This window comes from Abramis brama, assembly GCF_963993115.1.
Source record: "Abramis brama genome assembly, chromosome: 4".
Taxonomy (NCBI): Eukaryota; Metazoa; Chordata; class Actinopteri; order Cypriniformes; family Leuciscidae; genus Abramis; species Abramis brama.
The window spans coordinates 4,847,151-4,919,239 of NC_139966.1; the positions used below are offsets into that span (position 1 = coordinate 4,847,151).

General features: G+C 40.6%; 1 protein-coding gene across 2 annotated transcripts; it reads right to left on the minus strand.

Annotated features, from left to right (window-relative positions):
• Positions 1 to 22,525: 22,525 nt before the first annotated feature.
• On the minus strand, positions 22,526 to 40,387 carry LOC311081596 (interferon-induced protein 44-like). Of its 2 annotated transcripts, none has more exons than XM_084112147.1 (7): positions 40,261 to 40,387; positions 40,108 to 40,141; positions 39,438 to 39,636; positions 23,901 to 24,065; positions 23,632 to 23,803; positions 22,994 to 23,094; positions 22,526 to 22,870 (listed from the first exon to the last, which is right to left on the minus strand). In XM_084112147.1, the coding sequence occupies exons 1-7, from the start codon at positions 40,319 to 40,321 to the stop codon at positions 22,706 to 22,708; spliced, it is 897 nt and encodes a 298-aa protein (XP_083968273.1). In that variant the 5' UTR covers positions 40,322 to 40,387; the 3' UTR covers positions 22,526 to 22,705. The 2 variants fall into 2 exon arrangements, with proteins under 2 accessions (XP_083968273.1, XP_083968272.1); XM_084112146.1 differs by having other exon boundaries at positions 22,526 to 22,876.
• Positions 40,388 to 72,089: the final 31,702 nt, after the last annotated feature.

Consider the following 72,089-nt stretch of genomic DNA (forward strand, 5'->3'; position numbering starts at 1 on the left):
AGCCATTTCAAGTTTTGAGATATCAGTTTTTTAGAAGAAAAAAACAGTGATTTAGTCTAAAGCAAATCGGGATCTCCAGATGATAACAGAAAACTGTTGCAGAGGAATGAAATGACATGACCCTAACCTGAGTTTGAATTGAAACCAGCCAATCAGAACTCAGCTTAAACCATCCCCCCTGGAAAGGTGTGAAAGTTTAGGGTCAGGCTGAGAAACACAACATCTATTATAGTGAAGAACAGTTTATCAGGTGAGTAAATAGTTTTGTTTTACTATAATTAATGTTCTGGAAAGAAGTCTATTACGCTCATTAAGCTTGCATTCATTTGGTCAAAAGTGCAGGACATCTTTTGCAACAATGATACACTATTGTCACGGTGTGACAAATGAGGGCGGAACTAAAGTTCGCCGCAATTGTGTCCCCTCCGGTATAATAACAAGGAAACACTACCCCCCGTGTAAGTGTATATCTGTTGCCCTGCCAACCGGGATGAGGAAATTGACACCAGGTGTGGGAAATTAATCTAGAGCCATGACGAAGCCATGTGGGCATTGAGAAGGATATAAAAAGCCAGTGAAGAGAGACTGTTGCGTGGTTCTCTCCCGTGAGAAGTCGTTCTATTTGAGTGTTGCAGAGAAGAATTGGGGTGTGCAAAGGGAAAGTGTTGTTGGAGGGGACTCGAGGAGTGTGGAAGAGTTGTGAAAACACACCGTTTGCCTGGAAGGGAGAGAGATAAGTAATCGACCATCGTATCTCATACCTGCATGTTTCAACACTGAATTTGAGGTGGATTGGAGTGCTTTGATTGTGCTATCTAAACGTCACTGAGTGAATTATACTGATTCATGTTCGATCTCTTACCCTCTTCCCCCGTGTTGGAACGGTGATGTGAATCCTGTCTATGTCTGTGGAGGAAAATCCTGAAATATCTCTTTCCCAACATCGAAGCTCGTTGCTTGTGGCACAGAGACCCCTGGGTGAGTGCTGGCCTTATCTGCACTTATTTGAAGTGGATTGCAGTGCCTAAATTGACGTTTCCCCCCTCACGTTGCATGTTTGGAGTGACATGCTGGTCTACTGTCAGTAACTGGAGCTTAATAATGTCGATCGGTTCCATCTGTTGAGGACTAGAAGGAACAGCATCTGTAAGTCAAACTAACCTCTCTGTTTTGAAGTAGTGGTTCTGACTGTCTTAGAAGAAGCTCCGCTCAGCCTGTTGACTTGGAGTCTGCCGCAGCCCTAAGCCCACCTGCACGGTGTGAAGTTATCTGTCCCCTGCAACACACGTGAGAATTGTATACTGCTGTTGAAATTGATTCTGTTTGTCTTCGTAGAAGCTCCACTCAGCCTGTTGATTTTTGAGTCTGCTGCAGCCCTAAGCCCACCTGCACGGTGTGAAGTTATCTGTCTCCCGCAATACATATGAGAACTGTATACTGCTGTTGAAGTTGATTCTGTCTGTTCTAGAGAAGCTCCGCTCAGCCTGCGACTTTGAGTCTGCTACGGCCCCAAGTCCATCTGCATGGTGTGAAGTTATCTGTCCCCTGCAACACACGTGAGAACTGTATACTGCTGTCGAAGTTGATTCTGTCCGTCCAGGAGAAGCTCCGCTTGGCCTGCGCCTTTGAGTCTGCTATAGCCCCCGGCCCATCTGTATGGTGTGAAGTTATCTGTTCCCGGCAACACACGTGAGAACTGTATACTGTTGTGAAGTTGATTCTGTCTGTCTTAGAGCAGCTCTGCTCGGCCTGCGCCTTGAGTCTGCTATAGCCCCCGAGTCCATCCGCATGGTGTGAAGTTAGCTGTCCCCTGCAACACACGTGAGAGTTGTATATTGCTGTTGAAGTTGATTCTGTCTGTCCAGGAGAAGCTCCGCTCGGCCTGCGCCTTTGAGTCTGCTATAGCCCCCGGCCCATCTGCATGGTGTGAAGTCATCTGTTCCCGGCAACACACGTGAGGCCTATATACTGCTGTTGAAGCTGACTCTGTCTGTCCTAACTGTCTGTCCTAGAGAAGCTCCGCTCAGCCTGTTGACTTGAGTCTGCTGCAGCCCCATAGTCCACCTGTCTAGTGTGAAGTGTCCATCTTCCTGCAGCACACGTGAGACAACCGTATCCCGTTTGGCCACCGACCCACCTGTGAAGACTCACTTGCCCCTCACAGGCCACTGCGAACCTTGCACCGGTGTGAGAAGAGGAAGGGCCCCAACTGTCTACTCACCTGTGAAAACTCACCTGGCCGTCGTAGGTCTCTGTGAACCCTGCATCAGTGTGGGAAGAGGACCAGCCCCGACTGTATACTCACCTGTGGAAACTCACCTGTCCGTCGTCGGTCCCTGTGAACTCTGCCTCGGTGTGAGAAGAGGAAGAGCCCTGACCATCTACTCACTGGTGGAAACTCACCTGTCCGTCGTAGGTTCCTGTGAACCCTGCATCAGTGTGGGAAGAGGAACAGCCCCGACCGCATACTCATCTGTGGAAATCCATCGATCCATCACAGGCCATTGCGAACCTTGCACCGGCGTGGGAGTGGGCCCCGGAGACTGCTGCATTGCCTCGATCCCGGGGAAGAAGAGGAAAGGAAGATTTTAGTTTAGGTTATTCAAATTACTTTTAACTTTAATAAAAAGAACTGTTATTCCTTGAATTCTGTCTCGTCTCTGACACGTTCCTCAGGGTGGTCCTGGTTCAGGGGTGGGCGCAGTCCGGCTTGGCCCATCCCGACCTGTGACACTATCATTGAATAAATTTAGTTATTTTTATTTGTACCTTACATCTGTTAACACTAGTAGTAATACATAAATAAAAAATGGAACTTAGTTCAAATATATCAATATAAAATATACAGGTGGAACAAACTTGAAATAGATTTGGGTATCCAAATATACTTTAAAACTACAGCCTATTTTTGCCTAAAAAACACCCTTTTCTTAATAGAAAGCTGTATTTCTGATCAAGTAAATACAGGTTTGACTTAGGCTATTATTACTATTAATAAAAAACAATGTATTATTTTTTTCTTTGTTTCAGTGTGACACAAATACACAAAATGTGTTTCGGGTCCCCCAAGAAAGGGCTTCCCGCCTCTAAGCAAACCATCAGCAACTGGATCGTTCAGACTATTTCCCTGGCCTATCAGGTGCGCAATCTGCCTTCACCTATGGCCGTGAGGGCTCACTCTACTAGAGGCATGGCGTCCTCCAAAGCCCTCCTTTCAGGGACTCCTATCCATGACATATGTGAGGCGGCTGGCTGGGCCACTCCGCACACAATCATGAGATTCTACAGTCTGGACCTTCCCTCTACACCCGGCACACGAGTGCTCTTGTCCTAGTTGTGTCTGAAGACAGTTTCACACTGGGACAGGCGGGGTTTTTGTTGTGGCATAGTGGGTATCTCGTTCCCCTAGTGTCATCACCGACGCAGTTCGAGTTCCCTCGAAAGGGAACGTCTCGGGTTACGTATGTAACCCTTGTTCCCTGAGAAAGGGAACGAGACACTGCGTCGGTTCGCCACGCCTCACCCCGCCTGGAGCGACTTGCTTCATAGCAAAGCTGACTTTTCTGTGTGCCGGCGTGCTTTTGTACACATCCGTATATGCCGTCACACACTACGTCATCACGCAACGCCAATAGAATTGGACTGAGTTTCATTCATAAATTCAGACGCGCTACGCTGAAGGGCGTTTCCCCTAGTGTCGTCACCGACGCAGTGTCTCGTTCCCTTTCTCAGGGAACAAGGGTTACATACGTAACCCGAGACGTTTACACTGTTGCATTGATAAACGTGTACAAGTTGCTAATCCGCTGGACAAATGGTTTGTGCTATGTCCTAGGTAAACGAAGAGACGTACACGGCCAAGGAGTGCAGCAGCTCGGCCGCGTCCACCAGGTCCTCGATGTGGACCTCACCATCGCAACGGCCCAGGTTGGCGTCGACGATGCGCCGCTGCCGTGTGGTGAGCTGCTTTGCCGCCACTGCGACGGCCCTCCGCACGTCTATGCTCGTCCACGTCTCCAGTTTGTACCTGTAAAAATACAATATAAAAGGAAATGTTAATCGTGAAATGACTGTGACTGACAAGATGCAACCGAGAGTATGTAATCACACATGTGCGCGTGGAAGTGTCTGTGCAGGTATTTACATGGCGTGAAAGTTGTACATGTCCTGGGAGACGCTGTGCACGGCCTGACCGGACCCGGAGACGAACAGCCGGTTGGAGCCTTCCAGTGGTCGGAGACTCTCGTGCCTGATCCTCACAAAGTAGGTCTGCAACATCTATGAAAAAAGGGTCATACGGGTTATTACACTTTTTTTTTTCTTTCTCCTAATCGCTAGGTCACACATTTCTCAAGGTCACTTTGTCAAAACTATCCACAGTGAGCACAGCAGAAACCTGTGTGGGCTAAACTGTGGACCATTTATCATTGCTATGGCACAAAGTGCATTAGATGACGACATATTTCGATTTACGTGAATTATTTTTGCACTTAGACATCAAAACTTTATGTTCCACACAGGCCAAGCTGCACAGGCGTACACACTGCTGTCAAAACTGTTTAACTCGTGTTCAAAACAAAAACATTTAGCAAAATTGAACGAAACATTACATTTGCTACATTTCCACAGTGATGTTGTAATGAAATATATGATGTGCTTTTAAGGTCTGTGCTTTATGATTGATAAAGTGTGTTTGTTGGATAAAAAAAAAATAAAAAAAAATAAAAACTTTGCTAGTGTTCTGGAAGAATTGAGTTGATTTGAAACATGAATCAATTGTTTTGGTAGATTTGGTGCATTTAGAATATGTTAAGTGAACTGCTGTGCCAAGATGAAAGTCGGTTGGTAGAGCTTTGCAGAAGTGACCCAAGAATGGGGAAATGTGTCGGAGCGATTTAAACCTAACAGTACATACCTAAATGTAAAAATGGTGTAGTAAGCAATCTACTGTTTATGTCATACTGAAACTTACAGCTTCCTCGTCCTGGGTCAATGCTATCTTCAAATTGCCAGCGGCTTTCTGCTGACTGCGGAGGACCACTCTGCTTCCGTGGATGACACGGCCCACCCAATCCACATCCTGGAAAACATCGAAGGTGTCATTTAAAAGGAGTGGGTGAGTGAGTGAGTGAGTGGTTGTTTGGCTGGGTGAGTGAGTGAGTGAGTGAGTTTTTGCATGAGCGAGCGTGTGTGTGTGTGTGTGTGTGTGTGTGTTTGTTTTCGTGATTTATGAGGACACAAATTTGCATAATGACACGGCCATTACGACGGTTTAGAGTAGGTGCAGTGTAAGGCAATAAACACTTTGTACAGTATAAAAACCATTACGCCCATGGAATGTCCTCACTTGGATAGCAAAACAAACCTGAGTGAGTGAGTAGGCGTGTGTGTGTGAGCGAGAGTATGAGTGAATTTGTGAAAGTGTAAACTGGTCAAAATGGATGGACTTACCGATAGGTTTTGCACAGCCATGGGGACCTGCATAAGATCATAGACCAGGACCGCCTCGCAGTAATATCTGTACAGTGTCTTATCTCTTCTAGAAATGCCGCGGCCCAACTGCAGGCCCCCACGTATTCTCTCCACGTCGTCTTTGGCCACCCGTAAAATAGTCTTAAATTTCGAAAGAGACGCAGACCCAATAGAACGTCTGTTTGGATGAAACGGGACAAAACGGACAGGATACTTTAGACGCCACCCTTAAGATTACGTGAGACAAGACAGGTGCATGCCGATGATAACGTTGCTATTACCAAACTTTATTTTGACACGATAAAGTCGCACTGCAAACGATGCTTTGCTGCACTTACTTTTTGCGCCGACAACTCCATCAGCAGCGGTGGAGGTGGAAGGACCGGCAGATGAAGGAGGAGTTTCTTCACTGAGGTCCGGCTGGTTCCTGACGATGAAGCCCAGGCGAAGAAGTTCCTTCACCATCGCCAGCTGGCATCCTCTGTCCGGCAGTAGCCCACACAGATGGTTGAAATCCCAAACCCTAGATTTACGTGCCCAGTCTCTGGCGGAAGCCTGGGCTTTATCCACCTCAGCAGCCCTTTCAGCGGGTGTGCCGTCACGCAGACACCCCCTGGCCAGATGCTCACCTATGTCGTCCTGCGGCTCCTTGCACAGCAGGCAGTGGACAACAAACCTTTGAGACAAAAGATACGATACAAAACATAAAATTCAACAAAAACTAGAAAGAACTATACTCTAATTAAAGAGATTCAATTAGATATTAAACATCCCAAATAAAACTGTACACACTTTATATTATGGTGGCCTAAACGTCTAGTCGCGACGTAGATATTAATGATTTGTTGCGATGATATTGCATACGTACCTTTTTTTTTTTGTTGAGAAAACAGTGATTTTGACACCTATAAGGAGGTTGAAATGTATGAAAAAATCTTAATAGAAAGGTAATAGTTTTTTTTTTTTTGGTGGTGGTTTTTATTGTTAGTTTGACAAAGAAAGAGTAATTTGTCCAAAACTGTATGTATTTAAAAAGAAATATGACCAAAGAACATAAAAGTGCCCGTATAGTCACCCAATTACATCTGTAATCAGGGGTTCAACCACAAAGTGCTGAAACCATATTGTTATTGTTTGGATTATTATTATTATTATTATTATATATTGCAATAAAAAACGTAGTTGGCATGAAGTTCTTGAACCCTGTTAATACCTGAAAAAAGTGTTTGCCAATACAATATGAAGAAAATTAGTACATTTTACTTGTTGTTGTTTTTTTTTTTGTTTTTTTTGGTTTGTGTCGTTTTAATTTGTGTCAGTACATAGCAGTTAAGGCCACCAAATATAAAGTTGGGCCAGAAATCACGTCGGTCATTAAAACGGACATAAACGCTGAGTCATTTACACAGAGTAGGCCCCGTTAGACATCGAACATTTTTAGATTAAAGTTGCATCGGTCACTGACACAGAGATAATTAACAACTATGTTGTTACAACGTCAATGTTAACCCCCTGAGGTCGGCCAAATTCAAACTCAAATTATATAAAAAAAAAAAACTATATATATATATATATATATATATATATATATATATATATATATAATCTTTTTACGAAAAGGAAAACCACGTGCTTATGAGGAATTTTTCTTTTACAAAGAACTACAGTATATACAGTCTGCAAAAAAATTGCGTGGAAAGGCTCTCAGCTCTACGCCATCAGGCGCTGCCTTTTTCTCTTAAACGAAACAAAGGTTCGGACAGAGACAGAGGTTTCAGCGCAGCACTTTACATAGCTGTTGTAGGCGGCGGAGTGGCTCTGGTCAGGGCTGAGGTCAATGAGGCTGACCTCCAGATTTGTCCACCTGCTGTTTGTGCTCACCGGAAACGAGGTGGGTTCGATCCTCTCCACGAGCTGATCCTCGACCTGATCCTCTTCCTCCTGCACTTCCAGGGGTTCCACTCTCTCCTCCTGGGGTGGCGGATGCGGACGGGCGGGTGTGCTGGGCACGTCTCGTGGCACAACCAGCTTGTATGGTATTCTCTTGTGAAACCTCCATACAGTGGGATTCTGGATCAGTAGCAGCCGTGATAGGATGTGCAGATCCTGCAGGTGAAGCTGGGACACCGGCATGGAGCGCTCGAGCTCTGCCATTGTGCTAAAGGTAACGAAATCGCCATTTTGTATGAGCCCGATGCAGCTCAGGAAGGTCAGGGCGGTGATCGCCCTGTCCTTTGGCATCCCCCTCGGAAGATGCTCCACGCAGCGCTCCAGCCAGGGCATCCCGTGCTCGCGGTACCGACGGTATCTGTGCCGGCTGGTGGAGCTCCACGTAATCTTTATTGTTCCACCTGGCCTTGAGGTGCCGTTTTTCATCCCAGTATTTTATGTGCGGAAAGTATTTGTATGGAGCGAGGCCCAGGCCGAGGCAGTGGTCATCGCGGTCACCATTTTCACCGCGCGGCCGAACATGAGGGGGTACCCGAAGGCTCTCCTGTCCGTTACCTCACGGGCGAACTCTGAGACGGACCTGCAGTCAACGAGCCGGCCGAAAGGAAGGGCCGGGCCTTTGAGGGACTGGCCGGGCAGGGGGGCGTCCCGCTGGTGCAAGTCGCACAGGAGGATCCTCACCATCTGCTCCCCGACGACCTGATGGCCCGCCGCCAGGCTGTCGGTCAGCGGGAATAGGCGGAGGTCTCTGGCCTTCTGGACCTCGTCATTGGTCAAGGTCTTGAGAGGAGGAGGAGACTCCCCGACGCTGGCGCTGCCTATGGGCCCGAGGCAGAGGAAGCCCCTCATCCTGGTAAGGCTGTTCGGGTGGGTAGCGCTGACTCCCAGGGCCGAGCTGAATTGCCTGAACTGCTGTTTTTTCTTTTCTTTTATTATGTTCCCTTAGGTGCAATTATAGTATTACTATAGTTTTTTGGACAAAAAACATTTAAAATTGAGTGTTTTATGACCTTCTCCCACCCTGTTTCTCATGCTCTGATTCAAACAGTCTGTTTTGGGGGTGTTTCCCCTTTAAGAGTTCAGTGTTAACGCCCACTGTTATGATTGGCTAACGTCAGTGCCTATGCATCAATTGTTAACGCCCCCTTGTCAAAACGTGCGGATTTTGCGGAGCTGTGTTTACCGTTACCATAGTAACGGGTGATGCGTACGAGGAGATGGCGATTGCAATGATGTTTGAGTCGGAATCAGAGGAAATGAACCATCAACACAACGAAGAATGCATCAGCCCGTCCACATAGAAAGTGTGAAACTATTTTGTCAGTTTAACAGCCTACATCTTTTAATAGCCTACGGGGCATGAACATGACGGTCATGAAAACAATAAAGGCTAAACTAAGTAAAAACACGGCTATTATTCATAATGAATTAAACTGCAATTAACGTTTTAAAAAAGTTTTACATTTTAAATAGCCTACATTACTTACAGTTTGCGTCGTCGTTGTGTAGCCCAGAATAGTCCACACGGCCTTATCTTATACAAAAGTTTTCTGGCAATACCCGCATTATACTGATTGTTCTCAACTGTCACTCATCCTTGAAATGTGGAGAACACACGCTTAAATTAACACTGCCTTGACTGGGACGTCCGCAAAAAATAAACTGCATCCATCTTCCACTGACGTCTGGATCTTTCAGCAGCGTATTTTATTCAAACATGTAGTTTGTCCACAGCCAGGAACAGCACATCTGCATGTCGTGACATCGCAATCTTCTTGTAAACAGACCCACTCGCTGCACGTCGACTGAACACATGTGAAGCGCGTGACAGATGCGATGATGAAATGAGGCCTAGTTATCTTGCGCTTGAAGTGTAGTTGTCTACGCTGGAGGCGGTCATATGCCATGGATCCAGAACGAGCTGTATTTAGAGCTTGATTAAATAAATGATTTGTTTGTAATGGGGAGGACGTCTTAAGCTATGAAACTTGCAGGACGTTTTAATGGTGCAAAGACCTCTTATATACCAAAATATCAAGGCAAATTTGGTTTACCATGTCATGACCCCTTTAACCCTCAAGCCGTACTCACATTACAGCCCTTAATTCCGTGTTCGTGGACAAATGTGGGCACAAAGGGATCCATTTTTTTAAAACATTTTTTTTTTTTTTTTATGTTAAATCACTATCTATGATCAAATAAAAACTATCAATTTGTGTTGTTTTTTATTTCTTACTTTTTGGGTTATTTATGAATGTATTTACCTCTAAAAGTACAATATTTTATATGTAAATTATGCTTATTTTTATGTTATATTTTATATTTTAACTTGGTTAAATTTTTTTTTAATAAACCCAGTAAGTTCAGAGAGGTAAAAGCTAAAGATGAAGTGACTTTGGCGGCACCCGGTGTCTTATGTTGGTATAAAAATTAACAAAAAAACAATAATAGTAATAACCACTAGAGATGGCTGTAGTACTGAATGGCAACATATAGGCTGAACTCTATGAACCACTGTATAAAACGAATTTGAGCTCTTAATTTTTTTACTTTATCACAAGTTAAAATTGTAATTTAAAAAAATATATATATATCTGTGTTAGGTGAGGCTATACAAATATGCCACAATATGCTTAGATAAATATGACCATGATATATAAGAAAAAGATAAAGTATTAAATCATTTATTTCAAACCAAAAAAACTCAAATTCCAATAACTCAAACTAATTGGTACCAAACGGGTAAGAATATACATAACAAAAACAATGACAAGGTTTTTATATAATCAATCATTTAGGTAGCATATGCTGCAGAAGCATTATGTTTAGAAGTATCAACAAACCTTGCAGTAGCTCACATTGGCTCATTCAATTATTTGTTTTTGTATGTGTGAGTTTTTATAAAAAAATGTAAAAATTAAAAAACCCAGCTCTGTTATAGGCTCATTGAATGTGCTGTGTGTGTGCCATGTTGAGAACGCTGTACAAGATCACCCCTTCATTTGTGTGTGTGTGTAAGATATGCATTGTACTAATAATGTTTATTTGACAATAAAAAAAATGCTCTGAATTAGTTTTTTCCCATTCATTCCTATGGGTGCCCATTTTTGTCCACGAAAGCGAGATTAAGGATTTGTGTTTTTATTTTGTTATTTTTTCTCCCGTTTAACATTGTAGAATCGAGTCATTTTGTTTTGTGTATGTTCAGGTGGTGGCAAACTTAGGAAAAGTAGCCAAGTCTTGTACCACCCAGATCAAGGGAAGTATTTTAAAAAACTAAATAAAAATTATTTTTGCCCACATTTGTCCCCAATAGGTTTTTTTTTTTTTTTTTTTTTTTTTTTAAGGGACCATTTAAAAACACAAAAGGGATTCAGCTGCCCAATCTCAGCTGGCAGGGAATACCAGCGTTTAGGAGCAACTGAAGAAAATGCCACATCATCCATGGATTTTAAACGAGTCAGCAGAACTATTAAAAGGCAAGCTTCCAAGGAGCGGAGATCAAGTGCTGGTGTGTATGGGGTTAATAGCTCAGAGAGATTATGGGGTGCCAGATCATGCAAAACCTTATAAGCAAAAGCATGAGGATTTTGTTGAAGGTGAAGCACCTCATGAAATTGGGGCCCGACCAGAAAGACCCCCTCAAACCTGGCGTACGTCTGGGTGACCGTCTTCACCACGAGGTCATCTGTGTGTGTCACGTACCTGCATTGAGACAGATGATAATACAGTTACTTTAAACAAGGCGTTTTGATGCTCTTCTTAGTGTGTGTTTTTTTTTTTAGTGTTACATTTTTTTTCGAATATTTTGCTGTCACATTTGTTCACAATTACTCTTTCTCCCTTACTCTGTAATACAGGTGAAGTTTTATAAACACACATGCTCTTCTGCATGCATGCCCAACTTACCGGTGTCGCTCGTTGTGCATGTCGCACATGGTCACGACGCGGCTCACCGGGTGCTTCGCCGCGGCCGGCGTGTGGCAATGGGGCGTCACGGTGTAGAGCTGCAGGAAGTTGACCTTGACGTCTTCACTTCGCAGGACTCCCATGAGCCTCGGGTCAACGTCCATGGGCAGGTGGTCAAGGTTACTCTGAAAGTTCGCCGTCTCTGTCATGGAATAAGAGGGGAACAGGGTCCCCCGCTGACCCACCACCTCCTGCAGCCCACAGCGTGACCACAGGAGGTTGATGGACGCGTCGCTAGAGGGGTGTACGTTGACCGCCATGTGGTATGAGATGTCGGCATCTCCCCGCGTGTCGACCAGCCTCCTCAGGTCGAACCACCCTCTGTCCCTCTGCCCGAACTTGGTCAGGGTCAGGTAAAGGCCCATGTCCACGTCGACGTTCACGTCTCTGACCAAGCTCATGAAGAGGTCCAGCAGGAACCGCGTCATCCTCGTCAGGTTGCTGAGGTCATTCTTCATGACGCTGGCTCTGGCCAAGTCGCGCGGCGGCAGGCCCTTCATCCGGGCAGTGAAGTTTTTGTATACGGCGTTGATCATGCCAGTGCCGTGCGCCTTCGCCATAAGATCGCTCCGGAACATGGGGGCGGTGTTGTTCGGGTCGACCGGCACGCAACTGATATTGAGAAAGTAGCCGCCGTCAACATAGGCCAAGATGCTGCCCATCGACCTGCGGATGGACATGACGCCCTCCACGGTGTAGGCGGTCAAGTCCAGGTGCTTTTTTAGTGTATGCCAATGGTTGACCACCTTCGATGGGTCAACTTGTCCCACGAAGAGGTAGTGGAGCCCAGCTTTCAGGCAGCTCACGTCTTCTAAATGGATGACCACCCCGTCAAAATCGTAAGAATACGTCACCGCCTTGCGCGCTTTTTCCAAAACGGTGGCAAAGACGGGGATCCGTGGGGAATCTGCGCTTAAAAACTCTGACACCGTCTGGAATTTTTGGAATTCAGTCACAAAGCCGCGTGTGTTCTCTGCACATGCTACTTCAAATGGTTCAACATCCTCACTGAAAAACTCCAAGAAAAAACGCCAAAATGCCATGGTTTGACACACACACTATTACACGTCACAGATTAAACATATATAAACACTCACATGTCCATTTTTGAAACTTTTCGTCTCTGAGGGGATGGTAAAGGGTGCAGAATAGATCCCATGTGCTGGCAGGTGCTTGCCGATGCTAATGATGCGCAGGTTCAAGGTTGATCGCGGGTTTGTATACATAATAAAAGTCCCGATTTTTAAAATTTTTACATTACATTAAAAAATAATATTTTATGTCAGATTTCAGTCATTTACTGCCATTCACATAGCGTTTCTACTATATGAGGTGTCATATTTTAAGTTATGCAATGAAATCGCATGTTATAGCGCTGATATTATTCTTATAGCACTGTTAATATCATAACCTTAAAAATACACATAGGATTATTATTTAAAACAAGGTTTAAAATGCTATAAGCATTTTTTTTTTTAAATACAAATTTTAACCCAACAAATTGTATGTATTTTAATAATTTAGCCTTTAGCCATGTTTTACCTTCACAGTTCACTTTCATTTCCAGAGACTATTTATCCATCACTCGGTAATAAAAGTATAGATTTATGATTACAACATTAACATCGACATAAAAACAAAATAACAGAAAAAAGTGGAGACAAATGCATTGATCCAGCTCATTTCAACTTTGGTGTGCCTAAAGTATCGTTTTATACAATCATGCACATATAATATGTGAAATCGTTAAGGATTGTTAAATGTTTTAACGTTTATAAATGTATGCTACATTTACAGCACCTGTAATAAATCCATGTGTGATATGCCCAGTAGAGGGAGCCAAACAATGGGGAATCTTTAAAGCCTGATGCTTTTCTCTCCTCTTCTCTCGAGAGGAGTGGGAACCATATGCATTGATCCAGTTTGTTTTATTTTATTTATGTTTTATTATCAGTATAACTATTACAGACATTTTGCTCAAACACAAGACTCTGACAACCCAAGTGTTATAAGCATTGAATTAAGCATTTAATTTAAGCTTTCAATGATTATTATTATTGTGTTTTAATTCAAAAAGGTAAAGGATTCACACATGTCCCAGACACCCATTCGATTCATTTTTTATTATTATTATTATCAATATTACTAGGGTGCTCTGACAGTACACTTTAATACAAATATGTACATATAATCTGTGAAATTCCTGAGGATTGTTAAATGTTAAAACATTTATAAACGTTTCCTATATTTAACGTTATATATATATATATATATATAACGTTTGACAATATAAAAAAAAAAAAAAAAACAACTGAACGAATGATAGACGGATTAATGGAACATGGTAACAGCTTTGCCCAAGTTCTGACATAAAGTCTGAGTCTTTCTCCAGTTACAGCCCCCATAGTGCCGAGGTCCCATCTCCTAAGAGGTGGGTTGTTTGCAGCCCAAAGCTGGTGAGAAACGGGGCGGGTTAGGGACAGCTTCAGTGTGGGAGGATCCCCTCGCGGGATCTTAATTAATTCCCTCCAACCCAGTTGATAGAAACACACCTGATTGATATTTTATACTTTTTCGAAACATTTCAAAAGTTCGCTTGACAATTACATGGAAACATGGCTATTGACTGTTAAATTTTACAGTGTTAATTGACTTGACTTCATAAATTCCTATTAGAATCCTGAACTTTGACCTAACCTTACCAACACATGGCTGCTATTGAGAACAACTGTCCTGTTGTTGTTTTTCTTGACTGACTCCTTCCATTAATTTTTTTTATTTTGAAAGTTGCATCTCTTCGCTGCAACTTTTGTTTTATATGGCTGCAGTTGTTTCCAAACTGGGCAAGCCTTGTATGCAACACTTAGTAGAGTGTTGCACCCTGGGCACATTTTCTTTGAACTTCCTGGCATCTCTAAAATGAAGTAAAAAATTACATTAAAACCTTAATACAACATTTTTTTTGGGGAACATGAGATGAAGTAACAAGAGGCACAATTATAACGTTAGAATTCATTAAAACTAGGTTGTTAATAAAGGGGGTTAGTACTACTGGCTAACCTAGCCACCTGCCAATGCCAACTGTTACGTGTCACCTATTAGCCAGGACGTCCATATATTGGGCCTAATTGATTTGTCCCATACTCGACATCCCTTGTTCCGTTTATTGTCTGCTACGCTGATCTAACCACTGACTGATAATACAGCAACAGCAGCAGAGTTGCAAGCACATGTTAAGTCAAAACGTGATCATTACTTATCATGAACCTCGTAACTTACCTGGACAGAGCGCAATGAGAAATGAAATCACTAAAGAAATCACCCAATCGCAAAGCGGACTGGCTACGTCTCCATAGCAAGGGATGATTAGGATCACGGGTAATGGCGTCCACTAATTAATTAAATTAAATTTATTAAATTTATTTTAATTAAATTACTATCCAAAACTAATCCCCGTTCTCACAATCGAAGGAGAAACAATTAAAACTGATGGTTTTACAAACAACGATTTGACAATGTTCCCGAGTGGCAAAAAGAAAAACGTGGTGCAGACACAAAATATAGCCTACTTCCTATTGAAATAGCTACATTAGATCGAAAGTCGTGCTGAGTGACACAAAAAATGGGAAATTTGTGTTCAAGACCACGAATCAATAGTTTATATTTCGTGACGTCACGAACTGCCGTAAGAATAAACAATGTCACTCTTTAGCTGTGCTTTCAACTTTTTATTGATTGTTTAAATGTTTAATTAATTGTTTTATTATTATTGTTTTATCTTTTTATTTTTATATATTTTTTTGTTAATGTATTCAATGCAGTGCTGTTTCTTCTTTGTAAAAAAAAATAAAATAAAGTCAATCTTTAGTGACCCCAGTGGACGTTTGTGTTTCAAAACTGTTGCAATACGTACCGGGTGGTACATATTTGTGGCGCTGCAAAAAAGTGAGCTGAGGTACGTATTTCCCATTTTGGTCCTAGATTTAATTGATTATAATGAGTATATAGATAGTGAAAGTTTTATATTTTTTGTAGATTTTTATAAAGCATTCAACACTGTTAACCACAATTTTATGTTTGAGACTTTAGATTTTTTTGGCTTTGGTAATTTCTTTAAAAGGGCCATTTGTACGATATATAATGGGTGTAATAGCTCAGTAAAACTTGCAAATGGCACTACCCCCAGATTTCTTTTAGAAAGAGGCATAAGGCAGGGATGCCTAATATCACCTTTTTTGTTTTTACTTGTAGCTCAGACAATGACTCTTTATATACATTTTTTTTATTTTAACGACATCAGGATTTTAGAAAAGAGAAATAAAATGCTGTCAATTAGCAGATGATACAACAATATTTGTTCGAGATTCATTAGAAATTAAAAGTGTGATTGATTGTTTAAGTAACTTTTCATTAGTCTCAGGGTTAAAATTAAACTTAAACAAATGTGAGTTGTTCCCTCTGAAAAACAGTGATCTTCTTGATATTAATAACCAAAGTATTCTTACTTCTTAACTTACTTCTTAACAAATGAGTTTCTCAGACACACATCATTTGTGGAACTAAAATAACTTTTCCACCACTTAAGGCCACAATACCTCTTCAGTCTGGGCATGTTCCACACAGGATTCGAACCCACGACCGGTTCGGGATTCGTGACGTGGTTTAACAAGTCAAGTCAAGTCAACTTTATTTATATAGCGCTTTTCACAATACAGATTGCATCAAAGCAGCTTCACAGTATTAGATAAAATAGTACATCATTGTTTGTTTCTAGTGTAAAACATCCACGTTTGTTAATGCTGATCAATAGTATTGTTGATTGATTAATTAAATTAAATTAAGTATCCCCAACTGAGCAAGCCAAAGGCAACAGTGGCAAGGAACCGAAAAACTCCATCAGGTGACCTAATGGAGAAAAAAAAAAAAAAAGCTTCTGACCAAGGCTGTATCTCAATATTAGTTTTACTTGATCTTAGTGCTGCGTTCGATACTATAGATCACACAATACTCTTAGATCGACTACAAAATTATACTGGTGTTCAAGGACAAGCATTAAGCTGGTTCAGATCATACCTATCTGACCGATACCATTTTGTCTATTTAAATGGAGAAAAATCGATCATAACTCCAGTAAACTATGGAGTGCCGCAAGGATCTGTGTTGGGCCCTCTGTTATTCTCAATATATATGATACCACTTGGAAATATTATAAGGAAACATGGAATTAGTTTCCATTGTTATGCTGATGACACTCAAATCTATATTTCATCACGGCCGGATGAAAACGCTAAATTATCCAAATTGACAGAGTGTGTTAAAGATATAAAAGATTGGATGACGCGCAATTTTCTTTTATTAAATCCAGACAAGACAGAGGTAATACTTATCGGTTCAAAAAACCGCCCACAAAACCTCTTACAATACAACTTTAACATAGTGGGATGTCCTGTTACTTTATCCTCTACAGTAAAAGACCTGGGTGTTATATTAGATTGTAACCTGTCTTTTGAAAATCATATTTCATATGTTACAAAAACAGCCTTTTTCCACCTTAGAAACATTGCTAAGCTACGTAATATGCTATCTGTTTCTGATGCAGAAAAGTTAGTTCATGCGTTCATGACCTCGAGACTAGATTACTGTAATGCGTTATTAGCCGGTTGTCCTGCATCCTCAATAAACAAGCTACAGTTAGTCCAAAATGCAGCCGCTAGAGTTCTTACTAGATCAAGAAAATTCGACCATATAACACCAATTTTATCATCACTACATTGGTTACCTATAAAGCCCTAAACGGCCTAGCTCCAGTCTATTTAACGGATCTTCTATCGCCCTATAATCCATCGCGCTCTTTAAGATCACTAAATTCAAGGCTTTTGGTCATACCTAGGATATCCAGATCAACCAAAGGAGGGAGATCATTTTCACATTTAGCTCCAAAACTCTGGAATAGCCTTCCTGATACTGTTCGTTGCTCAGACTCGCTCTCCCAGTTTAAAACTAGACTAAAGACGCATCTCTTCAGCCAGGCATTTATATAATATTTTTAATCTTACAGTTAAATCCGGCCTCTACTTCATAAACGCCAGAGGAGAACTGGCCCCCGACTGAGCCTGGGTTCTCCCAAGTTTTTTTTTTTTTTCTCCATTAGGTCACCTGATGGAGTTTTTTTCGGTTCCTTGCCACTGTTGCCTTTGGCTTGCTCAGTTGGGGATATTTAATTTAATTAATCAATCAACAATACTATTGATCAGCATTACCAAACGTGGACATTTTCCACTAGAAACAAACATTCATGTATTATTTAAATTTAATACTGTGAAGCTGCTTTGATACAATCTGTATTGTGATAAGCGCTAAATAAATAATCTTGACTTGACATTATCTGTAACATCAATCTGTCAATGAACTAACGTATACATCAGTAAACGCATAGCGTTCGTATCTCACTACTCTACCCTGCCAATACACACAAAGATAGATCAAAGTGACAACCATTAACCAACCATTCAGAAACGTCCTGTTCGAGCCTTAATTGTCGAACTTCTTTGGGGCGTGATCTTGTTCCGGGTCCGATACGGTTGCACAGATGTGTCCTCAGAGACTTCCGCTGGCATTCTTCAAAATATACCCTTAACTGTTGTCAAGGCAACACTCCACATGTGTTGTCAAAACGCCCCACAGAACAGAGGGGCGGGGTGAGCAAAGCTCATTATCATTTAAAGACACATGCACTTAAACAGCGTGCTGAAAACAGAGCTGGTTTTGACCAGGTAAAATTGAGTGTTTTCTTACAATAATAATGAGAATTTTTAATTAAAGTATATTACAAACTTTTAATTTAGACCCAGAAGAATCATATTAGCTTGTACAAAAATGGCATTATATGACCCCTTTAAATAATCAATAGGTGCCATAATTAATGAGGATATATTTTTAACTTTAGAACTCGGTGTCAAATTGTCTTTTACACTATTTTAGCAATGTAAAGTTAAATCGCCTAAATATATAAAGTAATGAAACGCCTTGCACTTTGCACCTCATCCAAAATGATTTGCCCAGGAATTTCATTGAGATTTATGAGACCAAAGATCACCAGTTAGATAGACAAATTATGTCTCATATGTTTAACCACTAAATAGATATCAGAGCCAGCAGCAAATGTCAGAAGGACTGGCTGAGGTCAGGCTTTTCCAATGGGTTACATGTGCATGCGCTGAGCACCCAGTGATCGACTGGATCTCTCAAATTTTCAAATAGGCGCACTCTTTATCAATAAACCACAGATTTGAGCTTTAAACAACTACGTTCTTGCCTTTAAAAATCTTAAAACTTCATTTCGTGACACAATAACAGTAGTATTTTTAAATAAATTATCTGGGTTTTCTCCTCCGCTATTGAAATTTGCTGGTAGGTGCGATATGCATTCTGGGATATCTGGCTGTCTCAAGTCCTCACAAGTCTCCTCTCGATGCATCCTCGATAAAAGGGGCGGATTAAGAACACATCCGGGGATTTGAAATGTACTTGACTGGATGTAAACTTTGAATTGGAACAGTACTTGGGCAGCGACTGATGAAGTTTCACAAGTCCAGAAGAACACGAGTACAGACAAGAATGCAGATTGAGAAACAGCCTGAGAGTACTGCACATTCTTGTGTTCATTGGATAGGGTAGATATATCGATACTCGAAACCACTATTAGCAATACAGCGATTGGCATTGGCAAATTGGCTAAACAGCGCTGTATACTAATCTGAATGGAGCATTCTCACACAGATTAATCAATTGCCTTGTATATCAATAACAACTAAAGGGATTCTGTTAGAACAAACAGTATGCGATTGTAGTAGGACGTACTGCTGCGTCTAATTGAACTCACGCCCGAACGCATTAGGTTAATCATAACGATGCGGGACCCTATAAAAAAGGTTTCGAGTCACTGTTTACGTGTGGGTGTCGTCTGCGTGGTGCGTCATTGCCCGGGCATCGCCCCTCCTGGTTCCTCATCCGTTCTCGCTTGGAGGTATGTGTTTGGCTGACTAGTTAAACAGAGATGCGTGATGTCATGTAAACAATTCTTCCGTTTTAGCTTTGAGGATAAATCGTGGCTGTGGGCTGTTGGCAGCTGCTACTCTCCTCTGGCGTTTCTCTTGCGCGGTCCCGCGTCTGGTGATGCGTTGAGCTAGAGGATAAAACGCAACTGTGGGCTGTTGGCAGTTGTTACTCTCCTTTGGCATTCCTCATGGTGTTTTGTGTGCGCGTGACGTGGACGGGCGACTTATGAAATGAAGGTACGTAAAACCATCACTATTGTGTGGCGCTCCCTTTTTAGATTTCAAGTATATGTTTTATGCTTATTTTAGGAGGAATAGACTGGTCAGTGACACCTGCGGGGCAACGCTGTTTGACGCTGCTGCTTTATACACTCGGATTCCTGCTGTTTGTACGTCCGGATTCTTCCCGGCAATAACATTCCTCATCAACACGTGCGCTCGATTTATGCGTCTTGTGTGACGCCTGCTCTCCAGCGCGCCTTCTCGTGATCGCTGGGTTGTTTCTCCAACTAGTCTTTCAAATTGTGTGATTTGTAGTTTATATATATTTTTCTGTTTATTTGTTTATGAATGTTTTGGTATGTTTATGTCTGTTTTGCTTTTGAAAGTATTGTTAGAAGAATAGTTTTGTACTACATACACCCTGTGTTGGTACCAAATCTTGAACATCATCCTTTGTGTTATTTGTTGATTTTAAATGTTCATTATTTGTGTTTTCTTTTGTAGTTAGTGTCTTTGTTGTATGTTGAGACTAGTGCAGTAATTTCTGCTCTCATTACAGGAGCCGAGGCTTCAAGGCAGGCCGCAGACCGCAAGGCAGAACATTCATCTTAACCTATTTTCAGTATTATTTCAAGTCATTTTTCACCATGTCATGCATGACTGCAATCTCTAGAAAAAGCTAATAAATAATATTAGCTAAGCTAATAAAACAATTTCAATTCAAATGAATGTTTCATTATGTTTAATTGTAGTGTGATATAATGATCAATAATAACAAATTTTTTGGCACTTTTTTACACCTGGGGTGGGCGATATGGCAATAATATCACAATTTTTGTTTTGTTTTTCAGAAAAAATCACGATTTTATCATGATTCTTTTTCATGTTGGTTTTACTATTTTGCATGTGACTGAGCATTACAGCCAAACTAATGTCCCTATTTTAAAAACAAAGCCTTATAACAAAATATAGGTAACAAAATATAAAATAAAAAAGAATGGCAGACATTTAGGTCAAAGTGGCGAAGATAAAATCTTTGTCACTATTTTCTTTGTTATTAAAAATTAAGAACAGAGATACATATTACACATACACAACTTAATATACAAATGAAATAAACAGTGCTTTATTTTTTCAGCTATAGGTGTATTTAACAGTAGAATTGAAGAAAGTAATTAAATGGACAAATATGAAAATAAAACACAACAGACTTAAAGTTCTCAGTCAAGAGCAGTGAATGATTTCCTCTGTGTGTTTTGTTGTTTTATTAACATTAACGGCATAGTTCTCCCCCCAAAAAGTCATAATTTACTCTCTTAAGTTGTTTTAAACCTGAATAAGTTTCTTTCTTCTGTTGAAAATAAACGTTATTTGAAAGAATGTCAGTAACCAAACAGTTGATGTACCCCTGTGACTTCCATAGTATATTTTTTTCCTACTATGTATGTCAATGGGGACCAGCAACTGTTTGGTTTTGGGTGAACTATCTCTTTAAGAACAAGCGGCAGCATGTTTATTATTAGGGCTACTGTCTCTTTAAGAACTGCACGCGACGCGTCTAATATACACGCATATATGACAAGCAGATTTTAATTAATTTTCTCTGTTTGCTTTCACTTTATACATAACCAACTTTGTTTATGTAAACATTGTCTGTATTTGACAGTATTAGCGCAATATAAGACTCAAAAGATAACTTTTAGTCCAGTAAGGCTTTTAGTGCATGCGCGTCGAGTGTACGCGCTCAGTAAAGCGCATATTTGAACAGCGCATCAGCAGCGAATGACATGTTTAACCGGCAAGGCTTTAAAGCACATGCAAATAATGAACTTTTGTGAACTGCAGTGTTCCGTTCCTCTGCGTTAACATTTGATGTGAATATAGCCTACGTCGTGCGGCAGTGTAGCCTATAGATGAAGGCGCCGCAACTGATCTGCCGTGCGTGCGCGCGCTATCGGTTGGTTTGGACGACAGTCTCTGTCTCGCATGCGTGCTCGCTCTAGGTTCTGGGAGATTTTTAACTAATTTGCGCCATAACTAGTGGTCCATCCAGTAGTTAAGAGCCTGAATTGTTTATAGTAATTCTGAAATTTAGTGCACATGAGTGAAAAAAAAATACAGCACAGAAGAATGTCTATTTTTGCGTGAGATTTCTTTGTTGAGCGTGAGAGCGTGAGATTGAGGCTGAATGCGTGACTGTCACGCGAGATGCGTGAGAGTTGGCAACCCTGTTGTTAAGCCTCGGCTTCCTCCTTGACTTCTTGAGTGTTGCATGATGACCCAGTCTTTTAATGTTGTCTTAAGATTGTTGCTGACTACAATAACATTTTTGTACCTTTGTATCCACGTCTCTGGCCCTTCCTCGATAACAACGTTCCTGTGTGTCCTTTTTGTGGGTTATTAAATTCATGAGTATTAATATTTCCCTGTTAGACAGGGTGGCGTAGTCGTGCATATTTAGAGGTAGTCAGTGAGTTCCACCCCTTAAGCGGAGCCCCGCTACACAAACAGCACACAACCTCATAGATTTAGGAAGAAACAAATACTTTTATTTGTTCAAATGGTTTCAGGTTACACAAGCATATGCGCTAGTTATATTATTTACTTATGTTCTTATCAAGCACTAAATTATTTCCTTTAACTAATCATGACAAACAGTGCTCTAATGGAAATAAATGAATGTCTTTAATGTCAACTGGTAGACTTGTCAAGTATGTGAGTACTACAACTAGTGTACGAATGTACTTAAAGCTGAATCTATTGTAGGTGAAAACTCTTGTACTGCTTTACGATTAACATTTAAAAAATATATAATTAATTGCAATTATCAGTATAGCATATTTTCAACAGTGATGAACATTATTACCTCCAGTGAACCTGCTAGACTTCCTTGATTCATCATACATGGAAAAGGGTATTTTATACATGCATGTATAGTTAGTAAGTGTCATCAATGTGCATTCCATGCTTTGTTTGCACTGTTATTGAGCAGAGTAATTGTATTGACTGCATTCCCAGTATGCATAATGTTTGCATCAGTTTGAAGCAGCACCTCTCAGTCTATCATTAGCAAGGTTTACCATTTGGTCAAATGCCTTTAGAATGAGAACATCAACATCATCATCTAGGTCGATCTCCTGACTGTAGTTCTTCACTGGAAAGATATGGTTCATTGGCACTCCGATCTTGTCACTACATACCTGCATCTAAAGAATGTAAAGATGTAACGCCAAAAAATGAATGCTGATTCAACAAATATCAGACAAACCTAATATTTTTTAAAAATTCATTTCCACAAAGTAAAACACATGTGTTAAATGCACCTTCTCTCTGATCTTCTTGCTGGTGTAGATCTTCTTTAGGTCACTACTCACCAGTGGACATACTAAATCCACTTTAGTCATGACGATCACTTGAGGAATCCCTACAAGAAGAAAAGAGCACTGTTTTATTTCCATTGTTTACAAATTATGGAAGACAATAGTATTTATTAAGTTTTAATCTATTTTGCAGAATGTATCTTTGGCTTCCAGTGATTGGTACAGACCGTCCTTCATATTTACTGTCCAAAACAAATAGAATTTATTGTGTAGAATTTAGCTATGGGAAAACTTTTTTTATTTTTTTTAGACAAATAAATATTCTAATGTAAAATATTCCTAATGACACAATTGGACTTTGTGTTTGGAGGACAAGTCATTGTACTGGGGAACATGCTGAACAATGAAGTTCAACAGATTTATAATTATTTACAAAATGATTCTAGAGAATCTTTCTTTACTAGGTTTGCATCCAATCAAATGAATAATCAAAGTTTTTCCAACAGTTGTTTTGAACAAGAATTAATTACAATAATAATTCCATGCAAACAATTTTTTTCTATTAATGTTACATCCCACATCTGTACTGTTCTATTAAACTCTCCAGTGTCAGTAACCACATATTTAAAGGCCAGTCTTACTGTTTCCGCTGCATCTTTTTCGGATTTCGCGCAATTTTTTAAAAAGATTTTCATCTGTGTTAGAGACTGTATTTGCATCCACAACGTAAACCAGGCAGAAAGCCTGATCAGAGAGTAAAGGGTCACTGATGTAATTTTCACTCTCATCACTGAGTGGCTCCTCTGGGTCGAACTAAGATTTAAAATGAAGACAAAATATGTGAAAATGTCAGTTAGACAGAATTGTATTTGTACAATGTTTAATTTTTCTAATAAATGTGGTTTATTACTTTGTAGTCATTCTTGACATGTCCATATATGGCTTTGATGATATCTTCTGGCTGAGACCCATGCTTAGCTTCTGGCTGAAACCTCCAGTCAGCTTCTAACCCCATTATGTCACTCAATGTAAAAGGCAAATCACCTTCTTCACTTCTGAGGTGGTGTATTGTAAACTAAAAAAAAACAACATTCAGGAGGATTCATAAATAATGATGATTCCAACTGACAAATTTACACACAGCCATAATGCACATACTATTGTAACAGTGTGGTTGTATCAATCACATAACGAAGGAGTCTAAGAAAATCTAACTGTCTTTATTGATAAACCGAAGCAAAACACAAATGAGATTGTAGAAGTAAAGCTCTAGTGAACACAATCCACACAAATAATAAACAAGAACTGACCAAGAACGTCTCGGTTACTATTGTAAACTCCATTCCCTGATGGAGGGAACAACCTTGGGTTACGACTGTAACCCTTTGTTCCCTGAGTCGAAGACAACACATTGGGGAATGCCTTCAGCGTGTCTGAAACAGGTGTGGAATAAGTGCAATCTCGATTGGTGTTGCGTCTGATTAGTACCCGGATGGGAGACCTCCTGACAAAACCAGGTTGCTGCTGGAAGAGGTGTTAGTGAGGCCAGCAGGGGGCGCTCACCCTGTGGACTGTGTGGGTACTAACAGCCCGGTATAGTGACGGGGACACTATATTTTCAAAGAGCACCGTCCTTTGGATGAGACGTTAAACCAAGGTCCTGACTCTCTATGGTCATTAAAAATCCCAGGATGTCCTTCAAAAAAAGTGTAGGGGTATAATCCCAGCATCCTGGCCAAATTTGCCCATTGGCCTCTGTCCATCATGGCCTCCTAATCATCCCCATATACTGACTGGCTTCATCACTGTCTCCTCTCCACCAGTAAGCTGGTGTGTGGTGGGCGTTCTGGCGCAAAATGGCTGCCGTCGCATCATCTAGGTGGATGCTGCACATTGGTGGTGGTTGAGGAGATTCCCCCTTCCATGTAAAGTGCTTTGAGTACCCAGAAAAGCGCTATATAAATTTAATGAATTATTATTATTATTAAAATGCTCTCACACTAGAAACAAACCAAACCTTTTTTCAGTTTGATCCGGACCAAGACTACCTCTTTTCCGTTTGGTCTGGAATCGGGGGTTCGGGGGAGTTTTCAGCTGAATGTGTGAGGGAAAACCAAAGTGGACAGTGTGTGTTCTCGTGAGAGGCGAACAGATCTACTTCAGCCTGGCCGGACTCCACCCCGAGGTGGTGGAGTTAATCTGGAGGGAGTCTCCATTCCCCGGGCCTCAGCCCCTGTCACAACAGGATATCTGCACCACATTTTGGTCCCTGGGAATGAACATTGCTCTGAGTGAGAGTAATGTGTCCTGGGACCACAGGAAAACCTGATGAGCAAGTCTGATTATTTATATAAGAGACCACCGACGTATTGTCTGTTCGAACTAGAACATGATGGCCTCTGAGGTCCAGGAGGAAATGTCTTAGAGCCGGAAACACAACCAACATCTCCAAGCAATTGATGTGCCATGAAAGATGATGGTCCCTCCATAGACCTCTGGTGTAACGGCCCTCCATGACCGCTCCCTAGCCTGTAAGAGATGTGTTCATAGTCACGATTTTCCTGGCCTAGCTTGATGCTGGTGACCGTTGTCAAGACCGTCTCTATACGAGCAGAAGACAACTGTGCCCGCAAAATCTCCACGCGGAGAAAAGGGGTGTTTTTGCCTGCCACCGAAGTAAACAGGACACTGCTGAACCTGGGGGGACGCCTACCGAACTGAATCGTATAGCTGAGTCTGACTGTCCGAATGAGCCAGCGTGAGGGGCTGGGAAGCACTAGCCAGGCTCACAAGCTCTGTACGAGTGGCACCAAAGGGACAGAGTCCTGGAGTAAAGGCGGTGAGTGTGGTGGACGTACCTGGCTCTGTGGGTCCTGTGAGGGCTGAGTAGGCAGTGCATCCCCTAAGCGTGGGCTACCTGCCCATGGCAAATGAGGCTATGGCTGAGAGTGAGGAAGCAGAGCATCGCTCACTGTCAGCACAGACCCAGTATGGCCCAGAGGTTTTGGAAACTGCTCTTTTATTGAAAAAGGGCCGGTGGCGGAACAGAAATAAAACGAAACACAGTATTTTCCACCCGATTCTTCAGCCAGGAACTAATCATCCAACCACGAGGGCTCAGGACACGGTGGAGTGTTCCACTCAAACCCAATACCCACGGTGACCTGGGAAAGCATGGCCTTCAACTCTGAATCCGATTCAGAATTAGCCACAACCCCGAAGGGGGGCAGCTCAGCGTCCTCATCCTCTCCAGAGGACAAAAGGCAGCGATCTACATCAGATCCTTTTCCGGAGCGCTGAATGAGATACATGGTGCCTCATGCGAGGGACCCGAGTAGTGAATATGCTATAGTGTATGTCAAAAATGATTGATGGCCCTATAATTGATGTTGACCCCTTGACCTTTGGTGAACTCTTAACCTTGCCACACCCCATGCCCTAGCAATGACCTTGACTCCTCCATGCCAGTGTCACATTTGACCTTGGTTATAATTGGAATAATTGGATAATAGGAATGTCTGAGAATAATGTGTCCATTAATTAATTTTTGAACGTTGACATGTTATAATGGAAGTCATGAGGGTTATTTTTGAGCTCCGACATGCAAGCATCAGCTCCCTCTCACCCTCCACGTTCCAAAGCACAGGGGGATTGCTGGGGACAGTGGAAGTGAGAAAAAAAGAGGTTTTCTAATAATGAAATTAAAATCGAACAGAAAATATCATGAGGATGATACACACACACACACACACACGTATATTTCACAAGATTTCACACTACCTACAGTTGAAAAAGTTGAAAAAACATTCTGTTCTTCTAAAAGAAAATAAATTAAATGATTATATCGTTCAATTTAAAAATAAACACCTTTTCTAAAATTACTAATCCAATTATTTTAGTTTTAGATAAACAAAAATAAAAATAAAATCATCTTACATTTTTTGAGAGTTGAAGAAGTAGCTCCCAACACATAGATGTCCATACAACGTATGAATGGTGGTTAAAAAAAACAAAAAAAACAACATATGCATGGGTGAATTTAAAAAGTAGCTAAGATGTATTTCATTTTGCGCAGGCTATAAGTGAACTTTTACCAAATATTAAGATGTTAAAGTTCAGTTATATACCTTTAGCGCATTCAAATGTATTGAGTAAAAATTAAAACGTGATATAAATATTGCATAAAACCCGTCATTACCGAATTCAGGGGTGTTTAATAACTTCAATAGTTATTAACCACCAGCTGATTTAAGTTTTTCTTCAAACAAAGTGACGAAAGTAATTTTCTGATAAATCATTGTACACTGATGCACTGTGTTTTGTTGTACGCACATGTTTTGAGGGTCACTTAGAAAGATGTTTTCTTGTCTTTGTTTCGTGGCATTTTTAATTTAATAACATACATTTCAACATACAAACACACATTCTCAACTCTTATAATTGTTTTCTTTAGCTGTAGATAAGGTGATGCAGGCAACACCTGCGATAGGTGTGAGATAGACGTACGCAAGACATTTCTACCAGCTGATGACAATCTAGGAAACCATAGTTGTTTTTCAAAGTTTGTTTTTCAAAGTGTAAGGAAAATAGACTTTAGACAAAGTGCAATAGATTGAGAATGGTGATGTTAAAAATTGGTAAACAATTTCAAAACAGTGTATTTCAGAAGAAATGCAAACAAAATCAAAGATGCATAAAAAACAAAGGTGTCCAAAATGTTACATGCTAATATTTGGTCTTGTTTCAGAGTCGGTATGCTCCGGTGAAAACTTTGTGACTTGTGTGAACTTTGATGAGGCAGAGAACACTAGCACTGTTAAACATGCAGTTCAATAACAATATTCAATATCAGCAAGAATCCAACTCTAATGCGACTGAGCTTGTTTCACATATAACTGTTGATAGGTAGATATAATAGTTATCTTAATTTTCAATTGTTAGGTAAATGATCTATGTTAAAACATTTCGGCATTCAGCTGACGAGGCCAAAAACTGCTTACCACATGTTTTCATAAAAAGAAGAACAACTATTAAGACATAAAACACAAAGTCTGTTTTCTGGATCAGGCCTATAAACGTCTCCGGTTACGACTGTAACCTATGTTCCCTGAGAAACAGGGAACGAGACACTGCGTCGTAGGACGGCCTGGTAAGAACGAAAATTTTGGTGCCTGATTTCGGTGCCTGACTTTTTTTTACCGCCCCCTATAAAACATCTCGCGGCACGAATGTTCCAATAATAAAACATCTCCAGTTAACCAGCAGAGCATTCATTTCGTTCGTTTGTTAAATAAGAAACGATCTAGCGCTGAAATGTATTTTTTAAATCAAGTTATCAAAGTGCTCGTTGCCGCTGCGATCAGTGGCGCGGATACAGTGTTTTCTCTTATGGCTCGCGCACACCGCACCGTCTTCACTCGGACGCGAGTTTCAATACGGAGACTCTCTATTCGTTCTGGTAAAAAATCACAGTATAATGCACACAAACGTGTCCCTGCTGATGAGCATAATCAGTAAAAAAAAAACAAAAAAAAAAACTCTACGAATGCAGATTAGAACCCAAAACCTCTGACACGCTTGACGAAAGTTCAAGTTCAGCAGGCTGCCAGTGTGGTGGTGGACATCACAGATGATGATAACAGCAGCCGTTCCTCTTCGGGTAAGTCTAGTATTTTAATGCCAACTGCAAATCTTGCATATCAAGTAGGCTAGCAAACACCGTTGCCATTCAACAGCGAGTGTGACGACGTGTGCAAAATGTTTTAACAAAGTTCCAACACTTTTTTATACAAGGCTATAATGTGTGTCAAATATTTCTGCTCAGTATCAGATATTTCTCTGCTTTAAAGTAAAAGTAATAATATGTGAAGACAAAATGTTGATCTTAAGTGTCTGACGATGTCAGGCACTGTAATTTGCTCTGGTCCCCTTCCTGTTCGCAGGAGTGATGAGATAGTTAGTAGATTGTCCTCTCTAAATCGCTGGCTGTCTGAGTGGTGTCCCCAAAATAATATAGAATTCATAGACAATTGGAAAAGTTTTTGGGGCAGACCTGACCTGTTGAAAAGAGATGGTATTCATCCCTCCTGGGATGGTGCTGCTCTTCTCTCTAGTAATATGGCTCATAGTCTTAGAGCTCAAACATGACAATCTGGGGCTCAGGTCAGGAAGCAGACAGACTGGCTAAACCGACCGTCTGCTAGCTGTCTCACCTCACCAAGGTCAGATAAATCCCATCACATAGAGCCTCTTTCACCTAGTTATCATCATATAGAGACTGTGTCTGTTCCCCGAATTAGGACATACAAAAAACTCCTAAACCCATTCAAGGGTAAAATTTTTATTGATGTTCAACAAATAAAAAACAGCTATAATACGAATGAACAAATGATAAAGCTTGGGTTGCTGAATATTCGATCCCTTACTTCAAAAGCACTTATTGTTAATGATATGATTTCAGATAATAACCTAGATGTGCTGTGTTTGACAGAAACCTGGCTAAAAGCAGACAATTATATTACTTTAAATGAGTCCACCCCGCAAGATTACTGTTATAAACATGAACCTCATCTGAAGGGCAAAGGGGGAGGAGTTGCTGTAATTTATAGTAATATTTTCAGAATTACTGAGAAGACTTGTTTTAAATATAATTCTTTTGAAGTGTTGTTGCTAAATGTAACACTATCTAGTGTAAAATGATAAATCACATTTAACATTTGTGCTGGCTACTGTATACAGGCCACCAGGGCACCATACAGACTTTATCAAAGAATTTGCTGATTTTCTATCAGAGTTAGTATTGGCTGCAGATAAAGTACTAATTGTTGGTGATTTTAATATACATGTGGATAACAAAAAAGACGCATTGGCATTGGCATTTAAAGACATTCTGAACTCTATTGGAGTTAGACAACACGTGTCAGGACCTACTCATTGTCGTAATCATACTCTAGATCTAATATTATCACATGGAATAGATGTTGATGCTGTTGAAATTCTGCAGCAGAGCGATGACATCTCAGATCATTATCTAGTCTCGTGTAAACTTCATTTAGCCAAGGCTGCAAAGTCGACTCCGTGTTACAAATATGTTAGACCTATCACTTCTGCCACTAAAGATTGCTTTATTAATAATCTTCCTGATCAGTTTCATCATCTTAGCATCCCAGATAGCTTAGAAGAACTAGATATTGTGACAGAAACTTTTAACTCTCTCTTTTCCAGCACTTTAGACACAGTTGCTCCCTTGCGCTTAAAGAAGATTAAAGAAAATAGTCAAACGCCGTGGTACAACGAGCACACTCGGGCCCTTAAGAGAGCAGCCAGAAAAATGGAGCACAACTTGAAGAAAACAAAACTAGAGGTATTTCGCATTTCATGGAAGGAGAGCTCGATTACTTACAGAGAGGCCTTAAAAGCTGCTAGATCTGCTTATTTTTCAACCCTATTAGAAGAAAATAAACATAATCCTAGGTATTTATTTGAAACAGTGGCTAAACTAACAAAAAATAAATCTTCAGCCACAGAAGTTTCCAAGCAGCACAGCAGTAATGACTTTATGAACTTCTTTACTAACAAGATTGATAATATCAGGGAGAAAATTATAACTATGCAACCGTCCACTACAGTATCGCATCAGGGAGTGCATTGTAGTCTCCCTGAGGAAAAATTTGATTCATTCGTTGCTATAGGAGAGGAAGAATTTACTAAACTCGTTAAATCAGCTAAATCAACAACATGTATGTTAGACCCTATACCGACTAAGCTACTGAAAGAGATGCTTCCAGAGGTCATAGATCCTCTTCTTAATATCATTAATTCATCTTTGTCTCTAGGATATGTACCGAAAACCTTTAAGCTGACTATGATTAAACCGCTTGTTAAAAAAACGCAACTTGATCCTACAGAATTAGTCAATTACAGGCCGATCTCGAATCTACCCTTTCTGTCAAAGATACTACAAAAGGCAGTATCCTCACAACTATGTTCCTTTTTAGAAAGAAATGATATCTGTGAGGATTTTCAGTCCGGATTTAGACCGTACCATAGTACCGAGACAGCTCTGATTAGAGTCACAAATGATTTGCTCTTATCATCCGATCGTGGTTGTATCTCTCTATTAGTGTTACTCGATCTTAGTGCTGCGTTTGACACCATTGACCACAACATTCTTTTAAATAGACTCGAAAACTATGTTGGGATTAGTGGAATTGCACTAGCATGGTTTAAATCATACTTATCTGACCGTTATCAGTTTGTAGCAGTAAATGAAGAGATATCTCATCGATCACAAGTTCAGTATGGCGTACCTCAAGGCTCAGTACTAGGACCCCAGCTGTTCACTCTGTACATGCTACCATTAGGAGATATCATTAGGAAGCATGGAATCAATTTTCACTGTTATGCTGACGATACTCAGCTCTATATTTCTTCACGCCCTGACGAAACTTACCAATTCACAAAATTAACGGAATGCATAGCTGATATAAAAAAATTGGATGACTAGTAATTTCCTACTACTAAATTCTGAAAAAACAGAGATTCTAATTATTGGACAAAAAACTTCCTCACGTAATAATCTAGAATACTGTCTAACACTTGATGGCTGCTCTGTTAAGTCTTCGTCGTCGGTTAGGAACCTGGGTGTGCTCTTTGATACCAATCTTTCTTTTGAAAGTCACGTGTCTAGTATCTGTAAAACTGCATTTTTCCATCTAAAAAATATATCTAAATTACGCCATATACTCTCATTGACAAATGCGGAACAATTAGTTCATGCGTTCATGACCTCAAGGCTAGATTATTGTAATGCTCTACTGGGTGGTTGCCCTGCACGCTTAATAAACAAATTACAGCTGGTCCAAAACGCAGCAGCTCGAGTTCTTACAAGAACCAGGAAGTATGACCATATTAGCCCGGTTCTGTCAACACTGCATTGGCTGCCTATTAAACATCGTATAAATTTTAAAATATTGATGATTACTTACAAAGCACTAAATGGTTTAGCTCCGCAGTACTTGAGCGAGCTCTTAACGCTTTATAGTCCTTCACGTCTATTGCGATCTCAGAAGTGTCAACTAGTCTCTCCTCTTCCACCAGATCCAGGCCGTATCCAGATCCGATGAAGGACCTGCGCCTGGACGCGACAACAACGCAGTACTGAAGTGTCAACCAGTCTCTCCGTTTATGAAGTGATGTGGACTCCGGCCGTATCCAGATTAGATGGTGGATCTGCACGTGGACCCAACCAAGACGCATCCCTGAAGTGCCGGCCTCATCGACAGACCAATCTGACTTCTGACCCGTAATGCTGCCTGGATCATAATCATACACTGTTCGCTCGTTGGCCAGAGGAGAACAGGCCCCTGACTGAGCCTGGGATCTCCCAAGGTTTTTTTCTCCATTCTGTCACCTGATGGAGTTTTGGTTCCTTGCCACTGTTGCCTTGGCTTTTGGCTTGCTTAGTTGGGGACATTTAACCTGTTAACCGTTGCCAGTGCGCCCGCGCACTGAAGCGTTTTTTTTTTTTATTTAGTTCAAATTTACTATCAGATTTAATGTTATACCTTGACAAACTATACATCATTAAAAAGATATAAGACTCAAGTTTCAGTATTTGACCACTATTGTATTCTGAGAAACTTATAGCAACAGTTATTTCTTAATTTCTGTCAGGAGTTATGAAATGAAAAAATGAGTCAATACCTTTAATATGAATTATGCGCGTCAGCCGCTTTCATTCATAAAAAAACTCTGTGCTGTCGCCATGACAGCGATTCACAAAACAACGTCCCTCAGGGCTTTTAGCTCAAAAATGTGCAGATTTGGAGAAATATTGATAGATTCTCATAGGTTTACATCAGATTTCTATTGACAGGAATAATATTTATTGAATTTATACCCAAATGCGTCGATGTAATCTTTATGAGCGTTTGGCACTCTGATTTACTGTGTTTTCCATTCATACCAATAGCCTGATGGCGCTATATGCACAATAATAACCCATATATGGAACATGAAGAAGAGCCATAATCATGTGACATTCAGGAGTCACTGATACACACAAAGCTACAGAGATCGCGCTGTAACATGCAGATACAGATGTTTTGAAGACAATAAACATGATTGCAATGATATTTGAGTTACCTGTGTTTTTCAAGCCATGCCAGGTATTTTCATAATAATAGATTATATTTATAATGTAATGCTAATCTATATAGACTATCATTGTGAAGAATATTATCAAATAGTATATTTTCTGTCTGATTTTTTTTATCTGATGCCAAATTAGATCACAGAAGATTATTTAAAACACTTCACTTGCGTTATCAAGTAAGTTTGGAGCACAAACATGGTTTTAATCTCATAAATTGTCATGTATTGATGGTGTGCTAAGCTAACATGCTAGCTAGCTCTAGGTGCATCTATCTTGAATTTTTTTTTACTAAATACAGAGTTTTAGACTTATCATCTTCATATTTTAAATATAATATGGTCAGACATGTGGCTTTAGCTGCAGTGCATTTCTAGATTGCTACAGTGCCAACTATTTTATTTTCATGAAGATGTTTCATATAAATAAATTTCTAATAACTTTACAAGTTATTATCCAAAGCGACTTACAAATAAGGACTAAATTAAGCGAGTCATCATGAAGAGGCAAAAACAACAACAACGCAAGAAGTGCTCAGAATACGAAGTTCAGGCATTATTCAGAGTAGCGTAAGCCTGATAAGTGATGTTTCAAAGCGATAGGAATTTTTTTTTTTTTCTTTTTTTTTATGAGGTTAAGTGCTCAGGGAATAGATAGGTTTTCAGATGTCTTTTGAATGTTGTCAGGGATTCTGCATTCCGGATGAGGGTGGGGAGCGCGTTCCACCAGCATGGAACTGTGAATGAGAATGTTCTGGAGAGTGATTTTGTGGCTCACTGTAATGGAACCACGAGACGTCGCTCGTTGACTGATCGTAGGCGTCTGGTAGGGATGTAGACTCGTAGGAGTGAGTGAAAGTAGGAGGGAGCTGAGCCTGTGATGGATCTGTAAGCAAGCGTCAATGCCTTGAACTTGATGCGAGCAGCGAGAGGTAGCCAGTGCAGAGAGATGAACAGAGGAGTGACGTGGGCCCTTTTGGACTCGTTGAAGACAAGGCGAGCTGCAGCATTCTGGATCATCTGTAGGGGTTTAGTTGCACATGCTGGAAGTCCGGCCAGAAGAGCATTACAGTAGTCAAGCCTAGAAATGACCAGGGCCTGGACGAGAAGTTGTGTTGCATGCTCAGTTAGGAAAGACCTGATCTTCCTGATGTTGTGCAGTGCAAACCTGCATGATCGAGCTGTCTTTGAAATGTGATCTGTGAAGGTCAGCTGGTCATCAAACGTTACTCCAAGATTTCTGACCGACCTTGATGGGGTGATTGATGATGATTCTAGCTGGATGGTGAAGTCGTGCTGTAGAGACGGATTGGCTGGCATGACGAGAAGCTCAGTCTTTGCCAGGTTGAGCTGCAGGTGATGTTCCTTCATCCATGTGGAGATGTCCGCCAGACAGCTTGAGACTCGTGCAGCTACTGTAGGATCATCTGGTTGAAACGAGAGGAAGAGCTGTGTGTCATCAGCATAGCAGTGGTAGGAGAAGCCGTGTGCCTGTACGATGTGACCCAGTGATGTTGTGTAGATGGAGAAGAGGAGGGGACCAAGAACTGAACCCTGGGGAACCCCTGAGGTCAGTTGATGTGCTCTGGATACCTCGCCTCTCCATGCGACCTTGAAGGACCTACCTGTGAGATAGGACTCAAACCAATGGAGTGAAGTTCCTGTGATGCCCAGTGATGAGAGGGTGGACATGAGGATCTGATGATTCACAGTGTCGAAGGCAGCAGACAGATCCAGGAGAATGAGGAGTGAAGATTTGGAAGCAGCCTTTGCGATCCGTAGGGCTTCTGTGACCGACAGTAGTGCAGTCTCAGTTGAGTGCCCTTTCTTGAAGCCGGATTGGTTGACATCCAGCTGGTTGTTTAGAGACAAAAAGGATGTTACTTGGTTGAAAACAGCTCTTTCAAGTGTCTTCGCAATGAATGGTAGAAGAGAGATAGGTCTGTAATTCTCTACAAAGGATGTGTTTAGCGTTGGTTTTTTAAGCAGTGGAGTAACCCGAGCCTGCTTGAATGCTGTGGGGAAAGTGCCAGTATGGAGGGATGAGTTGATGATGTGTGTGAGTGATGGTAGAAGTGTGGGAGAGATGGCTTGTAGAAGGTGTGAGGGGATGGGGTCTAGAGGGCAGGTGGTAGGGTGACTGGAGAGGAGAAGTGTAGATACTTCTTCCTCGGTTAGCGAAGAGAAGGAGGACAGAGGGATATTGGCTGTGGAAGGGGTCGGTCTGGGTTCCTGTGTGTGCGGAGCTGAGAACTGACTGCTGATAGCTGTTGTTTTGTTGGTGAAGAAGTTCGCAAAATCGTCAGCAGTTAAGGAGGAGGCGGGTGGTGGTGGAGGTGGACAGAGGAGAGAGTTGAATGTCTTGAAGAGTAATCGTGTGTTGGAGGAGCTGTTGATCTTGTTGTGGAAGTAAGAAGATTTTGCAGCATGAACATCAACAGAAAAGGAAGAGAGGAGAGATTGATACATACTCAGGTCAGATGCGTCTTTTGATTTGTTCCATTTCCTCTCCGCTGCCCTGAGTTCGGTCCGGTGTTCACGAAGAACCTCAGACAACCAGGGATTTGATGGAGAAGCACGTGCTGGCCTGGAGGAGAGAGGGCAGATAATGTCTAGAGAAGAGGTTAGAGTGGAGCATAAGGTGTCCGTTGCGGTATTCACATCCAGAGATGAGAATTGTGAGGGTGGGGGAAGAGAAGATGCCACGGCAGAGGAAAGATGGGAGGGGGAAAGTGAGCACAGGTTTCGTCTGAAAGTGACTGGTGGTTGGGGTGGTGGTGCAGGGGTAGAGAGTTGTAGACTGAAAGTAATGAGGAAATGATCTGAAACATGGAGGGGTCTCACCAAAATGTTCTCTGTTGTGCAGTTGCGTGTGTAAACCAGGTCCAGTTGGTTGCCTGATTTGTGAGTACCTGAGGTGATGAGTCGTTTGAGATCGAAAGAGGCTAGTAGAGAGATGAAGTCTGTTGCATGCGGCTTTTCGAGATGGATGTTGAAGTCACCGAAGACTAGAAGTGGGGTGCCGTCTTCAGGAAAAGTGGACAGCAGCACATCCAGCTCATCTACAAAGTTACCTAGCTGACCTGGGGGGCGATAAACGACTACAATATGGATCTTAATGGGAGTTGTAAGTGTAATAGCATGATATTCAAATGAGTTGTTGTTGTTTTTATACTGTACAAACTGTATATTCTGTCTCCTTACACTAACCCGACCCCTAAACCTACTCATCTTACACACACACACACACACACACTAGCCCGACTCCTAAACCTACCCATCACACACTCGCGAACCCGACCCCTAAACCTACCCATCACACACACACACACACACACACACACTAACCCGACCCCTAAACCTACCCATCACACACAACATTCTGCATTTTTACATTTTCAAAAAAACTCATTCTGTATGATTTATAAGCTTGTGTACCTCAGTTGTTGTACAGCTGAAAAAAGTGAACTATGTTTAACAAGATTTCATCTTTAATATGTCTTAGTTTGTCTGAAGTTTTCATTGTTTTTTTTTTCTTGTATACTTTTAAGTTCCATTTATTTGGTGCTTTGTTCAATCTCAAACCATTATTTTTATTTTTATTATTATTATTAAGATGTCTGCACAAGAGTCACTCACTCAGTCACTCAATCTCGGCAAACATTAAACTTTGCTGTAATTATGCGTCTCGCTTTGGTCTACCCTGGAAGTGTTCTGTTTGCTCTGCTAAACTATAATTACTTAAACTAAAACTGAAACTAAATAAAATAAAATAAAAACTAAATAGAAATGTGTTTGCAAAATAAAAACTAAACTAAAACTAACAAAACCATTAATGAAACGAACTAAAACTAAACTTAAATTTAAAGCAAAATTGAAAACGATATTAAAATAAAAACTAATTTAAAAAAGCAAAACTATAATAACCTTGATAGTTACTTAGTGTGTTAATAAATGCTTTATTAACATGTATTTCTACTGTAATTCATGGTTAATTCAGGTAGTTATAAAGCATTTAGTAGTGGTCAGTGAACTATTTTTGTGAGCTCATCTAAAGTGAGGACTATTTATGCCTTGTAAAGCATTTACAAAGGAGATTTAAAGGCTGTTAAATAATTTTATGTTCTGTATCACTGTTGTGTTTGTTTCCTTTTTCCGTTTAGAAGATCAGTGAGCCTTTAAATCTCCTTTGTAAATGCTTTACAAAGCATAACTAGTCCTCACTTTAGATGAGCTCAAAAAAATAGTTAACTGACCACTACTAAATGCTTTATAACTACCTGAATCTACTACATATACTTACACTTTCTAAGTGATCTTATTAATCAATGACAACACCTAGTTTGTAAATAACGGTAAATAATGTAACTGGTTTGTAAATAATGCTATACTTCATTTAGAAATGATAAATTGATCATTAATAAAGTAATAGTTAACTGACCACTACTAAGTGGAACCTCTTTGTCAACTGGTGTTCTTCTAAACATCAAGAACCCACGAAATGCCCGATCAGTGTCGTGCTTTCCTTCCTGCAAGAAGGGTTGGAGCGAAGGCTGTCTCCCTCCACCCTGAAAGTGTATGTTGCCGCCATTGCCGCACATCACGATGCAGTTGATGGTAAGTCTCTGGGAAAGCATGACCTGGTCATCAGGTTCCTGAGGGGAGCGAGGAGATTGAATCCTCCTCGTCCTCCCCTCGTACCCTCTTGGGACCTCTCAGTGGTTCTAACTGCCCTGTAGAGTGCTCCATTTGAGCCTTTGCAATCAGTAGAGCTTATGTTCCTGTCTATGAAGACAGCGCTCCTGGTTGCATTGGCCTCCATCAAGAGGGTAGGGGACCTGCAGGCATTTTTGGTTGACGAAGCGTGCCTGGAATTCGGGCCGGCTAACTCTCACGTGATCCTGAGACCCCGGCCTGGATATGTGCCCAAGGTTCCTACCACACCCTTTCGAGACCAGGTAGTGAACCTGCAAGCGCTGCCCTTGGAGGAGGCAGACCCAGCCTTGGCACTGCTCTGTCCAGTACGCGCCATCTGTGCTTACGTAGACAGAACGCGGTGTTTCAGGACCTCAGACCAGCTCTTTGTCTGTTATGGTGGGAAGCTGAAGGGAAAGGCTCTCTCAAAGCAAAGGTTATCTCACTGGATAGTGGATACCATTGCTTTGGCATACCAGCAGCAAGGTCGTCAATGCCCCCTTGGTGTGAAAGCCCACTCCACTCGTAATGTGGCTTCCTCTTGGGCTCTAGCGCATGGCGCCTCGCTAACAGACATTTGTAGAGCTGCAGGCTGGGCGACACCCAACACATTCGTGAGATTCTATAATCTCCAAGTAGAGCCAGTTTCTTCCCATGTACTCGCTTCAACCAGCCGGTACTAGATTCTGCTCAGGTGTCTTCGCTTGCTCGCCATTCCTCTCCACGGACGGGATATGTGCGATTATCTTCTCAGGTGAGTCTGATAAGCTCAGTTTAGAGTTTCCTCCAGCACTGGTTACGTCAACGCCTGAGTTATGCCAATCTGCCATAACGCAGCTTTTGCGCTTGACTAGGTGCCTCCATGTGCATGGTCCCCCCTCTGGGCGACCCCCACATGTGTATTCCACTGTAAGTCTCTTTTGAGCGTGTGTCTTTCCCTCGGCAAGCTACCTTGCCACCCCTGGGGTTGAAATATTCCACCTGCGGCTGGACACCCCAGTGATACTCCATATGCAGCCCTCTGGGCCATATGTGTATTCCAAGTCCCCCCCTTCGGGTTGGGCATGATTGCTTATTTCCGCTGAGATATGCTTCCCAGTGTACCTTGGTATTCCTGTGTTAGGTAGGACTCCTTCGTTCGTGCTAGTCTCACAACAGGGAGCTCAGACTTACGCAGGGCACTGGAAGACAGCCGAGGTGGCGTGATTAGACTGGAACCCCAATCGTCGTCATCCGACGTAACTCGGAGTGACCACGAAAGGGAACGTTACGTCTTCCTGCCACTTCCGCTGTATCGCTGAAAAACGCCTGAGTTCAGTCTCGGCTCCTCAGCGAAGACATATCTGCATGTTGCCAGCGTACTTCCTTTATACCCCCTGCGGTGGGCGGAGATACGCTATGCAAATTCCGCAGACCCATGGCATTTCATTGCCATTGGCTCGTTTTATATACTCGAAGATGACAGGCTTTCTAAGCGAAACCCCAATCGTCGTCATCCGACGTAACGTCTCCGTTCCCTACTCAGGGAACGAGGGTTACATACGTAACCGAGACGTTTTTTACTGTATATGTGCAATATAATTTAAAAAATAATACTTACTTTTTTTGTAAAACTGCGACCACCACATGCATCAGCTATTGCGCCACCTGTGATCCGTCCTTGGAAAACGCTGTTGACAGAATTAATAAAACTGGACTTCCCTCCTCCAATTTGTCCAGCTACAAGGATCCTGATGACTTTTACATCTGGATTACTCACAGAGAACGTTTTTAGGCGTGTCTTCAGCACTTCTTTTTGTCTATGCAAGTACAAGAAACAAAATATTTCGAAGAAAGGAACTTCAGAAAAACTGCTGATTTGTCATATATCGCACATTCAAGTCTCATTTGGTCACACCTTTATTTAGATATTTATTTAGCCAAGGACTTAGTGTGTTAGGCAATATAAAAAAGAATAAGCTCTTTCTGAAATCTTTAAAACAGCACATTATGTTGGTAAACAATATAGTGTTGATTCTAGTCACTGGCATCTACTAATAATAGGAAACATTAAAGGCCACCATTATTGATAAAACTATGCATTTGTTATTATTGCTATAATGTCTGTTGTTATTTATTGTGTTAATATATTTCCATATCCAATTCTTTTTTGCAATGAAAGTCATATATACCATCACCCTTTTATAAATATATTTATATCTATTCATGGAAATAAGACAAATAGGCAACACTATTTTCTACATAGCATGAATATTATATGGTAAACTTACCCCCAGTCAAATCTCCTCCATGGTGTTTCCAATTCTACATACAGTATTTAAACAGAAAATATGATTATCTATGGTGTGTCCCCTATCAAAATACAAATCATATAATACTGCAAAGTTATGCAAAAAATATATGTAAATAATTTCCTAATTCACCTGGTTTTGGAACAGGTTTTGGATCAGGTTTTGGATCCGGTTTTGAAGATTCGCCTCCCATTATCTGCTGTTTTTCTCAGAAGAATGGTCACTTCACGTTTTTCAGTCAGTCTGCAGCCCAGTGTGGAAGCTTACATCACGGTGCCCGTATATATAGCCTCCTGTTCCTTTTTCACTTTTACTTTCAATTTTACACACAATCCTGGAAAACATTCAAATGTATATTGAATTAACTGCATTACCACATAATTTATTTTGTAAAAGCAGAATATTTAAAGGCATTTTGTTTTAATTAACCTAAAAAGAATTGTCTGATATACATCATCAGTACAAAGTGAAATATTTATAAAGTCCTAACAGGATGGAAAGAGTTAAAATCGATGTAATGCCAGCCTCCATTTCCAGGAAACAGAAACTAAAAGTGATTTGAAAGTGCTGTATCATTCTAGGGAGGGGGAGCCAAGATAGCACAGGCAAAAACCTACAGAAATGTTTTTTTCTCAAAACAAATCTGGTGACTGAAGGTCATTGTATATGATTCCCATCATTTTCATATTGATGCCAGCAGCCACATCACCCTGTAGCTCAAGACTGGTTGTCCACTGAAGCTTAGCAGGGTTGAGCCTAGTTAGTACCCGGATTGGAGACCTCCTGGGGCTGGATCCCAAATGGCACACTTCATGTGGACTCGCGGTCTCGTGGCCTTAAATTGTGCATGCTCGCCAAGTGTACGAGTCCGTAAGGTGTCCCATTCGGCATTTCAGTGCTCAGAAGTGTGCCCGCGAGGGCCGCCTTTCTGTCTGTCGGATGAGACGTGCCAGATAGCATGATGACATTGATACAATGTTGTGTTTTGATCCAAACCATAATTTTGGTTAAGACTGACATTTCAATGTTTTAAGTGAAATTTTGATGAAAGTCAACAGCACACATGGGTGGAGACACACCCTGCGTCTCAATGTCCATACTATCCACCCTAAACAGTATGTGAGATTAAAATAAGTGTGTCTCAAAGCATAGTATGTTGAAAAGAGAATGCCAGAAGTCCCGGGATGATCTACTATTTCCGGTGGATTTTTGAAGTGTTTTTCTTCAAACACATTATGGATGTGTTTTCTCATGAAAGACCTGCGACTGCAGATCAACGTGCTTCTGCATTTGTCATGCAAACAGGTCAGTTTGCATGACAGGATGCGACAGAGAGCAGCCGTTAAAGATGCTATTGTATGACGTGATAGTATGTCCCAAAGCTTGTCTACTCTTCTGATCCACACTCAAAAGTATGCACTTTTTCTTCACAAAAAGAGTACACACTTTTAGGGCGTAGTTTTAAGTAGTGACATTTAACTAACAGTGATTTGTAGTTGATGAGCACAAGATCATTCAGGCATGTATCTCTGCAGAACTCTAGTGGGTGTTTCTCAATCAGTGGGGCGTTTTTAAACCACAATGGGCATTTTCAACCGCTTTACCCGATTTGTTCTAATCCACTGGGGGCTTGGTTTAGGGGTGGGCCTTCATGATTTTAGCAAGTCTTTTAAAAAACAATCGACTACATTTCAGGCGAGGCAAGGCGCATTTTAAACAAGCCTAGAGTAGGCGGCTGCAGTGAGGGAAGGAGTGAAAGTAAAAATGATTGATAAACACGTATTTGGAATGGAAATAAATAAGTACTTTGGGTGTCTTGCTCATCTCATTTATTTTCATATAAAAGCAAAAGATCTTAAATTACATCTAGTTTATTAGCTACACTGTACACAAGCATGAATACTTTTGAGGAGGCGTGGCTACTGTTTTTAAAGACAATTTTAAATGTCGACTCTTATCTATAAATGATTAAGATTCAAGATGGCGCCGCTGTGTTTGGCTGGCCGTCTTCCTTTGCTCTGTGTGTTATTGTGTTTGGTAATTTTGTCACATTTTGCACAGAATGTGTCACCACTGTTAATATATGATCGCCAGACTCTTCTGAATATAAGGAATTATGTGGTTAAACCTACAACTCGTGGCTCCAGTGGACAGTCTAAGATGCCGCCACCATTACTGTCATCCGTACCTTCGCACCTGTGGCATGTGCCCCGCTTGTTACCTGCCATCAACCGTTACAGAAAGCGCAGCAGACGGCGTGGGCGGAGAGGCGGTAGACTTGTCAGATTAAGAAGAGCCTACCTGACTCTGACTTCGGCATCTGATCCTCGCAGTCTTACGGAGCTCTCTCGAGAGTACGACGGTTACGCTGTGAAGTGTTCCTCAGAATACTGCTACCGGTGGCTTCAACCCATTGTTCCTGATGCTGAGTATACACCTGCTTGCCGACGGCCCGTAAGGATCTGCAAACGGCATTCCGTAAAGGAGAATCTTCGCCCGCTTGCACGTAACGTTACCTCCCAGCAGTCTGGCCTCAACACATTACGTGTTGCTTTGATCAACACTAGATCGATAATTAACAAAACTTTCATTTTGAAAGATTTTTTTATTTCTCACTCTCTGGATTTTCTTTTGTTGACGGAAACCTGGGTCAAACCAGGTGACAACAGTGCCTTTACAGAGCTCCTCCCACCTCGGTGCTGTTTTTTCAGCTCCCCGCGAGTGTCGGGGCGCGGAGGAGGCGTGGCTACTGTTTTTAAAGACAATTTTAAATGTCGACTCTTATCTATAAATGATTATTCTTGTTTTGAGCTACAGCTATTTTTAATTGAATTTACACGCCCTGTGTTGTGTGCTGTTGTTTATCGTCCACCTAAATACAATAAGAATTTTATTCAAGAGTTTTCTGAATTTTTAGCTGGTGTTGTCCCAAAGTATGACCAACTTTTTATTTGTGGTGATTTTAATATCCACGTTTGTTGTCCGTCTGATCAGTTGGCCAATGATTTTAAACGACTTCTGTCATCTTTCCATTTACATCAATTGGTTGACCGACCCACACATCTTATTGGACACACTTTGGACCTTATTATTTCTCATGGGCTCTCTATCTCCCTTGCTGAAATATCTGAGACTGCTATCTCAGATCATTTCCCCATTATTGTTGAATTTCCAGTCCCGTCTTCAGTAGCCAGCAGGTCTATTGCTTCGCCATGTCATCGTCGTATTCTCACTTCCTCAACAGCTGAAGAATTTTCTGCTGCTTTTATGGACTCTGAACTTTATGCCCTTAGTGAATCTGTCTCTTCTATATGCCCTGATGACCTGCTTTCATCTTTTAATTCCACCTGTTCTGAAATTCTAGATGTTATTGCTCCTTACAAACACAGATCTCCTAAGTTAAGAGCAGATCCCTGGATAAATGATGCCACCCGCATCCTTAGGCAGCGCTGCAGACAGGCAGAGCGGAGATGGAAGAAGGACAAATTACATGTGTCTTTGGAAATATTAAGGGGCTGTCTTTTTGATTATCAAAGGGCTGTAAAGGAGGCAAAATCTAAATATTTGTCAAATATTATCACTAATAGTGGGCATTGTCCAAGGGTGATGTTTAATACAATTAATTCTGTCATAAACCCACATACTTGTTCTCTGACAGATGTCTCAGTCTCCACTTGTGAGCATTTTCTTCACTTTTTTATTAATAAAGTGGAGTCTGTCAGACAACTCACGACTAATAGTTCTGTAACTGATTCGGTTGTCGCTGCAGCACATTCTGCTGTGTTTGAACAGTTTGAACCAGTCTCACTATCATTTTTTAATGAAGTACTGCAAAAAATGAAAATTACAAATTGCCCCCATGACTTTGTTCCAACAAAATTGTTAAAAGAGGTTTTTACAACAGTTGGGCCTTTCCTGTTGGTTTTTATTAATAAATGTCTTAGCTCAGGATCTGTCCCTGCTGTGTTCAAACATGCTGTGGTTAGGCCTTTTCTTAAAAAACCAAACCTGGATCCCTCAGTTCTGTCTAATTTCAGACCAGTGTCTCACCTGCCTTTTCTCTCAAAAGTGTTAGAAAAAGTTGTTTTTATACAATTACAATCTTTTTTAGAAAATAACTCTTTGTTTGAGAAATTTCAATCAGGTTTTAGATCGCGACATAGTACTGAGTCTGCACTGTTAAAGGTGCACAATGATATTGCCCGGTTTGTTGATGCCAAGAGCCCTGTTATTTTAGTGCTCCTCGATCTCACGGCTGCCTTTGACACAGTGGACCATGCAATCCTTCTGTCTCGCCTTAATCACTATGTTGGCATTAAGGGTACTGCGTTTCAGTGGTTCTCATCATATTTGACTGACAGAACCTTTTCTGTAGTGATTGAAAACTCGTCCTCCTATACTGCTTCTCTCTCCTGTGGGGTGCCACAAGGCTCTATTCTTGGACCGGTTTTATTTTCGCTCTACATGCTGCCTCTTGGGTCCATCATAGCTAGGCATAACATAGCTTATCACTGCTATGCTGATGATTTGCAAATTTATTTGCCTATGAGTCCAACAAACACTGATGCATTCGGGTCGCTAATTGATTGCATTGATGACATTAAATTATGGTTAGAGCAAAATTTCCTTAATTTAAATGAAGATAAGACTGAATACATTTTATTTGGTGAGTCTGCAACCTCTGACCCTAATATGCACATTTCGAAGCTTAAACCGACTATCAGAAATCTCGGTGTGACTTTTGATAGTTGCCTGAAATTTGATAAGCAAATTGACAGTGTAGTTAAAGCTAGCTTTTTTCAGCTACGTCTATTGGCCAAGGTTAAACCATTTTTAAATCGTTCGGACCTGGAGACAGCTATCCATGCTTTTATTAGTTCTAGACTAGATTATTGTAATGCACTGTATGTTGGAGTCTCACAGTCATCACTCAGGCGCCTTCAGTTGGTGCAGAACGCAGCAGCCCGTCTTCTAACTAACACACGTAAACGTGAGCATATTACTCCAATTCTTTTTTCGCTCCACTGGCTTCCAGTTTCTTTTAGAGTGGATTTTAAGATTTTATTGTTTGTTTTTAAAGCTCTCAACGGCCTCGCACCACCGTATATAACTGAGATGTTAACTTTGCGTCAATCAAACAGGGCTCTTAGATCAACAAATCAACTTTTGCTGGAAGCCCCAAGGACAAGGTACAGACTCTGGGGTGACCGGGCTTTCTCTGTAGCTGGGCCAAGCCTCTGGAACAAGCTACCTGCTGATATACGTACAATCACTGACTTGGGCCTCTTTAAGGCTAAGCTTAAGACTTATTTATTTAGACTGGCTTTTAATTTGTAGCAGTTGTTGTGGCATTTTGTGTTTTCTATGTGGCATACATTTTGTTTTTATACTTTGTTTTGTGGCATTATATGTTTTGTATGTATATATGTGTATGTGTATGTATGTATGTGTATATGTATGTGTATGTGTGTGTGTATGTGTATATGTATGTATATATATATGTATATGTGTATGTATGTGTATGTGTATATGTATATATATATATGTATATATATATGTATATATATATATATATATGTGTATATATATGTATATATATTATTATATTTTGCATTATATTGTTGTCATTACATACTTTGTTTTATTTTTATTTTATTTTTTCTGGAAAGCACTTTGGTTCACTTAGAGTGTTGTAAAGGGCTGTATAAATAAAGATTGATTGATTGATTGATTGATGAATTCCGTGAATCCCACAATATCCGTCTTTGATCTCACAGGTGTCTGATCCACTGCGAGAAGAGAGAACTGTCCTCTACATTTCAGGAGAGGCAAGGCGCATCTCAACAAGCTTATTTCTAGCCAGCATGCATCTCACGTTGATCGGTTCTGCGCAGATTTTGATCATCTCAAACAAGCCTATTTATTGTAGTTTGAAAATTGGCCACTGATTGGTAAAAGCCCAATTTGGTTTTGCATGTGCACTTCTCAGAAGTCTAATTGATGCTTCCCTCATTAGAGAGAAAAAACAGGTGCATTCTATACAGAAGTCTTGTTTGTTGAAATACCTGATATATTTACATGACTTCTCTAGCACAGTTTCAAACAATGGTGCATCTACCTTATTTATTTGTTTTGCGTGCTTATTTGCATTTGATTTGTGTTGTTATTGACTGTAATTAGCTACATTAAAAAGTTATTAGAGTGTTTGAATAAAGCATCTATTTTTCTGCATTCTTAAAAATATGCATCTTGCTTTAGTATGGTTTATTAGGAATATATTCCTATATATCATCCATATATATATGTTTATTAGTTCTAACGCCATTTAAAATATTTCTTGAAGTGCAGGAGACATGAACATGAGTAAGAATGTTACACTGCAAACATAGCCCATGTCTTGCATCCATTCGTGCTTGCAAAGCACACTGTTACTTTAGTAGGAGTGAAGGCAGATGAAGATGGACAATAAAAAAAAGAAAAAGAGAAGAACCCTCCTGATAATGCTGAGATTATACATTGAGTTGTTGTCAGCATAAACACCTGACCTGGGACTTGATGATATCCTGTGCTTTATCAGGTAATCATTTATATTCCTGAATCTGTATTACATTTGAGAAATGTAACTGATTTCTATTCAGTTTAGCTTGTTTCCATTGAAACACAATCACAAAAAAAAAAATGTTTTTTGAGAAAGTGACAGACATTGCTATTTTGTGATTTCAATTCAAATTTATTTGTATAGCGCTTTTCACAATACATATTGTTTCAAAGCAGCTTTACAGAAAGTGCATTTCAGAAATGAACATAGAAAAATACAGTTAGTTAATCAGTTAATTTAGGGCATGGCATATCGCCAGCGTTGAGTCGTCTCTTCACAGGCGTCGAGTCGTCTCTGCACAGGTGTTGGGGCATCTGAGGTTTCCATGAAAGGCTGGATACAAACTGGAGCTGACGAACTCTATTTACCTCGGGACTAGTGTCCCGAGATAACAACAGAAGAGCAGATGGGAAATAATTAGCGTAGCTGCTGTTCATAATATTAATGCATTCGATCCGATTCAACTGTAGAATAAAAGGTAATCATTATGTGAATGCTTGGCTAAAGAGATGTGTTTTTAATCAAGTTTTAAACTGGGACAGCGAATCTGAGCCTCAAACAATATCAGGAAGGCCATTCCAGAGTTTAGGAGCTAAATGTGAAAACGCCCTCCCTCCTTTAGTGGACTTAGATATCCTAGGAATGACCAGAAGCCTCGAATTTAGTGATCTTAAAGAGCGCAATGGATTGCAGGGCGATAGAAGTTCCGTTAAATACACTGGAGCTAAACCATTTAGGGCTTTATAGGTCAGTAGCAATAATTTGTAATTGATACGGAACTTAATAGGTAACCAATGTAGAGATGATAGAATTGGTGTTATTTGATCATATTTTCTTGATCTAGTAAGAACTCTAGCGGCGGCATTCTGGACTAACTGTAGCTTGTTTATTGAGGATGCAGGACAACCGGCTAATAAAGCATTACAGTAATCTAGTCTCGAGGTCATGAATGCATGAACTAACTTTTCTGCATCAGAAACTGATAGCATGTTACGTAGCTTAGCAATGTTTCTAAGGTGGAAAAAGGCTGTTCTTGTAACATATGAAATATGATTTTCAAAAGACAAGTTGCGGTCTAATATAACACCCAGGTCTTTTACTGTAGAGGATAAAGTAACAGGACACCCTTCTAAATTAAAGTTGTATTGTAAGAGGTTTTGTGGGCAGATTTTTGGACCAATAAGTAATACCTCTGTTTTATCTGAATTTAGTAGCAGAAAATTACACGTCATCCAATCTTTTATATCTTTAACGCACTCTGTCAATTTAGATAATTTAGTATTTTCATCTGGTCGTGATGAAATATATACTGTAATTGAGTGTCATCGGCATAACAGTGGAAATTAATTCCATGTTTTCTTATAATATTACCTAGTGGCAGCATATATATTGAGAATAGCAGAGGGCCTAACACAGATCCCTGCGACACTCCATAGTTTACTGACGTTATCTTCGATTTTTCCCCATTTAAACAGACAAAATGGTAGCGGTCTGATATGCCTGTCCCTGAACACCAGTGTAATTTTTTAGTCGCTCTAGGAGTATTTTGTGATCTATAGTGTCGAACGCAGCGCTAAGATCGAGTAAAACTAGTATTGAGATACAGCCTTGGTCAGAAGCTAGAAGTAAATCATTTGTAATTTTAACGAGCGCAGTTTCTGTGCTATGATACGGCCTGAATCCTGACTGAAACTTTTCATAGATCTCATTTTCTTGCAAGAAAGAGCACAATTGAGCGGACACAACTTTTTCTAGTATTTTAGACATAAATGGAAGATTTGAAATAGGTCTGTAATTTGCTAAGTTATTATGATCTAATTGTGGTTTCTTAATGAGAGGTTTTATAACTGCCAACTTGAATATTCTTGGAACATGACCTAAAGATAAAGACGAGTTAATAATATTGAGAAGAGGCTCTTCCACTACAGGTAACACTTCTTTCAGTAGTTTAGTGGGTATAGGATCTAATAAACATGTTGTTGGTTTAGATGCAATGATAAGTTTATTTAGCTCTTCCTGTCCTATAGTTGTAAAGCGCTGTAGCTGTTCTTGAGGGGCGATTGAGGTTGAATCATAAGACACCGTTAAAGATTGTACATTTACAATTGTGTTTCTGATGCTTACTATTTTCTCAGTGAAGAAATTCATAAAATCATTACTACTAAACTGTAACGGAATATTTTGCTCAGGTGATGTCTGTTTATTTGTTAGTCTAGCCACGGTGTTTAATAAAAACCTTGGATTATTTTGGTTATTGTCTATTAGTTTGCGGAGATGCTCAGCCCTGGCTGCTTTTAGGGCCTTTTTATAACGTGACATACTGTCTTTCCATGCGATTCTAAAGACCTCTAAATTAGTTTGTTTCCATTTACGCTCTAAATAACGAGTTTCTCTCTTGATAACATGCGTAGCACTGTTGTACCATGGTGCTTTAGTTTTCTCTCTAACCTTTTTTAATCTAATTGGTGCAACAATGTCTAATGTACTAGAGAAAATGGTGCTCATAGTGCTAGTAATTTCCTCTAGTTCATCTGCTTGTTTGGGTTCACTGAGCAGCTGAGATAGATCAGGTAAGCTATTTGAGAATCTATCTATAGTGGTTGGAAGGATTGTTCTGCCTGGTCGATAACGTGGCGCAACATGACAAATTTCAGCAGTACGTAGTATACAAGTTACCATGTAATGGTCAGTGACATCATCACTTTGCGGTATAATATCTATATCGGTTGGATTGGTTCCATGTGATATAATTAAATCTAGTGTATGATTAAGACGATGAGTGGGACCAGGGACGTTTTGCTTGACCCCAAAGGAGTTTAATAAATCTATAAACGCAGCCCCTAACGCATCATTTGTGTTATCTACGTGTATGTTAAAATCTCCAACAATTAATGCTTTATCGACATTGACCAATAGATCTGAGAGAAAGTCTGCAAACTCTTTTAGGAAATCAGCATAGGGCCCTGGAGGTCTATATACAGTAGCCAAGGCTAGGGATAATAGGCATTTATTTCTTACATCTAAGAGCGTAATATTAAGCACAAGTACTTCAAACGAATTAAACCTGTGACCTGTTTTCTGAGTAACATTAAGAATATCTCTATAGATCGTTGCAACACCGCCGCCACGACCAATCAGACAGGGCTCATGCTTATAACAGTATCCTGGTGGAGTAGACTCATTAAGACCGAAATAATCACTTGGTTTAAGCCAGGTTTCAGTAAGGCAAAGTACATCGAAACTATTATCTGTGACCATTTCATTTACAATAACCGCCTTAGGTGTGAGCGATCTAATGTTTAGAAGACCTAGCTTTAGAAATTGTTTTTGTTCACTAATATTGAGATTTTATGGTTTAATCACAATTAGATTTTTCCTAGCTCCTACAGTAGATTTAACGTTTGACCTCACTAAACAAGGAATATACACAGTTTCTATATAATGTTCTACAATGGTACTTATATCAATTAGGTTGGGACAGCAAAGACTGTGATTTGGACTTTGACTTACTAGTCATATGGTGTGTAACGTCTTGGAGATGTTGTCCGACAGAAGAGCCGCTCCGATTCTGCTGGGGTGAAGGCTATCAGCACGGAAGAGCCTAGGTCGCTCCCAGAACAGATTCCAATTGTTTACAAAGAGCAGTTTCTGTTCATTACACCATGACATTAGCCATTCAATTAGAGCAAATAGTCTACTGAACCTTTCATGTCCTAGTCGGTACGTGGGAAGCGTACTATCCCTTTAAAAAACTCCCAGAATAAAATTATGCCTTTTACACCATACCAGGTTTTAAACCACAAATCTTCAAGTCAAATGTATAACATCTATGTCACATCAAATGAATTGCTTTACAGCCACGGGGATAATGCTCAAGTGTATCAAAGAATATGAACTTAGACTATAGACTAACTCTTAAAACAAGGTGAGTAGTGACTGGGACTTTCTACCCAATGTGTTTTTAAGTGATTTAATCTTTAACTGTCTTTGTGCCATAGATTCAATAAGACGATTGACCTTCTTAACCACTCTTCCAGCACGTGTAACTCATTCTTGAGTATTTTCTACACCCTGGGTGTCTCAGTCTCTAGTCTCTGAACTAGGCTGTTCTGTATTGGGCACATCTCTTTCCTCCACTCTGGGATTGACTCTTTCCTCCACTATGGGACTCTGTCACAATCAAGACTAAAACAGTCCGTCTGATCATTAAAAGGCTCTGTAATATGACTGTCATCATCACAAAGCTTCTCAGAACAATCACCATTTTGACTCTGCTGTTCTCCCTCAGTATAGTACGGCACAGATCCAGTTTCACTTTGTGAGCTTTGACCCAGGGAATGTTCTGTTTCATCTAATACCCAGAGGCTTGTCTGTCTCTCTGAACTTTCACTTTCCAAGCAATCTGCAGGATCCTGGGGCTGCGGATGAACAACTGACTCCCCATCATCGTCACAGTCATCGAGATACGGGTTACTGGCTCCTCCGGGTTACTGGCTCCTCCAAGTTCCGTCTGAATGGGTAAGAAGCTGATGTTCAACAAAAGATTGCGATGTACAACTCTCTTAGTTCCTTTTTCATCCTGTACCATTTAGGTATGTGTCTGGGGATTCCGGTTGATGACAACATACAGGGTTGACTCCCACTTGTCGGTAAGTTTTCTCCTCCCCCTCTCTCCCTTATTAGCAATCAGCACACGATCTCCAACGCTTAGGGGACTGCCTTTTACTCTCTTGTTATATCCCTGAGCTTGTTTTTTCTGTTCTTTGACAGCATGCTGCTGCGCAATAGTTGCTGCTTCATGGAGATGAGAGAGTAGTGCCTTGGCGTGAATACCATAATCAACCACCACAGGATCTCGGAGTACCTGTTTGAACATCACATCTACCGGAAGTCTCGGCACACGGCCAAACATGAGATAAAAAGGTGAGAAACCCGTTGTTTCATGCACAGTGGCATTATAAGCAAATGTTAGGGTCTGGATTTGTTGGGGCCACTGATGCTTAGCTTTGAGAGGCAAAGAACGCAACATAGCTCCTAGAGTCCTGTTAAATCGTTCAGTTCCCCCATTTCCCATTGGATGATATGCTGTGGTGTGCGACTTAGCCACTCCTGACAGTTTAACCCCCTGAGGTCGACGGTATCGCTGGCGATACGAGCTCGCTTTTTTTTTTTATCAGTGTAAAAGAAACTCATAAATACTCTGCTGACTTTGATTTTCCATAGGAGTTTCATACATCAATCGATTCTGTTAAATGTGTATTATTTTTGTGTATACTCACAATAAAAACAAAGTGTTGTGCTTTTCGCCAAATTAAGAAAAATAAACACGGAGCGAGTTCTGCCTTCTCTCTGTCCGTGTAGTCCATTCTGAAACGTGTCCGAAAATGAATCATAACTCAGCGAATACTTCTCACACAGACACGTGATATATGTAGGGCCCTATGAAATCCGTTTTATTTTTTCTCAAATTCCGTTTTATTTTTTTTCAAATTCTGTTTTTTCGGATTTATTTTTAGCCCTTTCGGATTTTTCGGGATTTGCTTGCTTTTTTTTCCACTTCTAAGCAGTATTGACCTTTAGAAATTCAGTTACACAAACTCACAATTCAGCTTTTTTATTTAAATTGTTAATATATTCAGCAAAGCACATTCAAAATTCTCCAAAATTCAGCCAAACCTTCAACAAATCTCTGGCCAAAAAAACAGTAACATGAAGGTAACAATTACAAAGTAGGATTGATGAATATTAAATTAAAGATTAAATTAGACTTTAAATCATTTTTCACAAAGAATGTTTTATAAAAAGATAAACCTCACATATTTAAGCCTTTTAGTCAAAAAAAGATAAATTACTTACATTTACAAATACAATGCATATTAGCTTATCTTTTATTGTTAATAGTAAAATTTGGTCCGATTTTCCCGTGGCGTCTGTCGTTGCTATGCAACGATGCACTGCTCTTCACAATGACAAAGAAGTTTTAGTAGCTAATAGATTTCCACCACCGAAAAACTTGCTGTAGCTCTGATACAAGATTTATTTACGGAGAAGAGAAAAACACCTTCAGTGTTTGTGGTGCACCCCCATTCTTCATGTTGACTGAGCTTTCAATGTTGTTACGGAAAGGGTGAAGTTGATATGTTGGTTCTTGTCACACGAACTGCGGTGCGCTTGTGGCATTCTGAAAAGTTGAGGTATTTTCATCTCGCTGCGCCTGGAAATAATGAGCGCGTCGCTTCAATTATGAGCGCGCTTGCCGCGCGCCTACATTTAAAAATAACGAACTTGAGCGCGCAAAAGACATGACATGTGAACGGCGCCTTGACGAGCTAGTTACCTACAATCAGGCCACGGAGACCCCTGCCATAGACAGTAAAAGATACGCAGCAAGAAGAAACACTAGTGGTTCACGCGTGCGCAAATAGTGAAAAGCGCGCTGTTTGCATCCCTGTATATTAACTGTATTGATAGATGTCTCTCTATATGGATCCGGGTTTAGGTAGAGACCTTTAAACTGAAAAAAAACAACACGTTTATTTAATATATCAACAAATATGCAAATTACGTGCGATTCCGTGCGTATAAGAGAATTCCGTTTTCATGTGTAAATTCCGTGATTCCGTCCGCGTTTTCCGCATCACGGAAATCATAGGGCCCTATATATGTCTTTATGAAGCTTGAAATCTCTTCTTTTAAATGAAGTAATTTATATAAAAAACAAATGTTTTCAACTCATGTAATCCGTTTGAAAGCAAGGAGAGGTACCGTTTTTCCTTCTCCCTTCATTATCTCTAAATGAGCTGCGGCCGCTACGCCCCCGGCGCGATTCACATGTAAATAGTTAGGTGATCTAGTATGCATCGCATACGCCCCCCGATCAATGCCATAAAAACACAGTTTCTTCATCAGACTTACTGATAGTTCATCGCGTTTTGAGTATGGCACGCTTCTCCGGCTTCTCCGCCCTTCAGATGATTCTGGACAGCGAGGAAGATGCACCTTTTCCTCAGAGGAAGATGAAGACTCGGACGACGAACGGCAGCATTTTGAAGAGCGAATTGATCCTGCCGAGGACACAATTTCGGAGTAAGTTTTACTGTTATATAATTATTTTTCTGATAATTCAGACTATATCTGCTTAGTGTTGGCTAGCTTTTGGCATCTTACATGAAAGATTGCATAACAATATCCCTTAACAGTGTAAACTTTTTCAATGTGATAGGCTATTACTCTCTAAACATATTTGTATATTAAATATATTTCACTCAGTTTTGATTAGCTTATAACACTGATTATCATGCTAAAATACTGCCGTATGTCTTATGTACCTTATTTGTGAATATCTGCTTAAGTGTAATGTGATTTAGTCTAAATCACATTAATAAAAGCCTCCGGTAAAATATGTGCTAGCCTAGGCCTACTGTCTAAACACTAGACATTATATACAGTGCCCTCCACAATTATTGGCACCCCTGGTAAATATGATCAAAACTGGCTGTAAAAAATAAATCTGCATCGTTTATCCTTTTGATCTTTCATTCAAAAAATGTGCAAAATTCTAACCTTTCATTGAAGTAAAATAATTGAATGTGGGGGGGAAATCACATTATGAAATAAATGTTTTTCTCCAAAACACGTTGGCTACAATTATTGGCACCCTTTTATTAAATACTTTTTGCAATCTCCTTTTGACAAGATACCAGCTCTGAGTCTTCTCCTATAATGCCTGATGAGTTTGGAGAACACCTGACAAGAGATCAGAGACCATTCCTCCTTACAGAATCTCTCCAGATCCTCAGATTCCCAGATCCATGTTTGTGCTTCTTCTCTTCAGTTCAGCCCACTCATCAGGTCAGGGTACTGGGACGGTCATGGCAGAAGCTTCATTTTGTGCTCCGCAACAAATTTTTGTGTTGATTTTGATGTTTGTTTTGGATCGTTGTCCTGATGGAAGATCCAACCACGGCCCAGTATATGATTTCTAGCAGAAGGCATCAGGTTTTGATTTTTTATCTGTTGATATTTGATAGAATCCACGATGCCATGTATATGAACAAGAAGTCCAGGACCTCCAGCAGAAAAATATGCCCACAACATTAAAGATCCAACGGTATATTAAATTGTACACATGGGGTACTTTTTATCCTTGTGTGCACCAAACCCATCTAGTGTGTTTGCTGCCAAAAAGCTATTTTTTTTAGTCTCATCTGACCACAGAACCCTGTGCCGTTTGAAGTTCCAGTCGTGTCTGACAATTACATTTGCTGGAGTTTGTTTCTGGAGGAGCGAGGAGGATTTTTCTTGAAACCCTCCCAAACAACATGTGGGGATTTAGTTTTTTTTTTTTTTTTTTGGGCTTTCTGACCCCAAGACTCAACTAATCTCTGCAATTCTCCATCTGTGATCCTTGAAGAGTCTTTGGCCACTCAAACTTTCATCCTCGCCGTGCATTAAGATAATATAGACACGCGTCCTCTTCCAGGCAGAATCATCACATCTTTAGTTGATTGGAACTTCTTAATTATTGCCCTGATGGTCAAAATGGGGATTTTCAATTCTTTAGCTATTGTCTTACAGCCACTTTCTATTTTGTGATGCTCAACAATATTTTGCTACGCATCAGAACTATATTCTTTGGTTTTACTCATTGTGATGGATGATTAAGGGGATTTGGCCTTTGTGTTTCCTCATATATAAACTCCTGTGAAACACGAAGTCATAGCTGGACAATTTCATGTTCCTAGTCACCCTGGTGTGCTAAAAAAGGTAAATATTAATGAGAATATACTTCAGAGATATTTTACTCGTAAAAAATTCTAGGGGTGCCAATAATTGTGGCCAACGTGTTTTGGAGAAAAACATTTATTTTATAATGTGATTTCCCCCCCACTTTCAATTCTTTTACTTCAATGAAAGGTTAGAATTTTGCACATTTTTTGAATGAAAGATCAAAAGGATAAACGATGCAGATTTATTTTTTACAGCCAGTTTTGATCATATTTACCAGGGGTGCCAATAATTGTGGAGGGCACTGTATATATATATATATATATATATATATATATATATATATATATATATATATATATATATATATATATGGTTTTGGTTAAACTATCACACTGCTTATCATGCTTCAATACTGCCTTATGCACAGATGTTTGTGAATACAGGTGTAAATGTTTGAAATGTAGTGATGTGTCGTTTGCGAACGATCCGTTCATTGCATGCGTCACTAAATGCGTGCAGTCTTTATGGCTCATCAACAGATACTCGCGGCGACGCTGTGATATTTCTCTGTCCTATGGACCATCAACAGATATATACATAGATTGTGCGTCCATAACAATTAATTGCCCATCAGTTTACTTTGGATAATGTATGCTAAATATTTTTTTGTTGTTGTTGTTTTTTAGGAATGTGGCTGAAGCTAGCTCTACCTTCTCCAGCACCTCGCAAAGGGGCACGCAGTTCAGTTCTCCGTGTGATGGAGAATCTTCCCGAGTAAGTCCACAGACATAATATTTACAGATGAAATATAATTGTTTACATCATCATAATATAAAAGTACATATTCTTGTGTGATATTACAAAAACTGTTGTCTTTTTTTATCCATGGCCATTAGTGATCGATAATGATAATAATACAGTGTCTTTGATTGTGTTATCAGTATGCTCACAGTGTGTTTTGTTTTGTTTTTTACAGATGTGACAATGAACTTGTCCAAGCACCTGTCCCGAAGAGAGCCAAGGCTAACCAGCAGGCAAGCAACAGGCAGTCCACTCTGGCATGGAAAACAGAGACTGATGTTGACATGATTCCACAGACTATGCGATTCCGTCCTGCACGAGAAACTGGACCGCAACTGAGCCCTGTAGACTCACATTCGCCCATGAGTCTATTCAAACAATTTTTTTCAGAAAGTGCTGTCTCAACTCTGTGCCACAACACAGGAATTTACTGTGAGATACCTGCCTTTACTTTTGTTCATCGCTCACAATTGCTTTGTTTATAGCAGACTGATTAATTTATTTTGCTCACATTTGATTTGCTTAGAGCAAATTTAGAACATTTAGTTCCTCCACAGGAATTACAATAAAACAGATTGAAAAACTCCTCTTCTTTGTTCAGGCACTTGATGGCCCATAAGCCACTGGAAGAGTGTATGTCACACCCCTGGTCTGAATCTCATTAATATTGATGGGCCATTGGGCCATTAATATTGATGGGCCACCCCTCCCATGCATAAACCTCTTCTGACAAAAAAACTGTTTTAGAAAGTTCAAATCAATGTACTGTTTTATGAGAACGATAAGGCAGGATGATTTTCACATCATTTTGAAGCCAGAACTCGAAGCTACAAAATTCATTAGTCAAACGTCTTATTTACACATATTTAGTATGTGTTTTGTGGTCTTATTTCTGCAACTTTCATTTTTATTTTTTCCAATAACCACGCATAAACATTATTCTCTTAAAAATTCAAACATATACATGCATGTTGATCAGATATTTTGGTAGCCCTGTTTGTGCTATATAGAGTGAATTTACACCTTTGCCATTAACATGTTTATAAATAACTGAAAAAAGCACAAATGTCAGAGCATGCCAGAACACCTCCAGGGCCCAGAAAACAGCTCAGACTCCAGAGGGTTAAGTAGCTCGGCGATCAAACCACTCTCAAAATTAGCACCCTGGTCGGTGTGTATACGTTCAGGAAAGCCATAGATGCAGAAAATGTGAACCCACAGCTTCCTGGCCACTTGTTTAGCTGTCTGATTTGCACATGGAAATGCGTGAGATAATTTTGTAAAGTGGTCCGCGACTACCAACACATCAACAGAGTTCTGCCTAGAGTCTTCTGCGCTCCAGAAATCCAAACATACCAATTCCATGGGTGCTGAGGTTCTGATACTCTCCAACGGGGCTCTAGCAGATGGCTCAGGTGATTTAGCGAGAATGCATCTCTGGCAACATTTAACATAAGACTTGATGTCTTGCTCCATCTTTGGCCAATAGAATCGCTGCCTCGCTAAATGAAGCGTTCTTGCTTGCCCTTGATGTCCAGCGAGGTCATGAATGCCACTCATGGCTTTGGCTCTCAAACTCTGAGGGAGCACAAATTGATATCTCTTGTGCTTACTCAATTGATCCTTGATTACTCGATAGAGTATGCCATCCAGGAAGGTAAGTCTCTCCCATTGTTTGCTGAGGGAAAGAGCACTAGGGTTGAGGTTCGCTTTTTCACGTCTGGAAGGTCTTCTCTTACGGGTCACAAAAGGAACAACCACAGATATGTTAGGATCCTGTTCCTGTCTTTGTTGAAGTTCTTGTAGGGGGAATTCAGGAAATGTGTCCAGACTTGGTGGGGCGAACTGCTGAACAGATTGGATCAACTGCACTGCTCTAGACTCCGCTGCCAGCTCCCAGTTGTCATGAGCTTCACAAGTGGCATGCACGTCGCCAGCACCGCAAGTACCCGAGCTAGCCACTGGAAAGATCTCTCTTGGGTCAGTCTCCGACCCCTGCTGGTGACATTGAACTTTCAGCCGGAAAGTATCCTGGATCCCTTCCTCACTAAATCCCTCAGCTTCAGACAGCAACCTCTCATACTGTTCATTTAGCAGCCTATGACCGATTGTCTTTGAAAAAGGGTCTCGACTAAGAGCATCAGCCACAATGTTCTTGTTGCCCGCTATGTGACGTATCTCAAAGGTATAAGGGGCTAACTTCGCGACCCAGCGTTGTTCGCAGGCATCAAGCTTCGGTTTAGTCATTATATACGTTAGAGGATTATTATCCGTCCAGACGGAAAATGTGTGTCCTTTAAGCCAATGACTAAACTTCTCGCAGACACTCCACTTTAGGGCCAAGAATTCTAGACGCTGGGCTGGATATCGCCTCTGTGAAGCGCTAAGTGTTTTACTCGCAAAAGCGATGGGCCTTGCTTTATCCTCGCCCAGGGGTATTTGAGACGATACCGCCTGCGTAAACCATCTAGAGAAGCATCTATGGACAGGATCAAGGGTCTTGAAAAATCAGGATGCGCCAGGACTGCACAGTTCAACAGCTTATCCTTCAGAGCACTGAAACTTGCATCACACTCCACTGTCCAGTCGGAGGGATTTAGTTTTCTGAAAGTACCAGCCTTTCTTGTGACATTTCCTCTTCCCTTCCTCTTCTGACCAGCAGTGAGGGCAAACAATGGTCTGGCAATAGCGGAACAGCATGATATGAAATGTTGATAATAAAAGACCATCCCCAGAAAAGATTTAACTCTTTTTACTGAAGGAGATCATCTTTGGTCATGTGGGAAATCACGCCCACCTTTTCTGGGTCCACAGCAACTCCACCCCCTTCGATGATGTGTCCCAAGAATCTCACAGAAGTGCGCATAAGGTGACACTTTTTCGGGCTCAGCTTCAGATTATGTTGGCAGAGTCTCTGGAACACCACGTCAAGCCTACTCAAGGCTTCCTTCTCAGTGGCTGCAAATACCAGCAAGTCATCCAAGTAACACAAAAGCTGGGTGAAGTTCATGTCACCAAATATACTCAGCATCATTCGCATAAATGAAGCCGGTCTATTGCACAGACCTTGTGGCATACAATTGTACTCATGCAATCCAAGTGGTGTGGTGAATGCTTTTTATCCTCCTCGTGCATGGGAATGTTATAGAAGCCGGAGGTCAAGTCCATACTGCTAAAATAGACATTTCCGCCCAGAGCTACCAGACAATCTGATTGATGCGGGAGTGGGTGTGCGTCTTTTAGAGTCCTTGCATTGAGCCACCTAAAGTCGGTGCAAATTCTCAAACTACCATCCTTCTTCCATACCATCACCAGAGGTGACGCAAATTCGCTGATGGATTTCCTTATTATGTCCTGATCCTCCATTTCTGTCAAGATCTGCCTCAATTTTTGGTAATGAGCTGGTGGAACTCTACGGTAAGGAAGGCGGAATGGTCGTTCATCCATCAGGCGGATGCGATGAGAGAAGCCTTTTGCCTCACCACAATCCAAAGCATGTTTCGAGAAGATGTCATTATAGCTGACTAAAAGCTGAACTAACTCCCTTTTGATAGAGTGACTGATTTGGCATGACTTGAGGTCTATATCTTTCAGACCAACTTCTGCAAGTTTCTTCTCAACATCCTCATCGCTTGCTTTGGAATAACTCATTATTTTATCACTAGCCTTAACCTGACTGGAGTTCTGGAAAACCGTAAAATCTTCGGCAGCCATACAGGGCGATACATCAGCCAACTTGCAATTCCTCTTCAAAGTCACAGGCTGATCAGAGAGATTCACTATCCTCATGGGGACATATCTGTCACCCCATATAGGTGTAACCACCCGACCGACCAGTATGTTTCGCGGCATGGTTTTTGAAGACGTGGGTTCGACAACCACTGTACTGCCGGGGGACATAGGGGTGTTTTCCGGCAGTCTGCCCCATACAATATGTTCATGTCAAGCCAAGAGTGTTACAGCTTGTGTCAACTTCACAGTCCCAATCTTGTTAGGAGTATCGGCACCCTGCCATCTTGTCAATCCTGCCATCATGTCAAGGAATTGAGAAGTATCAGGAGACAGCGACATAGCTCTGACCGGTCACCCTCCAATAATCGTCACTGCTCTTCATTTGATGCATGATGTACTTTATGACGTTAGATCCGAGAATGAGGTCATCTTTCTGCCCTGGGACCACAAGAATGGGAATGATACACTGTACACTTCTACCTCCACTTCATACACACATTTAGGGTGAGTTTGATGGCCCCCACAGCCGATCAGGATGACTTGCTCATTTAACTGCTTGTCTGTAGTGATTACCTTTTCATCTAGCATCCTAGATGCCGTTGCTTCGTTTACTGTACAAGCCATGGAGCCGGAGTCTAGCATTCCCTTGACTCTGAATGTCTTATTCACGATCACTGGAGCATAAAATAATTCACAAAATAGTTCAATTCTTTGTGAATTCTGCAGAACTACTTGAACACCTTCTGATTGGGATGTGTGCTCATACCATTGCTCCCAGTCATCAGCATCATCTTTTTGTTCGAGGGTTTGATTTTGTCCACCCACACATCCCCTCTCCATATGCAGGCTTGTTAGTTTAACAGTGGTTGTTCCTGGCTTGAACGCATACCAGGACCACTGGCTCCAGATGCGGCCTTACGACACTCTCTCTTCCAATGTCCTGCTTTGTAGCTAATCAAACACAACCCATCTCGCCTGCAATGCATGGTAGTAGAATGGTCAGTCGCTTTGCAAACTTTGCATGGCTTTCGGAAAGACTGGAATCCGCTTGACATGTACGGTGCCTGGACTGCTGCTTGATGGTTCTGCTTTAACACACGATCAAGTTGAGCTATGAGACTCTGAAAACTGATATTATCAGACGATGTGGTAACATCACTCACAGCATCCATTTGGCTTTGTGGTCTCATTGAAGCACCCACAAAAGTCGATTCATCAATTGCAGCAGCCTGCACGTTTGCAGAAGCATATCTCTCAGCACCCGAACGTTTCGATCTGGCTCGCTGCTGCTGAATCTTCAGTTGTGTCTGGTGATCATCGAGGCATTCCTGAATTTCACTAGCCTTCCACTTGTCAGCAGTTTTGAACTTCAGCACTGCAGAAAGTGCTGGGTCTGGGCAGTGCTTAACGAACATCATGGTTACCTCTTTACTTGGGTCTTCAAGGTTGCGTCCCTGCCTCCTCAAGCACTCTTCTGCCACGTAAACAGCTTTATTCAAGCGAATCCAGTAATCCATCGCGTTTTCTCCCATTGTAGGTAGGGTGTTGTAGAAGTCAGCGAGTGGCATTGAAGAATACGTCAGTTCACTAAAGTGTTGCTTTAGTATATCAATAATAACTCTTGGGTCTTCACCAGAGTTTAATGATGGGTTACTGCGTAATGTGATTTTGATTATGTCTCTCGCTCTCCCTCCAAGTCTTGACATAATTTCCTGAGCCAGTTCTCCTGTGGGCACACCTCTCTTTCTTAAATAGAGGTCAATCTGTTCTTCCCACTCGTGGATAGAAAGTTTGTCTGTGCTATCTCCACGAAAGCTTGGTGGTTCTTTCACATCAGATTGCATCACCAATTTTACACCATTCATGGTTAGTGAATGAGGGTCGGCACAAAGTGGTTCTAAACCTACATTTTGGCTGCTAGTCATTCTCATTCTCTCCTCATTCTCACTTCCCTTTTTAGCTGCGCTGAAATGGACTGTCCTATTTCACAAGCTAACTGTGTAATGAGGTTGCTTAAATCAGTGGAAGTTGTGTCTGACTTGGGAACCTGTCTTTCAGTTTTCATACGTGTGGAGCAAAACACTGGAGAGTCAGCAATACCTGTGGCTCCAGGAGTGTGAGCCATATCCCTAAAGAACTGCCCTCTCCCCCCACCAATGTACACTTCATCCTGCGTATCTTCCACAACATAAGTATATGACATTGTCACACAAAAAAAGAATTACAGCAATATGACAGATTTTTTTTTTTTATTATTATTATTTTTTTCTGGTGTATTGTAATACTCAGTCTTTGTACCTCTCTCTCCAGCAGATTAGACAGGAAGAGAAGAATTCAACCCAGTCCAGAGAACGAACTATTCGGTACCCAGCAACATCCGGCGGTCAATCTGACGTCGATCCTTCTGGGAATCCGGGTCACGGCACCAATGTAGCCGGTTCGGGCTTGCGTGTCTCTAGTCCCTACGACTCGACTACCCCTCTGCGTTGTGTTGTGTTGAATAAAAGACTGGAGTCGAATTGCTGGTTCAGAGTTTTTTTTTTATATATTCTGCATGCATGAGTTGGAAAACGCAGTGATTAATATGTTGCATTCAATGAAGTGCATTTAGTCAGCCTTCTCCTCGCTCTGCTCAGACCTCCCGCGGACTGAAGCGAGTTCACAATGCACATTTACAATCTCATTTACAGTAATAAAGAAAATAGTAATAAATTAATATCACATCAGGTGTATCAACAGTCACAGAAATAACACAATATATATTTATTAGTGCTGTCAAACGATTAAAATATTTAATCGCGATTAATCGCATTAATGTCATAGTTAACTCGCGATTAATCGCACATTTTTATCTATTCTAAATGTCTCTTGATTTATTTTTGTCCCATTATTTTTTCTCATTTTAATGCTCTTATCAACATGAAAAAAGCGGATTGGCTTGCTTTGCGCAGATTTTTTTATTATTGAAAACAACATTGGCAATACTGTGTTCAATTTCACACTAACATTCTCACTTGGAGCAAATAATCTCTCACACAATGTAACACTGTCCATCAATAAAAGGGTGAAAGAAATCCTGACGAGGTCCTGATATTGACGAGGGTTTGGAGAATTCGCATCAGCTGTGTGTGTGTGTGTGTGTGTGTGTGTGTGTGTGTGTGTGTGTGGCCATCATCAAGAGGTGTTTCAGACTGGACGTACTGCGATGATGATAGCTCAGTTCACAACGACAAAACACACAGATCACTTTGTCAATGGAACCATTTGGCAACTTTTTAAAAGTAAACTTTCCATTCAGAATCTTATTGGCATCCATTTCGGCGTCTCGCGCTCGTCATCCACTCAAAACGTAACGTTAACCTACTATTTGGCCGGCTCGCAAGCCCAAACAAGTGTGTACGCGTGCCTGCTGTTTTGTTTCCGGTCTAGCTAGATCCGCTTGCGCTTTGGTCGACGAAGCAACAAAACGTCCTCGCGCGGCGCAAGCCATTGAAATGAATGGGTTTCATAGAGCAGCGCCGCGCATGCCGCGTCCTGTTGCAAAAGCATGTGAAAAAAACTACAAAGTTTGCTAGGCCAAAAAGACCGTTAATCTCGCGATAAAAAAATTGATCGCGTTAAAATGGGTTTGCGTTAACGCCGTTAATAACGCGTTTAACTGACAGCCCTAATATTTATATCTATCTCTAAATATACATTGTCACTAACTAATCTCATATGGTATACATCTTTAAATCACCCACATTCCAGCATTTTATATAACCAATTCGGTTGAACACATAACAAAGAGATCACAAAAACAATTCATAACCATACCTGCATGCATGAGTTGGAAAATGCAGTGATTAATATGTTGCATTCAATGAAGTGCATTTAGTCAGCCTTCTCCTGTCAAACATTTGAACATAGAAAAGATATCAGCAGACACGCTTCACAGGCCAACTTTCACACTAATGTTAACATACAACACAACGTGAGACTGCATTCACTCGGTTAAACTTTCACTTATGCAGGAAAAACATATTCAAGAGGGAAGATCACATACATGTGCATACTCATTTACATTTTAACAAAACCGATCACTTAATTGGTGATTATTTTCACTTATAACACTCTTTTGAACAGGAGTGTGCACAATACATACCTCGCTCTGCTCAGACCTCCTGCGGACTGAAGCGAGAGCGCGCGCAACGCGCAAATGACGTCACAACAGCGACGAACGTAAAACTCATAAAGACATAAAAAATAATAATTTTCTTTTCTTTTCTTACATACATATGTGACCCGTCACGGAAACCAGTGACACAAGTCGGCAGCACAACTTTCGAGCAAAATGAGAAAGAAGCGTTTTTTTTCAAAATGGGTGATTTTCGTTTTTTTGCAGAATCTGTTAGTTGAGATCACGAAGAAGCCTCTCCATGTTTGAGACAGCAGTATTGGTATATTTAAAAGCGTACATTTTGATGTTGAAATCGGCTTGTTTTTCGGAGATTCTAGCACGCAGTAGGGGCGTGTCATTGTCGGTGTGTATTTCCATACTGAATAAGCCGCCGTGGCTACTTATTATGCAGCGCTCTGGCCGGCTCTATCTGATTTCAAAATTAAATGAAGATGGACGCCAATAACATGACGATGTCCAGCAATCGATTTAAATAGTAGGTTACATGGGGTGTAATTTGTCATTTAATGAGATGTAGCCTGATTCATGTTGTCAGTGTAACTAACGTGAACATGAATGGTACAGTGGTAGAGCTTTCGCCAGCCGTGTCAGAGGTTGAGAGTTCGAATCCGCCTTTGTATAGGTTTTTTTCTTTTTTTTCTCGTCTAGTTTTTTTTCTCTCATCAAAATGTTTATGTTCATCAGTGGTTGTATATCAAGCAGGGACACGCAAACGTTTGAATTATTTTGTTATTTTAACAGAATGAATAGAGAGTATACACAAAGCAAAGGATTGAAGCCAATGCAGTGTGTGCGCGAGCCACACGAGTAAACACTGTATCTGCGCCACTGATCGCAGCGGCAACGAGCACTTTGAACACTTGATAAAAAAAAACACATTTCAGCGCTAGTATCTTATTTAAAAACGAACGAAATGAATGCTCTGCCAGTTAACTGGAGATGTTTTATTTAGAGAATTGGTAGAATTGGTACATTCAGGGGGGAGGGGGAGACGGGGGAGCTTTACAGAGGGGTATGACTTATCTAAATGAGATGTAAATGAGCCCTATTGTCATTCGCAGAAGGGTGAGAACTTGCCAATCTTTAGAAGCAGATTTCTACCATTTCAGTTTTTTTGAGTGCCTACCTTCAAATGGCCACAACTTCTCCAAATATTATCAGATTTCCATGTGTTACACATCGTTGGAAAGCTTGAATACTACACTTTCAGAATATGTGAATAACTCAAAATGCCCCAGAACTGACTTGTGTCCTTACTTTCCGTGACTGGTCACATATGTAACAGAAAAATTAGGATTTTGTGTGAATTTAAAATAAAACAAGTTATAATTAATACCTGTTACACCTACACTTAATCACATGTTTTTATGGGGGCTAGGTAGAAGTTTAGTCGCCCTGAAAAGGGCCTGGTGACACCTCTGGCATCAAGATGATTCTTGTGAATTGTGTCTAATTAAATATAATGTATACCCAGACAGCAAGCCAACATTGAACAAACATTGTTTTTCCATCTGAATCATCATTATGGTTGATATTGAAATTTCAATGTAAAATAAATGTTGAATCACCATTACCATATCGATGAAAACCTGATGTTATTAATGTTGATGGCAACAATATTGGAACAACATTGATCTATAGTTATCTTTATGATTGATTAAGCATTGATATTTGGTTTACCGGGCGATCGCTGAATGTGTTGAAAAGTCATTGATTTATAGTTGACCGGGAAACGACGCATTGTTGAAAAGTCATCGACATATAGTTGACCGGGAAATATGATTGAAAATGCATCGATATATAGTTGACCGGGAAATGTGATTGAAAATCTATCGATTTTTGGTTGACCGAGAGATCAACACCAACGTACTGCACCGGACACAGCTCATTTCTGGACCCTTGGCACAAGCGTACAGGTAAGCTTGCTTTGTTCGATATGAATGAATTGTACCTAATCAAATACTGTTAGGCTGATCGTTAACATGATGGTGTAATAACCGACGCAGTGCTGGTCACTGAAATATATTTTTGTTTTACCATGTGTCAAAATCTGCCAAACGTACTTTGTGGTTCTCTTCTTATAAAGTTAGCAAAACCTCCGAGTCCAGTCTATTTTTGTGATAGCTCAAAATAAATGTCTGTACCCATTGCTAGTGAAATCTATTAACACAGCACCGCCACGAAATGCCGATTAGACCATCTCGTCGTAATACAAATACGAAATTGAGCGCTAGGGCTGCGATATAGTTTTGTAACTCAATTGTGTTTGTTTTCAGAAATGATAACAGTCATTTATACTAGTGCTTATGCGATATCACGATTTTTGATGATCTTTTCCAAGATCTGCTTTTGAGGAAAAGATTTCATTGGCGTTCTGTTCTGACATGCACCTTTTCTGAGCGCGGGGAAGCGCGCGCGCACTGTCAGCGCCTGACAACCAGGCCTGGCGTCAAGGGGGGGCTTAGCCCCATACTTCATATAGAAACAATTAAAATGCCTCGTTAATTTTATAGACATAGCCTATTTATTATTATTAGCCTGTTTTTGCCTGAGATTTGCGGTGAGATTTACGCATGTGCTCGGGCGTATGCTATTCCTGCATGCACCCAGTATTTAAGCAGAAATTAATATAAATGTGCAATTAGTCGACCGGAAAAATCTTTTGTCTGGTAACTCTAATCAATACATTTACTATTTACTTAGTTATAAGTATCCAGCTATTTAGCCTATATTGAATTTGAATTTGTTCCAAGTGTTTAAATATGTGTTCTGTTTAACTTGAATGCTAATTTTTTGCATTGTGATTTTATTTTCTGTTTTAGATGCTCTACTCAGCAGATGGGGACAGCTGCCGTCACCCACAGGCTGTGCAAAAGTGGCTGCGCTATGCGCCAGACCGGGCAGGAGGGACTGTACGACAAAATATTTGGCATCAGAGGACATTGAAGTGTAAATAAAGAGTACAAATAATTAAATAAAAAGGCTTATAAAAATGAATTTGCTTTAGTGTGGTGTGTTCAGTGTTTATATGAGATTTCAAATGTTCTATTACTACTGGCTGTAGATAAAGCAGGCTATTTAAATTATGGCATTACATTTAAAATTAACATTTAAAAACGATTGAAATTCCATTGAAATCACGTTGATCCTTAGTTTAGTTGAAATTTCAACATTGTTTCAATATTCCTGATAATTGAAATACCATTGAAATTCCGTTGATCTATGGACAGGATTTCAACGTTGTTTCAATATTAAAACAGGGTGCAAAATGATGTAGAATCAACATCAGAGTTCGATGTTGATTCAATGACTTATTGTTGAAAAAGGAATGTTGATTTAACATAGTTTCAATGACTGTTTGCTATCTGGGTATAGACCCCTTTTGCGCCGACGTCACAGTTACGTCACGGCGCTAGCTGGAGGCAAAACAAACGGAAAACTGGAGGCGGCCAATACAAACCAGCACAGATTCGGCTACATAATAATAAGGAGCTTAAATTATTATTTTTATTATTAAATGTCATCTTGTTGTGTTGTTGGGTGCAAGAATCAATGAAAAATGAGTATGCTATATCTGGAATTTTTATTTCTAGAAAATATTCATATCATTAAAATTGCACCGTAGTGTCACTCTTTACATTGTCATCTTCTTGGCGCTGGCTAGGCAGAACTGCGGATCGTACCACACGAACCTTTACATGACCATTCAGCACATAGTTATAGGCATCTAAATATATATATATGCCCTCAGTATCTCTTTACCCTCGGTTTCTCTATCGGGTAGGTGTAGAAGTCAGGCCACTCAACCGGAGGTAGCTTTAACGTTAATCCTGTCAGATCGTCCATTGACTGAGCGCGTGTAGGGTCATCTGGTTCCGTCCGTTAAAATTAACTTTTGCAAATAACAATCGCGGTCCTGGACAGTGAGTGACCTTGCACATTAAGACAAAATCGGATTTTCTCCAGTCATTGTTAAAAAACAAGCTAACAAAACTTGCAAACTAGCGTTAGTGAAGCGGCCAGAGGGATCTTTCTGCCTCCAGCTAAGCCCCGCCCACACAAATACGTCACCATGTTTACCAACTGTAAAAGGGTCTATATTCAAGCATGTCTGGCAACGAATTACATGTCTGTCAATGCAATGACATGTCTGGCAACGAATTACATGTCTGTCAATATACTGTTGTCAATTGTTAAAGCTGCAGTCGGCAAGTCTGGCAGATTGAGTGGACTTAGCCAAAATTTTGAATGTTTACAACTCTCATGCCCCTCCCCCACTACCAACGAGCACCCGCCCATCGTCAGTGCGTGTGTACCTGATTTTCTGTGAACGCGTCCATCTCTTCAGCATCGATCAACACCATGGACTCGGAGGTAGGCTGCCCTGGCTAATCTACCCATAGATAGCAATAACAGAGGAATTGGAAGCTTGTTAGTAGATTTTCTCTCCGCCATCACGCTTCGTACAATCTTCAGGCGAACTTCAGGCGTGTCGTGTGCATGTGATATTGTAACGTGCGCGTCTGCACGAGGGAGGGGGGATCTGTGGCGTGTGCACGAACTGTGATTGACAGTCAGATCTCACACCCCCCTGCGCTGATTGGACCCGAAGATCCGGGAGCGGTGGATTTTTGCAAAACAAATAACATGCTCCAGGTGGAGTTAGAAGCTCGGTTTTTTTTCTAAAACCACCTTTTTTATGTTGTTCTGTCGGATTATAGTGTCAATTTCACTGAATTTGATCAAAAAAAAAATGTAGCTTTTTTTTTAATAGGATATATACAGTGAGGAAAATAAGTATTTGAACACCCTGCTATTTTGCAAGTTCTCCCACTTGGAAATCATCGAGGGGTCTGAAATTGTCATCGTAGGTGCATGTCCACTGTGAGAGACATAATCTAAAAAAAAAAATCCAGAAATCACAATATATGATTTTTTAATTATTTATTTGTATGATACAGCTGCAAATAAGTATTTGAACACCTGTCTATCAGCTAGAATTCTGACCCTCAAAGATCTGTTAGTCTGCCTTTAAAATGTCCACCTCCACTCCATATATTATCCTAAATTAGATGCACCTGTTTGAGGTCGTTAGCTGCATAAAGACACCTGTCCACCCCATACAATCAGTAAGAATCCAACTACTAACATGGCCAAGACCAAAGAGCTGTCCAAAGACACTAGAGACAAAATTGTACACCTCCACAAGGCTGGAAAGGGCTACGGGGAAATTGCCAAGCAGCTTGGTGAAAAAAGGTCCACTGTTGGAGCAATCATTAGAAAATGGAAGAAGCTAAACATGACTGTCAAACTCCCTCGGACTGGGGCTCCATGCAAGATCTCACCTCGTGGGGTCTCAATGATCCTAAGAAAGGTGAGAAATCAGCCCAGAACTACACGGGAGGAGCTGGTCAATGACCTGAAAAGAGCTGGGACCACCGTTTCCAAGGTTACTGTTGGTAATACACTAAGACGTCATGGTTTGAAATAATGCATGGCACGGAAGGTTCCCCTGCTTAAACCAGCACATGTCAAGGCCCGTCTTAAGTTTGCCAATGACCATTTGGATGATCCAGAGGAGTCATGGGAGAAAGTCATGTGGTCAGATGAGACCAAAATAGAACTTTTTGGTCATAATTCCACTAAACGTGTTTGGAGGAAGAAGAATGGTGAGTACCATCCCAAGAACACCATCCCTACTGTGAAGCATGGGGGTGGTAGCATCATGCTTTGGGGGTTTTTTTCTGCACATGGGACAGGGTGACTGCACTGTATTAAGGAGAGGATGACCGGGGCCATGTATTGCGAGATTTTGGGGAACAACCTCCTTCCCTCAGTTAGAGCATTGAAGATGGGTCGAGGCTGGGTCTTCCAACATGACAATGACCCGAAGCACACAGCCAGGATAACCAAGGAGTGGCTCTATAAGAAGCATATCAAGGTTCTGGTGTGGCCTAGCCAGTCTCTAGACCTAAACCCAATAGAGAATCTTTGGAGGGAGCTCAAACTCCGAGTTTCTCAGCGACAGCCCAGAAACCTGACTGATCTAGAGAAGATCTGTATGGAGGAGTGGGCCAAAATCCCTCCTGCAGTGTGTGCAAACCTGGTGAAAAACTACAGGAAACGTTTGACCTCTGTAATTGCAAACAAAGGCTACTGTACCAAATATTAACATTGATTTTCTCAGGTGTTCAAATACTTATTTGCAGCTGTATCATACAAATAAATAGTTAAAAAATCATACATTGTGATTTCTGGATTTTTTTTTTTTTCGATTATGTCTCTCACAGTGGACATGCACCTTCGATGACAATTTCAGACCCCTCCATGATTTCTAAGTGGGAGAACTTGCAAAATAGCAGGGTGTTCAAATACTTATTTTCCTCACTGTATATATATATATATATATATATATATATATATATATATATATATATATATATATATTTTAAAAAATAGATAAAAAGAGGATAACATTTTTTTTTTTTGCAAACGAATTATACCATATAACCATCATATCTTATGTAGCCTACGCCAAATAAGTGTGCACATGCACGCAAAAAGTGCGTATCATATAGCTAAAAAAGGGTTCGATACCCAGGGAGAGCTAATGTTTTTTTTTATATATATATAAATGTATAGGCTACTAAAAAAGGTGTGTCGGCACGTAAAGGGTCATTTATGTGTAGAGCACGCAAAATGAAAGCATAAACTCGTGCCATACCAGGAGACTTCCCGAATTCATAAATCTCTATGATTCTGTGCTTGTGTGCAAACAGAACACTTTATATTACAGTGTCCTTGTTACATTACAATAGTAACAACAGTTAATTATGCATAATTATATGCATCTAACCCTCAACCAAACCCTAATCCATACCCTAACTAGTAAGTACTTAATTAATATTACTTAAATATGTAATTACACTGTAACAATGACACCTTAAAATAAAGTAGGCTATAACCGCACAATGTGTTCGTGAATAAAATCTATAGGGCGCAATGATCCCCTGTAGCCTATTTAAAAATATTTAAATTATCTTTAAAAAATTGCTGTATAGACCTAAAGTTTTAAATTTTGTTTTACTTTGTTTTAGGTTCCAAGCATATGAGTGGAATCAGATGTGGAGGAGTAATAACGCGTTTCAGCTGTAAACCTGGCAACACGCAAACACATACACAACATACACGCACTTTTTTGTTAAATAAAAGTATTTTGTTTCCTGATTCCTTGTTGTGTGTTTTTTCCTTGGGTAGTTTCAATTTTGTGTTATCAGACTGCTTAGTATAAAAGGATAAAAGGATGTTAACCCTCTGGGGTCTGAGGTGTTTTTGGGGTCCTTGAGATGTTCTGACATGCCCTGACATTTGTGCTTTTTTCAGTTGCTTATAAACATATTAATGGCAAAAAAAAATTACACACTATTTAGCACAAACAGGGCTACCATGATATGTGAGCAACAAGAATGTACATGTCTGCATTTTTGAGAGAATAATGTTTATGCATGGTTATTGAAAAAACTAAAAACTAAAGTTTCTGAAATAAGGCCATAAAACACATACTAAATATGTGCCAATAAGACTTTTGTCTAATAGATGTCATTGCCTAGTGTTTTTTCTTCAAAATGATGTGAAAATCACCCTGCCTAATCATTCACATAACACAATACATTGATTTGAATTTTCAATGTCTTTCTGTTTGGAAAGGCAATATGCGGAGTGGGCGTCACAGATCATGCATATTTAGTGGCTGGATGTACCTCAGCATCCTGGAGACGTTGTCTACCTGTGATGAAAGAAAAAGAGAAGTGTGAGATGATGCAGTGAGAAGAAAAGCCACACACCAACCAGCCATACACAGACACCCCTAATAAAGCTGTGTTTTATCTGAGTTCCCTTCTCTTATGGAACGTAATAGCT

Bases quoted from the DNA above. Each gene is read 5' to 3' on its own strand.
- LOC311081596 (XM_084112146.1), bottom strand. From the start codon at position 40,321: ATGGGAGGCGAATCTTCAAAACCGGATCCAAAACCTGATCCAAAACCT. The intron at 24,066-39,437 runs GTAAGTATTATT...GTTTTTTTTTAG, and splicing joins GTCGCAGTTTTACAAAAAAA to TTTACAATACACCACCTCAG. The intron at 23,804-23,900 runs GTAATAAACCAC...TTTAAATCTTAG, and splicing joins ATGTCAAGAATGACTACAAA to TTCGACCCAGAGGAGCCACT.